Source organism: Saccostrea cucullata, unplaced genomic scaffold (assembly GCF_032062105.1).
Source record: "Saccostrea cucullata isolate Sc308-1 unplaced genomic scaffold, CSIRO_AGI_Scuc_v1 ctg667, whole genome shotgun sequence".
NCBI lineage: Eukaryota > Metazoa > Mollusca > Bivalvia > Ostreida > Ostreidae > Saccostrea > Saccostrea cuccullata.
This window is the reverse complement of record NW_026928881.1, coordinates 10,162-82,250: the sequence shown is the minus strand read 5'-3', so window position 1 is coordinate 82,250 and position 72,089 is coordinate 10,162. Positions and strand designations below refer to the sequence as shown.

Genomic DNA, 72,089 nt, shown 5'->3' with positions numbered 1-72,089 from the left:
TTAAACTAACCACAAATATTTAAAAATTAACAAAAGAAAAATTTAATTAAACAAATGTTTTGTTATGCATGATAAATTACTCTCCTCGCAAAAACACCATCGAAGTTGACATAAATTAGAAGTCATTAACCTGTTAAATGTTAAAGATCTTTGAATCAATCAACATTGTTTGTGATGTATCGCTGGAGATCACGTTATGATCAAAAGTCGCTAAAAAACGAAGTTGGTTTACCTCAGTGACTATGATAGATAATATATTGTTTCTGTTACAAGGTGTAACAAATAATTAACCTTATTCATTTATAAAAGGCATTCCTTTAACACATTCTTAAATTTATGGCGGCTTAAATTTACAGAGAGAATATTAATGCAACAGTGTGCTCAAAAATAGAGAGATATGAGACATATGGGCAATAAAGAATTTAAAAATATTTATATATTGCATAACTACTTAGAAAATTGAAATATACAGAAATTTACAGTTTTGGCAACAGTACATATGTATGTCCTTTAAACTGGACGTTTTCAGAGTCATGAAATACTGTGATAAATCGTGAATGAATATTGCAGTAATAAAGAAGACAGTTTTGGAAATACGGCATCATTAGTTTGTTGAATTGGTAAACAGACATTGCTTTAAATCTCTTTGGGCAATGGGCGATGCAATGTGGTCTATATTATCTGAAAGAATTTGTTTTCTGCAACTTCGATAAGATAGATGTACAAGTTCAAGCATACACAATTGCATTTAGAAGGTTTCATGAGAATGCAGTTTGTATGCATGGAACTGAACAATTCAGAAGTCATGATTTAATAAAGGCTTATGAAACCTACCTTCTTTTTCATATTCTTTACCAGATTTCTTTTTCTTGCAGCCAGACATATCACAAAGATGACGCAATCAGGGACATGCGTCACACATTACGTCATTTCTTCTGCGAATAGAGAATGCAAGAGTGATATTGACTGCGATTCTTACATGTCCTGTTGCCAACACACTAGGAACACTTACTCGGTCTGTGTTCCATACAAAGAGAAAGCTTTTTCGTTGACAAAAGCACACAAATCTCACATCATGAATAACAATAACGACATCTATAAGTTCCATTTGCCACAACCTTCTCCGATTCCTCGTCCATTCCTGGATGAATACAGTCGTCGAATGAAGTCATGAAAAACGTCGTTATCCCAAACTCCAAAAACAAAGCGCAGGGATTCAAAGCATTTAATCTCTCATCACTAGCAGAGAAAGAGGCTGCTTCAAGAACAAATGTAGTGTGTAAGAGGTGCCGTACAAGACAGGGACCAAGCTGTGCTGCATATGAGACAATGTTCGGTTTGCTTGTTCAGGGGTGCTAAACATAGTAGACATTCGAATGCCGATATTTGAAAAGATGCAATTTAGTGTAAATGGGGAAAATTGTCTTTACTTGAAAAGAATAATGCTGTTATATTTAAAGAAGTTTATGTATACTCTTATACATTTATATCTTATGTATATGCATAATGAATGTGCTTCTAAAATATAGCATACAGTGTGCTGCAATAAAAGTTGAGAATTTTTGTCTCAGATTTTTTGTTCTCTTTAAGATGGAACGAAAAATTTCTTGTGTGACTTGAAAAACGTAACTCGTTAGTTTGAAAATATAGCTATCATTAAGAAATAAAGGCTTTCAAAAATTGTCTTCATAACAGAAACTCTTTAAAAACATTTTTTTTTATGACTTTTATGGCAGCAAATTGACCTCGAAGATGTACTAACGTTTTGCTGGAGCTATCCAAACAAGAGGTTCATTCATCAAATTACTATTCGCTAATATACAAATAATTATATTTACATGTATTCAAACGCCTCCACATTATTTGATTTTTTGCTTCAAGTATGAATAATATGTGAAATTCGCTTTAATATATCTAATAAATAAAATAAAAAGACATTTCTTTAACCATGCTTAATTCATATGTATTTATAATTAATTGTAAGTAAGGTATTTCCTCAATTACCTTTATGTATTCTTATGCTTATAGGCAAGCTCACCGCAGCTTGTTTTTGCTATTTTGTACAAGTCAAATAAAACACTTTCATAGAGATGAATAATGTCATTTATTAAAATGACGGTATAAATGTGAACAATTTAACAAACAAGAAGGGGATCAGATTCACAAGCTTTGATTAGCAGTTACGTAAAATATGATAATGTCTGATCCCCCAAAACTGACTAGAAAAAGTATCTGTAAGACAAGACAATCAAAACATCATATGAAAAAATTAGCAAAAAGATGATCCCCCAAAACTGACTAGAAAAAGTATCTGTAAGACAAGACAATCAAAACATCATATGAAAAAATTAGCAAAAAGATGATCCCCCAAAACTGACTAGAAAAAGTATCTGTAAGACAAGACAATCAAAACATCATATGAAAAAATTAGCAAAAAGATGGCACATCAAAACAAAATAGGCCAAGACCAGACAATCAAAACATCATATGAAAAAGTTAGCAAAAAGATGGCACATCAAAACAAAATAGGCCAAGGATAGTAGTGAAACAAAATACATGTACATAAAAAAATATATATAAAGAAATTAAATCAGAACCAATCAAATATATAATTTTACATGACACATTAATACCCATTTTAAGGGGTAGGAATGCAGGGGTGGAGGGGGGTCTTCAAAATACACGTGCCTGATGTTGGCGTGGACAAGCATACACAAATTGAAGATGCGCGGTGTTTTCAGAGGAATAAACTTTTTCTGAAAATAAATTTACTTCGGTGTAGGAAAAAAGTTGCAGATTTTCTTCGAGCAGATTATGTAACGATTGTTCTGTTGAGATCATATGAAACCAATGTGGAAACGGCAATAATTTCTTCTTCTTCTGCAGAAGTTTGAAAATAAATTTTGCTTTATCAGAACATGAAGATAGACCGGGTAATAAAGGAGCACAGTTAGTGCCCACGAATTGTTGGAACACAAAAGAAGTGGTCAGAATGTAACAAGCATGTGAAGAGTAAAATTAAGAATAATGCTCAGAGTCAGAGTAACGAAATAATTCTTTCTTGTATATCTACAAAAGAAAAAAGGCTTTTAAGACCCTAATTATTAGTTCGTCCGTGATGTGAATAGGTGGATGCAGGGTACGAAATGTAAAGGTTCCACAGAAGTCTGAAGTGTACATTTTTTTGAAAAATAACCATAACCTAAGGCATGACTTTTCCCCCAGAGATTGCAGGTTGTCCTACGATAGGATTTTCCACTATGTTATGAAGTTTTATCTTTAAATTAAGTTTGGTGGTTCAAGATGACATTTCCCTTATAATATTTCATTGAACAAAAAGTAAGACTGCATGGTTCTCTTTAATACAAAAAGTGCAAAGATGATAAAGTATTCCTTAATGCACATTGGTTGAAGGACTGCAGCTGCCATTTTGGACTTTTTGTGCATTTCGGTGTGCCATATGGTTATCTCAAGAATATTTTTTCTTAAGATCCTAGTAATATTCTACCGAAACCCTATCAAACAATTTCATATGTATTCTTTTCTCATTTCTATTATGTATGCAATTGTAGGCAAAGAATGCTATAAAAACTCAAAAGAAAGAGAGATAAGTTATGTAATTTCTCCTTTAAAAAAATCTTGTCTGACATTAAATTGTGTTAACAGGAATCTCTACATTTGTAGCTCATGAGACTAGAATTTTAATTTTGTAATTAAGATGCAGTTTACAGGAGAGAACATCATACTTTTGTTTAAGTTTTTAAACTTTATTTGGCATACATATAAAATAATGACACTAATGACATATTTTTTCTGTCAATTAATTCTTGGGGTTTTGTGCTTTATCATTTTTCAAATTAATTTTTTTTTAAAACTTTAAACCAATCTACATATATTTGCTATTCAAAATATATCATGCAGTTGCTACGATTCCTAAGTATGATGAACAAGTATTTTTATCTTGTAGAAGAAGAAGAAGAAAGTAATGAACTTGATCCATATTTTTAAAAAAAATCAACACACAATACAACTCCGTGAACAGGGCATGAAACATTAACCCCTGTTGATCGGTTACGCTCGCCAGTATTCTTATGTGTTAAAAGGGTAGACGGAATGTTTCGAGTCAAATTTGGTATGAAAACAAATGACATTACAATTGGTATAAAACACGTTAGCAAAAAAACTATTTAATGTTATGATATATTTGAAGATAAGGCCATTTGAACAAAATGCAACTTACGAACTTTAAACGAGGAAATTGAAATTGTTTAAAAGCTAAAAACAAATCACCAAATCGAATTGAATTATTTGCAAATAAATGTAAAAATTATAGCAGGGCACCTTTTATATCTGTTGAATAAAAAAAATTAAAATACACATCCAAAATTTTCAAATAAAGATATCTTTCCAACCACAGCAGGCTAAAATTGAATCAGAAAATGACATAATTTTTTTTCAATTTTGTGACAGTTTTTCATGGTAAACCAAAAACCTTAGATATCAAACCTGTTAAAAGATAAATAATCATTTTCTGAAGTGTCATGAATGAATTTAATCAATCCATTTGCACCAGGCCCATTGGACCATTTTAGATATAAATTTGAATTACATATTGACATGACTAATTAATAATTTTTACATATGAATACGACAAAAAAGGTGTAGTCATAAACACTGTCAAGTGAAAATATTTTAAAATACCAAGATAAATCTTATGCTAAAGTTAACACAGATATGGAAATATGCATCAACCGATGTTTCTACTGATAAGTAAATGAGTATATATGACTTTCTTGAGTTTATCTTCTATTTGAATACGATCATTTATAATCTTTTATCGGAAAAAATAATATCAGACATTAAAATTCATTGTGTTCGTTTTCTGTATGAATAAAAATCACTTGTATTATTCGTCTCTTACAAACCAAATTGACATTAGATCTTAAAAGATGTGATAGATGCAAAATTGAATTTAGAGTATTGTGATTCTTAAACTAATGAAGATTGGCGAATAATTAAAAATGACAAAATATATAAACACTAGAATTTACTCAGTATGTCTTGGGTCTTCCAATCTCAATCTTTGACCAAGAATGACAAAGTAGTTTTAGAATTCAGTCAGAATTCCATGTGTCCTTCACATTTTAAGCATTTCCCTCAGAAATAAAAAAAATCGTCATATTACATTCATTATGGTAAGAAGATTATTCATTTTTTTTTATTTTGGGGAAAAATGTTTTTAAAATATCAAATGTCTATGCAGAATTTGCACATTTTCCTCCAGTTTTTATTATTTTAAGAAATAGGATAAGATTTGAAATGTCATTTAAATGTTTCCTTATTTGTTGATAATTATTCATAATTTTTAAGTGTAAGTAAGTATACTTATGATAACTTTTCATTTTATGAATGTCTAATATTAAGGCACAATCACTTGGCAAGGTTCAATCAGAGATTATTCATTCATTGTAACGAAACGAAAATTAGAGAAATTGAACAAATGTATGGTTCTGTAGGCTGGGGCTACAGTTTAATGAAATTGAAGAAAAAAATCATCACATTATAAATATCATCCTTACTCTACTACTTCTGAGAGACAGAGTGATTTTAAAAGAAACAACAATGAATATTCTCACAGTTTGTAATTTCATGTCTTTTTTGGTATTTTTGCCCAGAGCTTAATTTTACATATGCCTGAGTTAGACATATTAAGAGATCATGCATGAAAGAAATCTCAGGCGGCTATCGTCTCTTGTTTCTCTATAATGCTTTTTGGTTCACAACAATGATACAGTGATAAAATATACTTTTATTAACAAATGTAAATTACAAATTATTTCTTGATTGCTTTTTTAAAATTTCACATGAATTCATGCAGCTTTGATTCCTCCTGAAAAACTTCCGAATTCTCTGAATATTCCAACTTTTTTCTTATGAATAGGGTTTCCTTTTTTAAAAAGTAAAATGCAATAAAAAAAAAACCTCAATGGAGTTGCTATGAATATAAGTTGTTTCAGATACGCAGTATACAAACCATCCAAGATGTACAGCACCTATTAAGTACATGAAAACTAAATATGCACTTATAATCAGTGCTGATCGTGTACTATGCGGGGAAAAACAGTTCATGTCTATTCCAGCATTTGTCATAACTGATTTGATCCAGCGACCAATGGTATCTACAGAAATTGGATTGTGAGGCTTTTGGGTACTTATAAACAATTTACATTCTGAGCCCCTCAATTTTTTAGTTCTATGAATATATTCCTCATATACATGTACAATACATAAATCTATATCATTTGGATAAGCAGCAACAGATATTTCATCTAAATGATGCCCTGGTCTTGTTTGCTTTAACAAGTCACCATATTTAATGATTAACATATTATCTCTCACAGAACATTTCTAACATCTAGAAGATGTAAACCTTGTTTTCGCTGTCCAGATAATAAAGCTAACAACATTGCCAATTTCTTTGACAATTGAAACAAAGACAAATCCTGCACAGGAGACAATGTTTTAAGATATCCTAAAACCTTATTTACATCCCATGTAAAATGATTGAAACAAAGACAAATCCTGCACAGGAGACAATGTCTTAAGATATCCTAAAACCTTATTTACATCCCATGTAAAATGATATTTGGGTAAAGTTGGTCTTGACAAAAATACACCCTTCATAAAACGTTTAACTAATATATGATCACCTATTTTCTCACTCGAGTGATCAGAAAGAGACAAAAATGAACTTAATGAGCATCTTGCCGTGTTCAAAGCACTGTAACCAAGATTTTTCATATACAAATTTGTAAGAAATTCTAAAACTAAATTAACATCTGTTTTAAATGGATCACTCTGTTTTTCACAACAAAACTGCAACCATTTTTGCTGATAACCTCTATATTGTCTTTTTGTGGATTCCCGCCATGATCTGCAGATAATATTGACAGTTTCTCCTGATAATTCTCTACTGAACAAGCATTGCCGGACAAACTGAATGCAGCTATCTTCATCTTTGTCAAGGGATGTCGTCGTTTTGGATCTTTGGCAATTTCAAGAGAGTCTCTGTTTTCGGAAGAAGAAAACACGGACCTGCAACTTGATGCATCAGCTGCGGAAACCATGGCTGCGTCTTCCACACTGGAGCTATCAACAGAGCAAACTGCACTTCCTCCTCCTCGATCTTCTTCAAGACACTGCTTATGACACTAAAAGGAGGAAATAAATAACAGTCAATATTTCTCCAAGAATGTGCAAAGGCATCAACTCCTAATGCATTTGGGTCTGGTGTATATGAATAATATTTATTTAACTGATGGTTGTCCTTTGATGCGAATAAATCTATTTCACATTTTCCACACAAATTTGTCAGTTTATCAAAAACCACTTCATCTAACTTCCATTCCATATCTACATTTTTGCAAGATAACGAATCGGCTATAATGTTTGTTGCACCCTGGACATGTTCAGCACTAAGCCAGATGTTCCTATCTATGCACCAAGTCCATAATTCACGAGCTAGTTCATTCAATCTTGAAATCTTGCCCCCTTGCTTATTAACATATGACACGGCTACTGAATTGTCCATACACAGTCTAATATGGGAATCTGAAATATTTTCTCCCAATCCTTTTAGAGTGTAAAATCCAGCTAAAAGCTCTAAATAGTTAATGTGTGCCTCACAAATATTATTGTCCCATAATCCACTAATTGCTTCACCTGAATCTTCATTCACTCCACCCCATCCAAACTTTGAACTATCACTTTTGAAAATGAATTTTGGGGTTTTTCTAGTTAATGGTTTAAAGGATTTACACACATTAAGAGACCACCAGTTTAGCAGTATCCTACTCTGATGAGAAATTGTCATATGGGCTTCAAAATTGCCTCGATTAAGTTTTAAAGCCAAATCTTTTTCAATTTCTAAGGTCTTATAATAAAGTCTGGCATATTCCACCCCTGGTTCAGAGGCTACAAACATGCCTACAAGCTGTGCAACCTGTTTAATTGTCACTTTATTTTGATTCAAAACCATATCACAAAATTCTTTAATAGATTGAGCTTTCTCTGGTGTAAGTCTAACCGTCACTGTAACCGAATCTAATAAAAATCCCAGAAAGACAACATTCTGGCTTGCATAAAACTGAGTTTTATCAGGGTGAATAGTAAATCCTAGACTATCTAAAGACTTAACAGTGTCTCTTAAATTAACTTCACACTCATCTTTTGTGTTGCCCAATAACAAAACATCATCTATGTAAATTACATTCAAGTGACCAAATTTCCTAAGTTCAGCAAAAACAGGCTTCATGATTTTAGTAAAAATACGTGGAGCACTGGCTAATCCCATAGGCAGACAGGTGAACTGATACGTTTTATTTTCCCACCTGAATCTTAAGAATTGTCTACTACATTTATGAATTTTCACAGAATAATAAGCATCTTTGATATCAAGTGAGCTAAACCAACAATTTGGTTTTATTAAAGATAATGCTGACCTCAATGTCTCCATCTTGAAATGATGATTGTCAACAAACTCATTTAAATTCTTTAAATTCAGAATAATTCTAAAAGACCCATCTTTTTTGGGACGCAGAAAAATGTTTGAATAAAAAGAGTTTTCACACAAATTCTCATTTTCATGAACGCTCTCTACAATTCCCTTCTTTAAAAATTTTTCTACTTCTCTTTGAGCTGCTTCATACTCATTTTCAGAAAATTTTAGCGAATTTGGTATGTGAAATTGAAAAGGTTCATATTTGAATTCTATCTTGTAACCTTTAACAACATCAAGAATCCAACTATCATGAGTTAATGTACACCAATTATGTAAAAAAATTGTTGATTTTGCCTGCAGTAAAATTTTCAGGCGTGTTTTTCAATACAAATTGATCTACAATTGTACAAACATTAGACATACTAACATCATGTGAATCTACTGATTTGACTCTCCTTTCTTCTTTTTCTTGTTGAAGCTGAACTGTTTGGCCAAAAAATTCCCTTTTCCGTTCCCGTACCTTGGCTTCTTCCCATAGCTATGGGAGTAATGGGACACTTTGGGAATTCTGTATTTTCCACTGTAATCTTTATTTCCTATCTTTTGAGCCAGTTTCTTTGCTTCAAGCACATTCTTAACTTGACTGCCCAAGTCGTCTCCGAATAAATTTTCTGAAAAACTCTCTGCAGAACACAAACTTACAAACTGTTTGTTTTTCTCTGGCTGGATAATTTGTTCCCGCCTCTTGTAGGACAAATTATGGAAAACACACTTCTGAAACTTCAGGATGTCACCGCACAGCTGTTTTGCCTTCTTCACATCAACTGATCCTTTTTTCGAGTTGCAATTAATAAGCATGTCAAAAAGTCTCAATGTCGGAATCATGGCTTTTCCTATGAGATTCTGGGTAGTCTGCAATTTGATATCGCTTGCTCTGTTTTTGGATGACATGTTTTCCCAAATGACTTTGTTGACTTTTGGCGCAGAAATGTTGTTAATGTTCTTCGGCCTATCATACTTGTTGGAGATTTCTTTAATTTTCTCCGAGTTAGTTTTCGTCATGAACATTTTCTCCATGATCTTTGCCAGCTCAGAACTTAACGGTTCGCTCGTCTTGTCTTCATCACCGAAAAATTCGGACAGTTCATTAAGAGCAGAAACCTCATCATCATCTGACGAATCATGAAAACTATCATCTCCCTCAATAAGGGAATTAAGTGCTTCATCAGCATCCGATTTGTCTGAATTTTCTACATCAGAATCATTATCACTAAGTTCGTGAGAAGGACGAATACATGCTTGAGACGTTTTCGTTTTCTTGCGAGGTGGCGAAGTACTCTTAGATCTATTCTGTCCGCGTTTCCTCGAAACGTCCGGAATTGTATCCGTTGAAGACCGATCAGACTTCCAAGCAATAAGTTCCTTTTGAACTGAAGTCATGGTCTTAGACATATCTGCAAATTTACGCATGAAAATGTCAAACATACCACTCATATTTTCAGTATGCTGCTTCGAATGCATCGTGTTATCGTCACGAGGGGCATCCTCGTTAACTTGATCTACTAGATCATAGCTGCTGGATTCTCGCATTTGCGATGATGGTCCCGGCTCATTAGCCATGCCGCCAAGAAAGAATGCAGAGATTAAAAGATTCTCAAACGCTAACGTTAACTCCACACCACATGGCGTGTAAAAGTTAAATGGCGCACGGGGCTACAGCCCCTGCATCAGTGACGTCACTGAATCAAAAGCTGCACGTCTTTATCAACACATGTTGAAAGAATGCAACGCTAAATGCTACAATTCCCACATGGGAAAAGCGCAAAGAACATGTGTTCTGTACAAGCAATATTGCTACAAACCACTGGCTACAAAACCAGTGGAAAATTTAATTAAAGTGATTAATAAAATCCGAAAAGAATTCTCTAACATCACTCGCGTCTGAACTATGAAAAGACACAAACTTCTATGATTACGTGACCTTGAACTTCATCTCATTTGAGACTGAGGCTCTCAATGGGGAAAAATCAGTGTTGAACAACATGATCAACATAGAAACACGTGCCAGAAAGAGGATCTCTTGTTAGATACTCTAGCAGTGTGTTCAGTATAGTCTTCGTCATCAGCAATAATATCACTGTCAATCAGGTTCGTTACTTGAAGCTGAATCTCCTCTGGATAAATTATCTTCATTTGGAAAGAGATTATTGTAAATATTTTTGATTGTATACTCAAGATTTTTTTTTGTTGTCTAATTCTATCTGATTTTTTGGCCAATAATTTTGGGTTTGTATTCTTAATTAGTGTTTTCTTTTTCATTATTTCCAAGAAATGTTCTATTTTACTATTATAAGGCATATTTTTTTTAAATCAGAGACGATACTTCGAATGGGTAAAATTCCACCTTGAAACTGGCTATAATACATGTTTTTATTGTTTTAAAAGACTAAATTGATGATTAAACATATTTAAAAGTCTTAGAATTAATTTAATTTAAGCTAAACACATGCAGGAATCCAATTCACTATTGCCTCACCTCTGTTGATAAAAAGCAAATCTCAGAATTAAGACCATTCTTCCTGGCATTATTCCTTAAGTAAAAGAAAAAACATAGACTTGTCTTATATAATGATTTTTGAACATTTGACACACTCTAAAGGTTTATAAACGAAAACTCATGCTTATGCTTACTTTTTAAATGGCATTACAGAAGAATCTTGTGTATAATCAACAATTGTTTTCTTCTCATCACTGGAAATCTGTAATGGAACATCAGATAAATTAAATTAAATATATAGTCGTTGCTATCTTATTCTCCATGTATAATAATTGTCATAAATATTACTTGTAAGAATATACATTAATTTTTGCATTTATGATATTTTGATTTGCTATATCACTCCTTGAGTCTTGCGGGTAAATGTCTACTAATCGTGTTGGTTGAATTTTTCCATCCTCTTTTGAATCAAATGGATGATATTGAGCATGAATCTCCTCATCGTTCATCATAAATGTACACAGTCTTTTGTGTTTTTCTAATGAGATAATTCTCTGAAGCGTCAATAACACGATAAAGAGTTTCTGTGTTTTGGTGGCGGTCATCTTTATTTCCAGTAATATAACTGTTATCCTCTATGGGATTGCTAGCCACATGTTCATTTCCTACGTTCTTATTTAATTATATGCAAATAAATATAAAATGTACATGTCCAAAGTGCACGAAAGCATACATGTCGGGGATTCTCCAACGTGTTTATAGTGTAATGGCTTAATATTCATATTGCTAACGTTTTTGAATGAAAACTACATTAAAATTTAAACTTAATAATATACCAGACGAGTTTACTGAAAATATATGTAAGTATTTTTGTTTGGGGGTGGGGGGGGGGTGGGGGTGAAGGTATATTTATTTATATCCTATAAACATTTTATCTAAAACAAGTTTGCAATATTATTATTTTTGTAATACAACAATGCATTTAAATCTTTATAATAAATGTTCCAGTCCAAGCAGATAAAAAATGAAACAAAATATGAAATAATTTTTCTTTTAATTTATTGTGACATTTTCTGATGATTAACCTAAAAGTAGAGATATCAAACCTGTTAGATACATATATAATCATTTTCTGAAGTGTCATAAATGAATTCAATCTAATCAATCATTTTGCACCTGGCCCATTGGACCATTTCAGATATAAATTTGAATTCCATATTGACACGACTTGTTAATGATTTTTACATATGAATAAGACAAAAAGATGTAGTCATAAACAATGTCAAGTGACAATATTTTAAAATACTACGATAAATCTTGTGTTGAAGTTAATACAGATAAGGAAATGTGCATCAACGGATGTTTCTACTGAGAAATAAAGGAGTATATATATATATTTGACTTACTTAAGTTCATATTTAGTCTGAATTCGATCAATAATTATCTCTTCTTTTTTTTTGAGACAAAGGAGTATCAGACATGAAAATTTTTGTGTTCCCTTTCTGTGTGAATAAAATTTCATTTGTGTTATTCGTGTCTTACAAAAAATTGACCTTTAAAACTTAACGAAAGTGATACGAGGCAGAATTGAATCTAGAGGTCTATGTGTCTTTAAAAGAGGATGATAGACGAGTACTTAAAAACGACAAAATATCTCAACACTCAGTGTGTCTTGTGTCTCCCAGTCCAAATCTTTGACCAAGAATGACAAAGAACTTTTAGAATAATGTCCTTCACATTTTAAGCATTTCCCTCATAAATAAATTAAAATCTTAATATTACATGTACATACATTATGGTAAGAAGATTAATTTCTTTTTTATTTTGGGGAAAAATGTTTTTAAAATATCAAATGTATATGCAGAAATTGCACATTTTCCTGCATTTTTTTTTTTTTTTTATCATTTTAAGAAAAAGGATAAGAATTGAAATGCCATTTAAATGTTTCCTTATTCGTTGATAATTAATAATAACTTTTTTTAAAGTGTAAGTTTAAATATGATAACTTTTCATTTTATGAAAGTCTAATATTTTGAAATTAAGGCCCAGTCTGCTTCATACATGTAATTACTTAGCAACGTTCAATCAGAGATTATTAATTCGTTCTAATGACATATTGATACCTTATATTCGAGGATTTATTGACGTAAAATATGAATAGCTTTTAAAATATAACTTGATAGGGAAGTTTTGGACATTCTTCAAAAAATCATTAATTTTGTACTGAATTATAATTCGAACAAAATTTTCTGAATTTAAATTACGCAATTTTCATGTTCTCTATAAGTACTAAACTATTTTTTAACTAATCTTGGTTTTACAGATGCAAAGGAAAAAAAATGAATATCCATGACTTCCCTTCAAAAGCTGGGAACAAAAGAAAATATAATTCCTTCAAACTTTCTTTTTTTTCCTGAGCATTTAGCAGGCAAATTGTTTCTATAGATAAACCACGATAATATATTTAGTCTCTCAACCAACCTGATTTTGAAATTATTTTTATTTTATACTGGCTCGGGAATCAGTAATCCCCCTCTGCTAAGGCTCTAGAGGGCCCCAGTTTCATGAAATATTGAAAAATCGTCACACACATATTAAATATCATCCTTACTCTACTACTTCTGAGAGACAGAGTCATAGAGTGATTTTTTTATAAAAAAAAAAAAAAAAAAACAACAACAAATGTTTCTCCAGTTAGTTATTTCATGTCCTTTTTGCCCAGAGCTCTATTTTTACATATGGCTGAGTCGGACATATCTTGAAAAATGCATGAAAGAAATCTCAGCCAGCATTCGTCTCTCGTTTCTTTATAATGCTTTTTTGTTCAACACTATATAAATGGTGCCTGTTTTGGAGGGTAACATTTGAAATTGACACCCCAAGGAAAACCATTGTCAACCGACGCGTCAGCGGAGGTTGACAATGGTTTTCCGAGGGGTGTCAATTTCAAATGTTACCCTCCAAAACAGGCACCATTTATTTTATTATACTGAATGTCTTATTGATTTAGGACGTCAGCAAAAAAAAAAAAAAACGTCGATCGTCTTTACGTTCATGTATAGAAAGCTTTCACTCACCGGTTCACTAATCTCTTTATTGTTTATTTGATACTCGAATTAGAGTCATTTATCATATAAAGTTTCGTTATTTCTGCCTCGCAAGCATGTTTCCTACACTTGCAAGCATGTATCATCTGTGATTTGTTGTTTTCAAGTAAGCTATATCGGACGCAAGCTTTTATTGACGTCAAGTTAATTCCGGTTCTTTCAAACGCGCAACTGACGTTTTGAGAATTCTACGGTGAACCGTACGCGCATAATTTCCACGCATTTGTTACCCGTTGTCACATGTGTTGCTAAGGCTCAGGGTAATCGAACGGATTGTTAACTGCGTCTAAAGTTACTCTAAACCAATCAGATTGTAGTATTTAACATGAAAGTATAATAAAATGATATAATGGTAAAATATACTTTTTATTTACAAATATAAATTACAAATTATTCTGTGAGTGCTTTTTTTTTAAAAATTCCTCCAGAAAAAATTCCGAATTCTCTGAAGAATTTCAACTCTTTTCTTATGAATAGGGTTTTTCTTTTTTCTGAAAGTAAAATGCAATTTAAAAAAATCAATAAAATTGCTACAAGTATAAGTTGTTTCAGATAAGCAGTATACAAAACTTTTTTTAAATATAAAGTACAAGAAAACTGAATATGTACTTACAGTCACTTGTTGAGGAACAGGACCCGCATAGAAACGTGTGCCAGAAAGGCAGTTTCTTCTTAGATACTCTAGCAGTGTGTTCAGTATAGTCTTCGTCATCAGCAATAATATCACTTTCATTCAGGTTCGTTACCTGAAGCCGAATCTCCTCTGGATAAATTATTTGTCATTTGGAAACAGATTTATATTGTCAATATTTTTTATTGTATATTCGAGAATTTTTTGTGTAATTCTCTGATTTTTATTGCTAATAATTTTGGGGGTTTGAAATATATGTTTTAATAATTATATAAAAAATGCTCTTTTTTAACTATTGAAGAACATATTTTTCTACATCAGAGACGACACTTCGAATGGGTCAATATTCACCTTAGTACATCCGTACTGTCTATAATACACTTTGTTTTGAAAACGGAATGACTTCTATAAGTTTTATCATAGAGCCAAAACATGATGGAATCCAAATCAGTATCCCCTTACCTCTGTTGATAATAAGTAAATCTCAGAATCCAGAAAATTCTTTCTGGAATAATTCCTAAAGGAATAGAAAAACATACATAGTAAACTTGTCTAAATAATCATTTATTAATAAGATTTCTTTTTTGATTTGACATATTTCCAAATGTTTATAAATCAAAACGATAAACGTCTTCAATGGCGTCACAGAAGCATCCTGTGTAAAATCTACAGTACCCGTTTCCATCCCATCACTGGAAATCTGTAATGGAATACAAGATTAAGGTTCATAAACCCTCTGTTCACTCATATAAAATAATGCTTGAACCTTAATGATTTTCCAAAAGAAATGTATTTTTATAAGTAAAATACCAACTAGTATAGCATAGCTTGCGGGGCAAAATTGGACAAAAAAGACACTTCAACATGGCAAATCTATAAAGGAATAATAGACATTTATGTAATTTAGAGTTATCTCTCTTATCAGAGTATCAATGACCCTTAAATACTAGTAATAGGTTAAATAGTTCGCGCTATCTTATTCTCCAGGTATAATTGTCATAAATATAATTCGTTAGAATGTATTCTTTAATTACCTTTATGATGTTTTGCTTTGACATATCACTCCATGCGCATTGGGGATGTTGGGGATAAATGTCTACAGTAACTGATCGTGTTGGTAGATTTTTTCCATCCTCTTTTGAATCCATTGGAAGGTATTGAACATGAATCTCCACAAATTTCAATCGTTCATCATAAATGTACACATGCTTTTGTGTTTTTCTGATAAGATAATTCTCAGAGATGCTGCTATCTTGTAAAAGACTGCAGGCTACAGGTATATTTCTTTGATTGTTGATATTCTCTAGAAGACTGCTGGCTTCAGGTACATTTCTTACTTTGTTGATATCCTGTTTGACATTGTTGATATCCTGTTTGACATTGTTGATGTCCTGTTTGAGGCTCCTGGCTCCAGGTACATTGCTGCTCAAGAGTCGCGAAGTAAGGAGTTGATCCTTACGTCGCGAGTTCGAATCCCACCGTGGGACATGGAGACCGGTCCTTCGGATGAGACCGTATAAATCGAGATACCGTGTCGCAGTAGGTGCTGGCACGAAAAAGATCCCTCACTGCTCAATGGCCCCGAGTGCCAAGTATAGGTCGAAATATGTAGCTCTCCACCGGTATGTGGTGGCATCTCCATATGAGTGAAAAATTCTCGAGAAGGACGTTAAACAACACGCAATCAAACACACAGCTCTAATCGAGATACAACTAATAGAAAAAAGTTCAATGTTATCATGCTGAAAGTTCAAATATTTCATTAAATTGTCTATAAGTCTCATAATTCGATTGATAAAAACGTCCCTTTTAAAAATTATCAAACGAACAGAGAGAAATTCTAAATGAATGTTCATATCACGTGCAGATTTCAAAACATAAACTAGGGTTGGGTGGGGCGTATATATTTACGCCAAACATTTTACTATGAAATTTTGCCGTCCTTCTTAAGATTGCTTTTAAAAGAATTTTCCTCTGCATAAAAAATTTGGCTCCCACACAAGCCCCAACAGGGCAAGACTTAACCAACGTTAATCCACACTTATAAAGTAGAATCCTCGATGTTCTTGAAAAGAAGAATGATTTAAAAATTATTTTCTCCTATGTAATAGTATGTTTAATATTTCTTATTTTAGACTCACATTGTCCAACTGAACTACCTCTTCATTTTTATCCAAACTGAATCAACGTGCCGCCGGTAGGAATGTGATTGAATAACTTTCCTCTCGAGCATTGTTCACTCAGAGAGTCTCCACCAATTGGAGGTGGGGGGCTGTGAATTTAGGCCCATACTCGGAACTCGGGGCCCTTGAGCAGTAAAGGATTTTTTCGTGCCAGCGCGCACGGAACCTCTGATACGATCGGAGTCTACAAAGATATCCATCTGGAGCAAAGAAAGACAACTCCAGCTTTTCAAAGTAAAATCTGCTTGATATAATACATTAATGCCTCCTCATTGCATTGTGGGAAATTCAAATTGTTTACATTTGTTTGAATAATTGTATTTTCATTTCTATGCATCTCTTTTTTTTAAAACTAACCACATAAAAAATTCAAAACAAGTTAGATACTTGTAATTAACTTTTTCCAATAGCAATGTAGTTATACTGAAACCACTGTTCTTGTTTATGCTTGAAAAAGTAATACATTATACTACAAATATTTCATTTTAAAAATTTTAATTACTGATATTCGAGTATTACAACAGAATTGAGAATACTTAAAATTTAACCTGAATACAAGGACAAATTTGGAAATGTTTTTTAAAAGGGCGCAATCGTCAGACTTCCGCAAAGAACAAAGAGACAGATAAAGTTAATTCGGAAATCATGAAAATACAGAGATAACGTACGGTACATGTACACGAATGTTAGACATTTTGCTGATGTCTGTTTTAAGAACTTGCATTTATATTGTCAGTTTCCCTCCTCCATTTTTCTAATTTTAAGATGTATTTACAAAAAATAAATTGATAATTAAATAAATATGAATAAATTTATATTTAAATAAAATAAGTCTGATTCAATAAAAAGGATACTCTAAAACAGATGAAGAATATGAGAAGTAAACTGAAAATTATTATTAAACTCATTTATAAATACTTAGTCAATCTAGGAATTAATCTGAATATTATTTGTTGATAAAAAAAAATATATTTAGAGTCGGAGGCAAGAGCTAGAGAGACTGGATCATCTCATAATTAGGTTTAAAAAAAGAGTCTGCTTTATACAAATACAAAAACAGGCCTTCTTATAAAGGGGCAAAATTAATGTTAATGGAAAATCAATTATTAATGGAAGACTTCGTCATATATGCTGTCAATGAGAAACCCATGAGCATCTGAACACTTGATCAGATTTTTTTTTTTTTTTTTAAAAAGTTGTGTTAGAAAGTCAAAAGGCAATACGAGAACCATCCTTGCGTTTTGAATAAAACATAGGCGATGATATAAAGCCTACATTAACAATGTTATTGTTCCAGTAGACAAGGGTTGTAATAATAATAATCGTTCTATGTATGGTTCATTAATATAACTGTACTTTGGAAGAAACTACGCCTGAAAATTCAATTTTTACTCATAATGAACTTTCTAAAGTTGAAATTCCTCACTATCACATTTCAGTGTTTTTTTTGACCACGCAAGGTGACTTCTATCTGTCTTTTTATGTCGTGATTCCTAAATTTAATTAAAAATTCTTACAAAGATATATCGAAAATGAACAATGTTTGTGTCGAAAAGTGACCCCTCCCCCGGAGAATATCGACCGGGGGTCAAATATGACCCCAGATCAATATTCTACGACAATTTAAGTAGGATTGTTTTTTTTTTTCATTCAATCGTAGAAATTCCTTCTAGGCCGGTAATTCTACGACTCCACTTACGTTGATGTTTGTTGGTGAGAATTAAATTCATCTCTCAAATAAAGTCCATGTTCATTAATTTTTTTAGGCTTTCTAAGGAATTTCGAATTTCTAACACATTCTTCTCCACCTTTCCCTTACCCCTGGTACTTTCTATATCCTAAATTCTTCATTTGGACTAACATGTAGATTTGAATGCTTACACTGTATTTCAATTGTTGAACGATTCACAAACTTTATCTCTAAAATGTTGCATAGATTGAGGACGGCGCCTAAAGATGCACGGCAGAGGCAACCTTATAGCATTTTTAAGGCCACAATTTGCATAGCTGTTTGATTGAATCAATGAATGGCTCTTTTGCTTCACTGAATGATTTTTTATTTTCCAGAAGCATGGTAAGGCCTATAACAAGATGAGCATGTACTCCGATTAAACTGATGGCCTAACGGTTAATAATTTAACACTAGCCATTCAAAAACGTTCAGTAGAAATATATGGTGAGTAAAGTAGAACCATGCAACAATAAAGGATACATGTAGGTTTATTAATAGTACGCATATGAATAAAACAACAAACGAAAATTTATGTAAAGGGATAGTAAATGTCAAACCCCAATTAAATACTTGGTTAAATAAACTTAAGTATATTTTTTACACCTCCTCTCTGCATGTGGATAATTTATGACATAAGCCGCTCATCTACACTGTACTTTTAATATACGGTTCATGCAAATAATATCCAACTTGGATTTCAAGCTGACATATCTTCTTCCTTGCATGTCATATAAAACATATAAATATTGTTCTTCAAGCATACGAAATTAAATGCTCAGACAAATAAAGCAATCATGAAATTGTGAACTGGGAAGCAGTGTTTTCTGTTGTGTGAAGTTATCGCCCTTATAATTTTGGATAACTTTAATTTTTTGCAAAAATAAACAATTTCGCTAAATCCAATTCAAATAAAAAGATCAAGAACAAACATTTTATAATTTCATTTAAGAAAATGATAAAGATTTTTGTCATTATTTTTGTTGTAAAAAACTTTGAAACGTGTATGTTTTATGCATGTATATAGTTTATTTCTCAAACCCAACACAAAACTAAACCAAAAAAATAAAGATAGGGGATGAAAGAGGGGAGAGAGAGAAAGTGGGAGATAGAGCGATTAAAAAGCGTGAGTGAGTGGGACAGAGAGTGAATGTGAGAGAAAGTGAGTGAGGAGAGACAGAGAGTGAGTGGGGAGAGTTAGAGAGAGTGGGTAGAGAGAGAGGGTGTGTGTGTGTGTGTGTATGTGAAAGTGTGAGTGGGGGGAGAGGGAGAGAGTGGGGGAAGAGAGTGAGTGGGTGGGAAGAGAGAGAGTGTGAGTGGGGAGGGAGAGATACTGGGGAGAGAGAGTGTGTGAGTGGGGAGAGGGAGGGTGAGTGGGGAGAGAGTGTGAGTGGGGAGGGAGAGTGAGTGGGGATAGTGAGGGGGGAGAGAGTCAGTGGGCGAGAGAGTGGATAGAATTTGATGAACGATGTTGCCGTGATTGTTACTTAAATAGAAATTTCTGTGAAACAATTTCAAAATATTACACCTGCAATAGGTTTGGATTGACATCAATATTACTTGGCACACAATTTATAAAGAAAACTAAAACTAAAGATTTCTGTGCAATATATATACATTCAAAATGCAAATTCTCCCACAATGTTTTGGTCCAATTTCGATATAACATGATACACAAAAAGACTGCATTAAGAATGATACTAATATAATCCTGTGTATTGTTTTTTATTTTAATGCATGATGTTGCCATGAAACTAAAATGGAACTGAAAAATTCTTTCTTTTTATCTCTACTGGTCAGAGACCAGAAGAGCTTATGCGATAGTAAGGTGTCTGTCGTCCGTCCTTCTATCCGTCTGTCTGTAAATAATTTTTTCAAAATTTTCCTCCCACAGTTTTGGTCTGATTTCAGTATAACTGGGCACACAAGTAGACTACACTTAGATACATAATTTAGTGCATCGGATCATGATTTCGTTGGACGGTGTTGCCATGGTTACTAAAAATGGAAATTTCTGAGAAATTTTTAAAACGCTACTCCTCCTGCAGTTTTGGTCTGATTTCAATACAAATTGGCACACAAGTAGACTACACTAAGATGCATAATTTAATTTATTGGTTTTTGATTTCGATGAATGGTGTTCCCCATGGTTACTAAAAATAGAATTTAAAGAAATCCTACTACTCCTACAGGTTTGGTATGATTTGATTATAACTTGGCACACAAGTAGACTACACTAAGATATATTATTTAGTGCCTCGGTTTTTGATATTGATGAACGGTGTTGCCATAGTTACTAAAAATAGAAATTTCTGTGAAATTCCTTTAAAACGCTACTCCTCCTACAGTTTTCGTGTGATTTCATTATAATTTGGCACACAAGTAGACTATACTAAGACACATAATTCTATTTATTTATTTTTCTAATTCATACTTCTATTTATTGCTACCTGTTGCAAAATTTCAAATCCAAGCGCTACTTTTCCTTTGTCATACGTACAGACCAGTAGAGCTACAGTCTCATCAGAGACTTATGGTTTAGGACTACTCTTCCTATAGCTTTAGTCTGATTACAATCTTGCCACAAAAAGAGACTTAATCAGGAATCAGAATTCTATTTATTGCTGTTGCAAAGTCCGAGTGATACTTTTTTCTTCCTTTGATATAAGTACATTCACATTAAACCAGTAGAGTTACAATCTCGACAGCCTTTTGGTTCGAGTGAGCTAAAACTCATTTGCTGCAAAGGCGGGACTTTGTTGGTTGTTAAACGTCCCTCTTGATAATGGAAACGCCACCACAATTTCGACCTATGCTCGGCACTCACGGTCATTGAGAAGAAGGGGTAATTTTTCCAGCCAACATCTGCTGCGAAACTGTAAACGGGATCTCGGCTTCTACGGTCTCATCCGAAGAACCAGTTTCCACGTCCCACAGTGGGATTTCAACCTGCGACGTAAGGATCGGTTCCTTACTCGGCGACCCTAGAGCAAACGCTCTACCACTGTGCCACACGGGCGACTTAAAAAATAATGCAGGAGTGACTCATTCCCGCGCACAGATTTCAGCTAAAAAGATAAGCATTTAAAGTGTCTATTTTACATTTTTTTTTACATAAAATAAAAAAAATGTAGGTGTGTAAGACATAAACTAATGATAAAAAATGTACAGAGCAATCTATATATCGGTTATTTTTCGTGAATGTCAACATCAAAATTTAAAGATTATCTGCCAAGTTTACCGACTTTGATTTTATTTGGGAAAACCAATGAAAATTCATGATGTAGGGAGCGGATCTATTTAGGAATTTCCTTATTTTAAGCATAAATATATCGCTGTTTACGATAAAAAATGGAAAAAATATGACATGGAATGATTTTATTTATCGATGTTATGGCTGATGTGGAGAACGACTGGTGAACACGCAGATTTATTTTACGTGGTTTCCGCGTATAAAGGGTGATGTTGATAGTGAATATAATTTCCGTCTTACTGGAAATAAGCTGAATGCAAAAACAATTTAATTTGCCCGTACTCTCCCGAAAATATCAGATTAAAAATATCGAAGAGGGCTACATTATTGCAGCTATTTCAATTTTTTTTATTTAAAAAAAATCTATTTTTGTTCAAGCTTTGTTGGCACAACAACACGATAAAAGAAATTGTTAATGTTTTTGAATGAATCACTTTTTGTTCTCCTGATATCGAAGGTCAGACGCATATTTATTTAGTTCTTTTATTTTCCCCATGAAGTTTGAGACATTACCAAATCCAGGTATCCATTTAATAAATTACGAAATCGAATTCTCTTAATAATCTCTCATTTTTCAAGTTCTAAAAAGGTAAATCTGTCTTCTGAATATTCAATAACAAGAGGCCCAATGGCCTTATAGGTCACCTGAGTATCCCGTTTTTTTACTTACCAACAATTGAATTTGATTCGTGTTTTAAACAAGAGGCCATGAAATTCACAATTTTGAAAGAGGCACCATTGCTTATCATAAATATACATGCTTACTTTGGTTACTTAATACATGTACTGTAGATCACTAAATTTTCGCGAGATAGTCATTGACTCTTGATTAGCGAGACAAAAATTTCGCGAATTGTGGTTATTGCTCTACATAATTTTAAGGAATACTATTATACGCGAGAATTAAATTTTTGCGAGCACACTGTATCGCGTAATTATGCGAAAATAAAGTTCTCGCGAATAAAAAGTGATTTACAGTATCCAGATGTAGATTAGAGTAACAAAGGGAAAAAATTAATGCATTTCCACTTTGTAACCAGTTGTGCACCCCATCCCACAGGAACCACCGACCCTGGGGCCACATATTTCAAAATTTTGGAAATTTTATCATGAATTTATTTCATCATAAATTGTTGATTGATTTCAAAGCATTGATTTATTTTCAGACTATGTACTCATCCCTCCAAATACCTCTGACCCAAGGGCCCGGAGATTAATCCATTTTGAAAGAGGCAGCTTTCTTCATCATAAATATGTACTTATATTATTGACATAATACCCAGGAGCAAAGGAAAGGATTTTCAAAGAATTCATGCATTTTCATTATATAAACATTAGAGCCCCGCCTTAACACAAGAAGCCCTGACCCAGGAGCCATGAAATTCACAAATCTCAAAGAGGCACCCTTCCTCTTCATAACTATGTACATAGTTCATTGGTTTAATACCCAGGCGCAGAAAAGATTTTCAAAGAAATACTAGTAATTCATTTTTACTGTATAACCTTTATAGCCCCGCCCTAGCACTAGAACCCATGACCCTGGGGCCATGAAATTCACAATTCTGGAAGAGACAGCCTTATTCAACATAACTATGCACTTGGTTAGTTTATTTAATACCCATGAACAGAGAAGAAGAATTTCAAAGAATTTATGCATTTTCACTATATAATCAATATAGCCCCGCCCTAGCACTAGAACGCCTGACCCTGGGGCCATGGAATTCACAATTTTGGAAGAGGCAGCCATATTCAACACAACTATGCACTTGGTTAGTTTATTTAATGCCCATGAGCAGAAAAGAAGAACTTCAAAGAAATAATGCATTTTCACTATATAATGTATTTAGCCCCGCCCGGAGCACTAGAACCCCTGACCCTGGGGCCATGAGATGCACAATCTTGGTAGAGGACTCAATGCTGATTAGAATCATACCAACAGTTTGACTGCTTGATGTCCAGGAGTAAAGAAAAAGATGTTTAAAGATCGCACTTATTTTAGTGGTTTTGGTCCCACCCCCAGGCCCCAGGGGGACAGGGACCATGAAATTCACAATTTTTGTTCCCCTTCACCCATGGTTGCTATATGCTGAAATTATTTGAAATTGGTTCAGCGGTTTCAGAGAAGAAGCTAAAAGTGTACAAATGTTGACACACGACGGACGACTGACGACGGACGAAAACAGATAGCAATAGGTCAAAGAAAAACTAAAAAAGGAGATTATAAATTGTTTGATTTTTTGCACATTATTTACCCTCAGAAAAATCAAAGAGGATTACAAATTATGGATGTTATATATTTTTTAAAAAATATGTTTATTATCTTTTTACATAGGGTAAGAAAATTATTTGCTATGGAAACTTATTTCATCGAATGTGATAAAACAATCAAAGAAAAAAGTGTGATAAATCAAATCAAAGAAGGCAAGTAAAGGCCAAAGAACATTTATATTATGGCCTTGGTATATTTTCCATTAAGGACAGATGATCCAAAAAAGAAATGATACCTGGATTTGTATATATTTTTGACCTATTTTGCTTGTAAATTGATGTGAATAATAAATTTCTAAAATATCAAGAATTTGTTAACTTTCTATGATGTTCAAAATTCAACCCTTTGCCACTTGTAATTCTTTGGATGAAAATTAAAATCAGTCGGTTAAACTTATTTATTTTACTCAAATAAAAATAATTAAGGTCGTTATTTTCAAGATTTTTGATAAACTACGTCTTGAAATGTAAAGTGCAGTATAACATTTTAATTCTTATGTAGTAAATGATCCTTGGTCAATATTCTTCGGAGGGTCGTTTTCGTCGTTACACCGGGTCCAGCAAATCTCATCTTTACTTTCCTGCTGTGAGGAGAAACTTCAGATGCACTGTGCTACAACTTACGAGGGGTGATCAAAAAGTTCGCAAACTATCTCTATATCTACAAAACCACAATTCAGATTAGAATGAAATTCGGTACACACATAGCCATACACAAGGTCTATAAATAGCATATGCTGAATAAAGTTTCTCTCCTTGTTTGTGACGTCACAATGTTAAAATGACGTCACTATTTAGGTCACTTGTGACGAAAAATGGTTGTCTCAAAATCGAACTCGTTCACCAAACGACTGTACAATTTATTGTAATATCTTAGAAATCCCTCTACAGTATCATATAATAATTTGTACACAGTTTATTGAGATAAATGAGTTCCTATAAATTCAATTAATGATTGGATTAATCGTTTTAGTGAAGGAAGGCTGATGGTTAAAAATGATACTTGTAATCTTGCCCAGTGAAAGCAAGTTTGAAAAGATATGTATTTTTAATTAAGCAATTTGCTATCAAAGACCTCCAATTAGCACTTTGAAAAATAGTTGAATATTTGAACAATGATATAAGTATTAAATACCTAAGATATCGTTTACTTTAGATTTTAAACATATAAGATATCATAAAAAGGATGCACCCATTCTCTATCCACCTTGAATAAAGGTCTCTCCTGAGACAGAAAATTTGTGTTTTAATGGTCGCCATGCTTATTTTTGGAAAGGATGTTATTATCCACCCATTCTGTTGCCGAGATATGACCATTTCTGACAAATTAACTGTTCTTGTCATAAAGAAATATAAAACTCGGAAAAATCTTTTAACTTTTGTGACAGAACGCTACGGAGGGGGTCACGTGACCGCCATCATCACGTGATTCGCGCACGCGCAGAACGGTGGTTGATGTGCATTAAAATCGGGGAGGATTAATTTAAAATATAATCAACATTAAAACCAAATATTGTTTCTTGTATGGAAGTTATTCAATTAGTTTGCAACTTTTGATCACCCCTCGTATTCTCGAAGTGTTGCAAATTAAATTTGAATTTTTTCAAGAATTCCAAAAGAAAATTTTAAATCACATTTTTTCCGGCCCAAAAAGTCATTAGCATCAAAACGCACGACTTTCTACACTGTATGCAACCATGTTTGTCATAATAAATGATGAAAATAGGCTTTTGGATATCATGGACAACTGTTTTGCAAAGAAAAGAAGGTAAGGGAAATTCTAATCTTTGATCAACAAAATTACTATGTTGGGATTCCACAGGCACTGATTATGCTTTTTAGCCTACTTCTTATATTCCTATAAAGCAAAATTTATTTAAGAATTTTTTTTATACGAATCCATCTTAAAAATAGTGTTTGTTTACCCTTACCGAATCAGGGAAAAACATTGGGCTAGTAGGTCGTAGGGAATTTTCTTTTTACTCAAAAATTTCAAAACGAGAAAATTCAGGGGGGAAAAACAGAAAAAAATTGTTTCATGTAAAGTTTAAAATGTTTTTATTCACGCCGTTTCAGCTTGTCTGTATGGAGAGGACAGGCAAAGAATTTGGATTAAACATATTTTATATAGTTTGGATATTACAACAAAAGGATCGGACACAAAGAATTCAAAGGCCAATATGTCGTTGTCCTGAATATATGTTATTGTGCAGTATTCATGAAGGTATCCGTACAGTTAATTTTACAAAATTATTAACAGTGATGTTTTTTTTTTAAATTTATTTTACAATTAAATTTTTACTTGGTCATTCTGACCTTTTACGGTAAAATATTAACCTTTAGACACCATATCTATAATTTAAAAAAAAAATATCCGAAAATTGATGAAATAAAGGTTCTTCTCCAACCTATTAAATCTAAAGAAGGCATTTGTTAGAAGGCAAAGTATATTTAAGGAATCACTGTCTAGTTAGGAGGGTATGTCAGGGCATCAACAATAGTGGGAAACATGGGATAATTTGCATAACGGGCAAAGCCCGTTATGCTTAAATTATCCCATGTTTCCCACTATTGTTGATGTCCCTGACATACCCTCCTAACTAGACAGTGATTCCTTATATTTCCATTTCATTGTGAAATAAAATTGTAGATTTAGACTTTAAAAATGTAGATAAATAGATTTAAATCACATGGTGACTTCCATGCCAATTTCAATAGTCCTCGCCAACCGACGTCAAACACAAAGGCAGCCGCACGAGATTTACATGCATATTCGGCCTCCTTAGCGTCAGACACAGAGACAGATGCGCACGAGAATTGCATGCGTATTAGGCCTCCTTAGCTCCCGACCTATCGACCTGCCTAATTTACATTCCGGCAGAATTATCAAGAAATAAACTACCCCTAACTTTCAAAGAGTTATCACAGAGAAAAAAATTAGAAATGGAAATATTAAGCTGTATATGTGTAAATTGCTTGTAAAAATATCGTCTTATTACTGGTAAAATAATAAAAAAAATGATAACTGAAATCAACGTGTGTATGCTATTTTACATGTTCCTGTTATTAAGCGTCAATGACTCTGACGTTACATTTTGTCTGAAAGCAAATTAAAAAAACAAAACCTTCCGTGTTATTTTTCCCTAAACAATAGTGTATTCAAATATATTTAGATGGCAAAGGAATGCTGAGCATAATGCAATTTGAAAATGCACAAAATATCTGCACTCTTCTTTATTTTAAAGAATTTCCCTATCTAGGAAGTTTTTGACTGAAAACAGATTTTATGATATCGTCGTTGATCAATATGAAAAAAAAAACAGTTTAAATTTGTTGCTTTTAAATTACTACGTTCATTTTCTAAATCAGCTGTCTGCAAAATATTCATTTTTAAGAGTGACAGACACTCAGGTAAATTCAAAATCGTACACGTGGTCGTAAAATGTTAAGAGTGTGCGTGCATGAGTACATTATATTTGGCAATTAAATGTAATGCATAATTTTACTCGTCCAACATCTACTCCACCCACTGGATTCCTCTATAAATATATACAAACGTTTCTATTGAAGAATTGATGAAGGGACTCGTCACGACTTCTCAGCAGAAGACAGATCTAATCAGGATCAAAGATGGCGCTGCTAAAGCTAAAGAAGCTGAAGAATTGACTTCGAAAATTCTCATCTAATTTTAAGTGATTAGTTATCTTTATTATTAACAACAATGTAATGTGAATTAGCTTTTAATGACTTTTTTCTTTGAATAGGTGTTTTTACTTTACTTTATTTCATTTATTTATTATTAACCGAGAGGAAACGTTTTTGGAATATAAAACAGTGTTGCATTTTTTTCGTTATTTACTTTTATAAAATTGTTTTCAAGGAGAAATAAAATTAATTCTACCAAAACCGTTGAGTTGAAGTTTCCCTGACGTTTTATGTTGTTGTTTTTTTTTTAAAGAAATCTATAAATTTTACGTTATTTTAAGGGGATTTTTTACATGAAAGATGGGTTTATATTTACATTTTTAATTACAAAATTATTTTTATGACTCTTGTAATATATAATTTTGTGTTGATGAAATATCATTAATTTCAATTTCTACGAGTAAGTATTACCCGGTATGCCAAATACATTGTCCTGGAGATTTTAATTTTTTATTCTATCCACTTGCATGCCCATGTAATTTTTTGTTAAAAGAATTACAAAATTTTTAATAGTATGCAGCATGAGTTGAATGTTCTTTATTATATTCAGAATTTATCTATTCACCATAGGACAAGTTATGTACCAATTTCTAATAATGTAGGGCAAGACTTAAATACTTTTATTGTACCATTTAAAAAAGGGACCTTGAAGAAATGTAGTGATAAAATCATATTTAGTATACTGTCTTGATGATGCTTGTGTATTGAATATGAATTTCAAAATGTCTAGTGGTATTTGAACATTTTCCAAGAAATTTAAACCTTAGGTAAAATTGGTTTGTTGCATTTATTACGTTTTATTGTAAAATGTTTTTTAAAGGGTTTTGTCACTATTAATAATAAAAATTCGATATGTTAAACAGCAATGGGGTATCTCATATCTTAATACATATTGATGAATCACGATTTTAAAACTTACTTTTATTTCATTACATTAGGATAAAAGAAAATCGACCTCATAATCAAACATCTTGAGGATTAGATATTGACACTGCAATCACTTCCAATCTAATTGAGCTTTCAAAGAAAAGTTGACTGACTCTTTACATCCCCTTTAACGAAAAAATTAGCAAGATAAAATGTTGGATAAATTATCCATGTATTAATTAAGATAAGTGTACAGTGACAGCGTTACAGACTAGTACTCTTAGTTAAAGAAAGATGCAAGTGCACACAGTTTGTCTTGTTCAAGAAATTCTATTCATAATGGCACATGTCAATATTACTTGGAATTAGTAAACGAGTACCCCTTCAGAATTTGTGTATTGTAATCTGTTAATGATGATAGAGTGTTATAAAAAATGAAAGATGTTATTTTCTAATTTTATATTATAAATCATCTACGTTTGCAAATATAAATTAAAATATCTTAGCTACATTGATTGTTTTACATACTATAGTAAACATTTGTAAATACATGCATGATAATGAGTCACGTGCATATGTTAGTACTTTATCCATGCATAAAATTTTGATTGTTGTTTAAATATATTTATCAGTAAGTAAATAGTACAGAACGTAGAGGAACAATATATAGAGAACAAAAAATATTTAAAATATAACAGTGATTTTTTTTATCTATTGAAAGAAAACACTTAATGTATTTCTGAAAAAATTATTGAAATATAATTCATATACGACAGGTCATTTTGTAATTAATGTAATCGGTAACCAAATACAACAATTGTAATATTTTTTTTTAATTTGCAGAATTCCCTTTACTTCCTAGTTCTTTAAAATACACTCGTACAATTACAATCACTTGTTCAAACTTGTCCTTTCTTTAAGATGTGTATTAATAAAAATTCACAGTATTTATAATTTAGTGGGAAGCCTAACCATTTAAACCTTGAAAATTCTGAAAATATCTTCTATCTAATTTTTCAGTTTCCAGTGTTCTTTTTAAATATGGGTACATCTATATCTTTGAAACAAGCTCCATGCTGATTTATTTTTTTCACTTTATAAATGATTTGCGCGCGAAAAACCAAATTTTCGTGCGACCTGCCTTTAAACATTCACATAGGACTAAAATCGCCCACTTCATATTGTCTATTAATTAAATTAGTTGTACTTAACCTAATACACTGTTTAATCAGTATATTTTTTTTCATTTTAGGTAAATCTTTACAGTACAAGAACAATCCTGCGTAACTGAAGAAAATGTTTATACATGTAGCACAATTGAAGCAAAAGAGCGGTTAGTTAGTATGTTTGTTTGTTGTTTAACGTCTCTCTCGAGAATTGTTCACTCACTGGAGACGGCGGTTAGTAAAAGATGCTTTAAAACCTCTTTCGTTGTATCATTAAAAAGGCAGGAACTGGCATTTGAAGTTGTTGTGCATACTTCTTCGTTTCCCAAAACACCTACTGCTTCCAGCTATTTTTTTTTAAATTAGAACTATGACTCGTTTTCAAATCATTTTTTTTAATTCAAGAGATATGCGAGACATAAAAGATTTTTTAGCAATCCTCGGCTTACCTAGGTGAACTTATCATTGATACCCATTTTTTATTACGAGAAAATGAATCCGTTTTCTAAGAATCATATTTTCAATGATGTGTAAAATTTATTCTCGACTCGGGCATATTTTCATTAAAAAAAAATTTCAATTTTAAAAAAAGGCCTTTAAATCTATAGAAATGTGTTTGATCGCACATTTCGTTTATCTTATTTATATAAAATTCTGCGATTCCAAAAAGAAATCAAATTTCAAGAATGATACTATCAATTTTCTTGTATTGAATGAAACGGTAAATCAGATATGTCGTCCCCAATCTGGGCATCTTCTTTGTATATTCAAGGACAGTTATAGTTTATAGGTCCCTGATACATGTATATTACGCTTAATCAGGGAATAAAACAACAAAATCATGACATCGACATGATAAGTGGACACATCCACATCTATAAATATTTTGTGTTAGAGATTTATATTTCATAAGATTTAAACGGAATGTAGAAAAATTACTTGGTGGATAAAAGGCAAAAATTAATAAGAGCAGAAACTCTACAAATTTCTTGATTGTTTTCTTGATCTGATTTTTTTATTTAAAAAATATCCTCGTTATATGTAGAAATGCCAGAAAGTTAATGGATCTTTTTTTGCAATTTGTAATTTACACTTTTAATCCAAGTACCTGAATGTGTATAAACTTAAAAACAAATAAGTCATACATGTTCTTGGAATGAAACATATGGAGATAACGAACAGTATTCATAGTCCATAAAACAATACACATAGGAGCAGAGCAAACATGAACCCCCAAAACATCAGAGGTGGGATCAGGTGAAAAAAATGGAATTGTAGACTATATGTAAAGCTAAGGAACATTTATATAACAATTTCCGCATATTCTATCCACATTTTATTATCAAACATTTTAAAAACAATTTCTCAATCATCAATCAAAGCTGCATAAAATGTCTATAACTGATTATCAATTAATTTCAACAAAATCTTGTGTATTTTCGATAAGATTCTATTGCCTATAATATAAGGTTCTTATTAAGATTCATCCAAATTTTTAAGAAAAGGCTGGATCCCGATTATCTCAAACCATGAAAAGAAACAAAAAAATCTAAGTTTTTGTCAAAATGCTTGTCAATTTCAACATTGAAACTGAAGTGGCAGATAAAGTCATGTGTGTTTGTGTGTGTGTTTTTTCGGTTATGTACTGACAGTCAGTTATTATGCCACATATGTATTTTATAAATCTGAGCAATCATGTCTCCCATTAAGTTTGTTTTATTGATCTGCATGAAGAGGTTGAGCTAATTCTGAAACTTTATATGAAGGGAAATATAACCATGTCCATACAAGACACGCTCTGCTGGTTGTAGAAAGATACAAGTGTGCACAGTTTGTGCTGTTCAAGAAATTCCATGCTCATTAATATTCACAATGGCATATGTCAATATTACTTGGAATCATTCATAAACGAGTACCTATTAAGAATTTTTGAACTGTAATCTGTTAAAGATATACAGTCACGTGATTTATTAGATAATAAAACAAGTTACAGACCACAGCGAAATTTTTGCGTCTTTCTGTGTTTTTGTCACAGTTCATAGAAAGAGCAGACTTCTGTGTCATATTGCATGACCATGAATGGAAGACATGTAAATCTTGTCAAACCTTTAAAAATGTGTGTATGTGTGCAAGAATTCTCACTTATTGATTAGTAACACATAACTATGATAATATGACCCGACTCATTCTTGCAATATGGCAGGCGTTTTACTGATGAATGCTTGGTATAATATACCACCATGTCTGCGCGATATGCGACCGTAGTACTTCAGGTGAAGATACCACGTGATCCACATAAAAAAGATAAACAAGCTAATTCAGAGAATTCGTGTCCCCCGCTTAGGGAAAAAGTCGGCTCCCCCTGACTGAATTTGTAGAATTATTAAATGTATACATGTATACTGAAGGAAATAAAATACATGTATGTCAATATGCATATAAAGATTTGATTGCTTATTCTTTATTATGTGTATAGAAGATTTTTTCATATGGAATATTTATCACACTGTAATGATGATTTTATAACCTCATAAATTTTTCATTTCACATGGTGAATACTATCATTTAGTAAAAAAAAAAGTATTTGAAAAAAAAGAACGATTCAACCGAGACTCGATCCCGGAACCTCTCACATTTGAAGCGAGAGACATAACCACTACACCACGGAGTCGCTTTACACGTAGTGAAGTATATGCAGAACTGAAGTCACATACATGTATATATTCATGTTTTCATGTTCGGTATTCTCAAAATTTTACACAATCCATGGTGTTTGATTTATTTAGCCTTTATTAAACAGTTCTAATAGATGTAATAAGAACATAAAGTCCGCCGAGAACCTGTTTTATACGCAATAACTCTCCTCATGCTCCTGCGCTAAAAATAGCGACATGTAATACTATAAATACTAATAAAACAAACGGGGCGGGGCACTTTGAGAGGGGCGAGAGACGTCCTAGGGAGTTTTGGTATAAAATTACATTGCATAAGCTCAAAATCTTCTTGAATATCGCCCGGAAATGATAGTGTTACACACAGACAGAATGTATAAATTTACGACCTTGAACTTTGACCTTTTGACCTCAAAATCAATAGGGGTCTTCTTTAGGCCATAGGGAGTTGTTACGTAAAATTTCATTGCAATAGCTCAAATGGTTCTAGAGATATCGTGTGGAAACGAAAGTGTTTTAACAGACAGAATTTGCTTATTTATGACCTTGACCTTTGACCTTTTGACCTCAAAATCAATAGGGGTCTTCTTTAGTCCATAGGGAGTTGCTACGCTAAATTTCATTGCAAAAGCTCAAAGGGTTCTCGAGATATCGTGTGGAAACGAAAGCGTTACAGACAGACAGAAAGACGGACGGACGGACGGACGGACGGACAGACGGACGGACGGACGGACGGACAAACCCAAATTAATATCCCCCACTTTTCAAGCGGGGGACAACAAGGATTTAAGCTTTGGTGTCGTTCATTGAGTATATAGAGCAGGAAACAGTCGTTCTAGCGTGTACTGCACATGTAGACAAGCACTCTAAACTAGAGCAAAGACAACCACACTTAGTTACAATGTGAGGGTTAAGTTTTTCATCTGTTCAAGGAGAAAAATAATGCGCAAATCAATGTTACATATTTACTAGCGGATACAAGTTTCATATGCTCTTATTCCACTCTAAGGTTTTGTTGATCAATATGCTTGAAAAAAGGTCAACATGCAATTGGCGTTCAATGGACCTTGTTCAGGTATCAACATATACATACACCCAACCTGCCGATACAACAACTGATTAGGGGTATCTTTTCAAGAAAACTGCTAAATTTTAGTATTTCAGATACATGCATGAGATTTAGATTCTCAGTTCTAATTCCGTGATGAAAAAATTCCTCACAAAATGATCGTTATTGCGAAATTCCTGGATACCTGCCAAAATGGCATATCTGAAGATATGGCATGCGCGAGTATTTTAAGGACCCTCTATATACTGATGAATTTTTTTTTTCGACTGAGAGAAAATAACAGTTTGGAGCACGAAAGAGAGAAATCAACGAATTCATATTTTTGATGTAAGGAGTGTGTCTTTTTCATCCAGGAAAAAACCTTCAAAAACAATGAAGTAATGTTAAAGTAAAATCACTTTTGCTTACTCAATTGGAAATTACTTGCAAATGAAGTTTTCAATTACACTATCTTGGTGATATATTTCAAATTACGTAATAACGTGTATATGATTTTTTTTATGTCAAACGGAGAGTCAGTGTTTTTAAACAAAAATGCCTTGAAATTATAATGATCCAGACCCTTAAAGAAACTGAAAAATATATCAATTCCTTCATCCCCAATACAGAAAAATACAGCAGTATGAGAATATACTGATATATTCAACATTCATCTTTAACTTAATGAATGCTGCAGAGAATGAACGTATTTTTACTATTGTTCAAAATGCTGGAATTCCACATTATGTACTGCTCTAACTGCTCATTCAACATTACTTTGAAACTTATATATGATTACTTAATTATCTGAGACTAGCACAAAATTTACATTGTAGGAAGAATAAATTGTAAGAACTTGTGCGTCATCCTTTTTATACTTATATATATTACATCAAAATATTTCAAATCAACTCAAAATGAAAACTTTGTAGATAGTCATATTTATATCAAGGCCTGCTTCAAAAACCAAAGAAGAAAGATTGGAAAAAAAGAAATTCCAGATGTGAGTCCCGTTTTCATACATATTTTATTGCACTTCAGTGATAAATTAAAAAGATTTTAAGTAGCAACCAAACAGATCGAGGATGTGGGGTTAAGCTTCCATTCAGCATTTTATCCATACAGAAAAAAAAATCGGCGTTCATAACATATAAAAAAAAATTAATGGAATTAATATCAAGGAATTTTCAAGGTAACCAACCAAACAATTCATACACTAGAAGATACTGGGAAAACAGGAAATGTACGTGAGTCATAAAAGACCATAGAAATTATAGCACTATAACACAAATAACAATAAAAAGAAAACAGAAAAAAAAAACAAAAAAAAAAAAAAACATTCGTCACATTTGTGAATTTTGAAGCCTCGAAATAAATACTTGACATGTTTCTACCCACTTCTTTTATTTTTTTTTTTTACAAAAACAATGTAACAGTGTTACGTAAATTATACCTGTTGGATATTCTATATTCTTCTCTGTTAAGATACATGTGAATAAACTATACAAATATTCTTGCATATAATTTCAATAACATAAAAAAAAAAAGATATTTATATACTTGTATGTGTGAATACATAAATTTCCTAATAATAAACAATATCACTTCAAAAAGTTAGTACTAAAAATATTTTAGTCATTGCTCAGAAAAGACTGTACACAGCCCTCTGCTAACATTTAGCAGTTTAGTATAAAATTGTATTCGTACCTTTACCAGACAGTTTTAGATCTAATTCCAACATACATTGTTTTTCAGCATCTTTAGTGCGAAAACTCCGTAGAGTTGAAGTGGATAAAAACCCAAACAGTTTATGGGTTATGTGCATTATCCTCGGGTCATTATGATTACTCAAATTGATAAGTATATGTATGGTATTTTTTACTACTTCTGAATGGAGCAAAAGTCAGAGATGTGAACTATATGCAGCAAAGCAATCTAGTTCTATTTGTAAAACTGTGGACATTCCAGTAAAACTAATAATAAAGACCCCACTTGATAATTGTCAGAGGCGTAGTCACAAAGTTCAAAGTGGGGGGGCTCAACTCCAGAAATTCTTTGACAAGCAAAAAAAAAAAAAAAAAAAAAAAAAAAAAAAGAAAAAGAAAATTGTAAGTTCCCAAAAACTTCAAAGTGGGGGGGCTCAACTCCAGAAATTCTTCGACAAGCAAAAAAAAAAAAAAAAAAAAGAAAGAAAAAGAAAATTGTAAGTTCCCAAAAACTTAAAAGTGGGGGGGCTCAACTCCAGAAATTCTTCGACAAGCAAAAAAAAAAAAAAAAAAAAAGAAAGAAAGTTCCCAAACTCGAAAATCCTATTTCGTGGGGGGGGGGGGGGGGGGGGGGGGGGTGTGGCCAACTTTTTAACAAAGGCAAGTTACTTTCAATTCCAATTTATTTCCAAAATTTTTCCATATTACTATACTAGGGTCGAAAAGTAACTACTATCTCTTCAATCCTTCAATGAACATTTCCTATAGCAAAGAAAATGTTGGGGAAATATAGCTGTGATTTTGTTCTTTATTGAAAAGTGGGGGGGGGGGCACAGACATACTCTTGCCCCCCCAGATCTGAAAGTGGGGGGGCTAGTGCCCCCGCTGCCCCCCCCTGTGACTACGCCTATGATTGTAAACAAACCGGTGTAAAGAGTCTTTCGAAACACGTTTTTTAGTGTTCCGATCTTTTCTCGGCTTTTTCTCCAGGATGGTCTAATTTGCTTTCCACTATGGACCATTTGGTATCAAAACGCGGGAAATCGCTGTCCTATAGATTAGGAGAATGACGCATGCGCATACACAACCCCTACTTCATGGCGGCGTCAAGAAAAGACTAGAGGGTAGGACATAGCAATGAGTTTTTCGTTGTTTCTTTGTTATGTAGTGATTGTAGTAGAAATATCCTCAAACAGTGCTGTTCTCTGATGTTTGATAAGGATGATACAAAGTCTACTTTAGGTCTGTAGTGAATTTTAAGGCTGTTTGTTTACGTTTTATCGATGGTTTTCATCGTTGTTTTGTCCGCAAAGGAAGTGAAACTTCGATGGCTGAACACGTTTGCTCGAAGAATATTCACGTGTAAGCAAAGTTAGCAAGTCTTTGGACATGTGAGCATTATTGTCAGCTTTTAGGAAGTCGAATCGTCAATCAATATTAATTTTGTTTTTGTTTTTGTATGCATGCTGTTGCAGAAATCTTGCTTTTGGTTCGTTTTAACAATTGGTACAGTGTCGCTCGAAAGTTAGCGCACGTGTTTTCAGTATTGATTGTTGCCGCTCGGTGAAGGCAGTAGCACAACAGCGTACAGTGAACCCAATACATCCAATGAACTTACCAAATTGAGAAATATATTTTTCACTCTTAAATTTTTGTTATTATTTTTAGTATGTTTTGTTCGTTATTTAAATGAACAGTAAATCATGTCATTCAAGAATAATTTTGTGGAGTGTTTTTGCTACATTTTTCTTTGCTTTGCATGTTTCTTGTGCACTGTATGAAGTTTTTTTAAATTTCAAATGATTTTTTAAAAAATTATTTAGATGAATATGAGTTATAAATAATTTTTAACAGACAGTTCATAAAACAAAAACAAAAGAGAGATAGAGTGAGAATTTACATTATTTAAGTTTAAAAAAAAATCAAGATTACAAGAAGCTCTCTGATTCAAAATCTTTTTGTTTATTTATTTTGAGCTGAACAAAAGAAAGGGTCTAAGTGATATATCCAGTGCTACCATATTACCATTTGTTATAGATATGGATGATTTCTTGTCGCTGGTTGGCTGAAATATCTCTGACTTCGTAAAAAAAAAAAAAATGTTGCATCCTGTTGACCTTTGATAGGTAAAAATAAAACTAAAATGCTGTTATAATTTGGTGTCGTTATTATTGGTTTGATGTTTATTTAAGTACGACTTCTTTTTAAAGCTTCAGTATTTTCAACTTGTTTGCAACACCTCATCAGAGAGGATAAATTAAATGGTTAAAAATTACTGTGAAAATTTCATGGTATACATGTGTGTGTGTGTGTGTGTGTGTGTGAATTTTTGTTGTTTTCGAGATATGAAGAGACCTAAGAATTCATGTCCACGATGAAATGTGTTACATTCATGACTACTCAACAATTCTTCATCCACAAAATCGAATCCCAACAAACCAAGAGTTTTTCCTCCTCCACAAAAATTTGACACCATGAAAATTTGTGATTTTACATTATGTCCTTTCTGCAATTGTTAGTATTAACTTGATAATATAATTTACCTTTTATAATCACAAATGATATTTTCTATGTACCTTCATGTAAATTGCTTGAATCTGATTTTATTAATGAAATATTTGTTACTTAAAAAACACTGTTACCCTCCAAATGACGAAACAATGCCTCCTTTGTGATAGGTAGCCAACATTGCTCGACAAAGACAGGTGTTAGCCCCCTCCCCCCCCCAAAAAAATTGACTGTGTGGAAATACAACACATAACTGATGTAAAAAAAAATCTGAGCAGGCTTGAGTACTGAGTTAGTGCTGGTTTGTTTAGAATCTTGTATACCCCTAACCACATTGTCCTAAATTTGTCACCACCTCTTCTAAAATTTGATACAGCAATATTAGAAAGGTGTTCTCATTTCAACATAGCTATATAGTCTCTGCATAAAGGTCTTGTGATATTTTGATGTAAAGTTTATTTTGAAGTACCAGAATATGGGATTTGTAGGTCAGATGGAGGAAGACTGTTTCTAATTATGTCAAAATTAGTGACATTTTAGGTTAATTAATTAATAATTAAAGAAAGATATTCTCTCTATTCTCCCCAGTCATGATAAATAATACTATTAAACATTTGATGAAATTGGTATGTAGAGCAGATTTTGCAGTTCGTCTTGAGAATTATTTGATATACCATGTTTACAGAATATAGTTCCAGGGATTTTTTTACCCTTTGATTCCAGGGGCCGGGGCCGTCAAGATTGGGAAAAATAGCGATATTTGGTTGAAATTGGGAAAAATATCTTCATACAAATAAAAAGGAAATAACAAGCAAAAGTCAACTGTTTCATCTTTTTTCTTATCTTTTATTCTATGAAACTAACTTCAATCAGCTTCACTGATATGAAATAATAGCGGCTGTTGAAGTTTAGAAGCTAAAAAATGGCAAAGTCGCCAAGTATGATAAAATTGTAAATGAACATATTTATACCTTGTCATCTTTTTACCTTTATTTAAGAAGTTCGTTAAAAATGAAATTTGATATTAGGTTTGTTCCTGATGAGTGATTAATTGGTACTGATTGACCAGTTTATAAGAATAAAACTCAAGAGCGATTCAACCCAGCCTGAAAATTACCGTCTAAGGCAAACTGGAGAGACTGCCATGATGCACATTAATTTATTAAATAAAGATCCCGACTTTAATTTTTAAACATCGATCCCACTATAAAGGTATCCATAGTATTCCGAATGACTTCTCGGATGGCTCGTACATCACACGTTATTTATCGTTCATGGAAATGGTCGAGTATTTGCGATTGCATTACACATAGGGAACGTAACACCTGTTTTTCATTGTTTTATTTTAGTAATTTACAACTTAACACTTTTTTTCATTTTGGGAATTTTTAGGTGTAATTTTGGGAAAAACATGCACTTTTCAGCATTGGGAATGGGGCCGAATTTCGGCCCCCCGAGAGACCCTAAAAAATCCCTGAGTTCCAGTTCAAGAGTGCTGCATTGATCATGCACTAAGACCCTTGCTTTAGGTAGAGTTGATTAGATGGTACATGTATACATATAAGCTCAATAAAACTATAGTGTTATTCTCGGTTAAACATTTTTATACCCCCCCCCCCCCCCACACACACACACTTTGAAAGAGAGAAGGGGTGTATTCATTGTACTGTTTTAACCTTATATTTATTAAATCCTTTTTTAACAGAAAATTAAAAAATTTGAATCATTAATTCTTTATTTCTGTCAGTGTATTCTATCATCTTTGCACTGATACATTGAAATAAGATGTAATTATAAATATGTGTCTAGAGATTGTGATTACCACAATCAATGGTTGTTTTCTGTTTGTCAGGTAGGCCATTCAAATGATGTGTATTTTATAGTATAACAAAATGCTGACTGTTTGCAGAATATAGGCCTATAGCTGACTCAGAAAAATTTGAGCAGTATTCACATGCATGTTCAAACTTTGGCATGGACATTATGTCCTTATCCAGGAAAAAAAAATGTATATACATATGTACATCCCTTTTATCACCATTTGAAATAAAAAAAAAAGGGTGGGGGGAGATAAATTTAAGTGTATTTGATAACTTTTTTTTTCAGAAGGCTTAGGGTCAGATCCATTGTTTAAACAGTTCGGTTATTAAGGAGATTTACACTTTAGTGTTCAGTTCTTTTGCATTATGAATCATAAATTTTCTATGTAAAAGTGCATGTTTATTAAGTTTCACTTTGATTGTAAAAGAACTATCCAGATTCTTTTAGAGAATAACTAGTTAAAGGAAATGCAGTCTTTTGTTGGGATAAATCCTCCGAAATTTTGTCCTAGTACATAAAAACTGAGAATTATAATTTTCTTGGTTTATGATTGATGGCACATAACAAGAGAGGTGGTTCTCTTTATGTATCGGTCAGAAACAATTTTAATTAAAAACAGCTTATAGAGACAAAAGGGTTACATTACCAATAACATGTACTGCTTCCTAGAATACAAAAATAGGAAAAGGTGTGTCGATCCCAGATTAAAAAAAAATGGAAAGTTTATGGATGGACCCAATCCCCAATTAAGTGCCTGTGGTTTAGTGTTGTAAGCAAATATGAATGTTAAGTATATCCTAAACAAGTTTGCTTGAATCAGTATGTTCATGGCATTCTGAATATAATTTTTGCCAGCCATTTCATTTTTTGACTAAAGTGTTTATTGCATTTTTTCAAAAAGAAAAGATGGTTTTCACTATTCAAAAAACATTTTGATGCTCTTGAAAAACAATGGAACTGGTTAATTACTAAACTTGTCTTATGTAGGGCTAGAGAACCATTGATGGGCAAGGGATAGAATGAAATCTGTAATTACACATGTATTTACATCCACCAAAATATGATAATTACAAGAATTCATGAGTTCTACAGGCTTAAACGCAAGTTTTTAGTGCACTGTGCACTCGTTGTAAAAATTTTAGAGAAATTCTTTTGTGTACTGTCAGAGTCTAGATAAAAGAACAAGGAAACTTTTCCTTGTGCACATCCTACAAGATTATAACAGCATAGAAAGATCATTAGCATTCCAAACTCTACAGTGACAGAAGTATTAAAAACCTTCAATATTATCAGTTGTTACTCAAGATGAAATGATTTTTCATGTACACCCTTCTCATGTGGAAACAGCATAGATTGGAAACTTGATTCTGTTGCAGTTCACATCTAACTTTCACTGGTATTCAAATTAGGGTAGGATGCAGTGTTATTGTGAAGGGTCTAATTGTGTCAGTATGACATGTATGTGCAAATTCAGTTTACATCCTTGTACATCTAGCCTGGAGTCTTGGTTGAATATGGATCTAGTATGTGCCCATAATGAAAATATCTATCTCTGCTCAACCATTGGAGCATGGCTAGGGGTTAAACAGGCCTACTAGAATGTAGGTCACTGTTATTAAATGTCTGTAGGTTAGCTAGGAGAAGGAAAGACAGTTCTCAAGAATTTTGCACAGTTTCCTTGATTGTCTTTGTGGTTTCCATTGCAGATGAGTGATTGATAGAAGTACACATTCATTTTTCTGCTGAATTTGACTCTTAAATATGCCAAGATTGTAAAAAGACCTAATTTGTACATGGTTGTTTGGTTGGTGTACACATTTGGTTGTTGTGAGGTACATATTATCATACTTTTACTAGGACAAAGAGTACAGTTATCAGGCTACTATAGTGTGATTAAACAAGTTACGTTATTTGTAAGTATGCAGATACAGGATATTGCAAAAGTAGACATATAGCAGATTAGCTTTGAACTTCAAACTGAACATAGTATGGAGCATCCTTTGAACATAATAAGTCTCGATCCTGTCGATGAAAAGTAACGTGTACACTTATAGAAAAATGAATTCATTGGTATTGTCTTAAAAGCATATATATTTATGACATGTGAAGGTATTGCTAATTAGTTAAAGAAGCCTTAAATTGCAAGATCTTGATAATGTGATACTGCTTATAAGTTTAAAGACATAAGGTGTGATTATATTCTGAGCTTTCACAGACCTTTGCATACCTATATGTTATATGCCAAGATTGATAACATTTCAGTGTAATTGGCTAATGGTAAACAAGAAAGTATTGATCAATAATCCTATGTTTTCCAGAAGTGGTTATGGTGAGTGCTGGAGTGTGATACAAAATGGCTGCCACTGTTGCTGAAGGGGAGGTGGAGAATGGAGTCACTGCAGAAGATCCAGAACCTCCTAAAGGGAAGCTGGTGGAAGTCTGTAGTGAGGACATTTCTGATCTCAAGACTAAAAATGAAAAAATTGTCAATGGACCATCATCAGAAAATCCCGTTTCTAATGGTTTTCACAGTGATGAAGAAGTGAAAAATGACAAAGGCAATGATGAATCTGAAGTTAAAACTGATGATAAGTCTGTTATGAATGGTTCTGTGACTGAAGTTCCAAATGATTCAGATGCTGCTACCACAAGCATGGAATCAAATGACGGAAAGGAAGCAAAAGAGCAGAAGGAGCAGAATACTTCAAGAGATAGTACCCCTTTAAGTGACATTAGTACCCTGACCCCCGGGGCCTCTAGGAGTGGCACGCCTGTCTCTACACAAGAGAAGTCAGAGGATGTTAAACTAGAGAAAGTCCCCCTCCCACTGGCTCAGGAGAAGATCTCCCGTAGCTCCGAAGAGAGGTCCATGGACTCCACTGATAGTGGAACAAGCAATAAAAGCTCCTCCTCAGGTTTCAAAAATAAATCAACCCCTAAAGCTAGAAAATCCGGTCCCTCTGCTAAAAATATTCTCCCATCAGCACTCGGAATCAAGTCCTCAAGTTCATCAGGAGAAAATGTGAAATTGAATTTACCCCAATTTAATAATGCTATTACTGTAGATAGTAAATTTTTAGAGAAAATTAGTAAAATTTCTTCTGTGAAACATGACATTAAACATGAAAAGGTCCATAGTGTTCTACCAGTTCCTAAAGACAATGTTGAAAATGGTGGAATTAAACAAACTGTGAAAAAATCTAGGGCATCTCTGCCAATAAATTCTCAGCCGAAAATCAAAACAGATATCGCAGAAAAAAGTGAGGGCAATCTCTCAGACTCTTCTTTACTTGAAAAAGATGCATTTGGGAAAATTAAGAAAAGATCAAAGAAAAGGAGGAAAATGGGAGCCTATAAGCTTCCTAGTGAGATCAAAAAAAAATTTGGAAACAAAAAGAAAGATGGAGATACTAGTAGTGTCAAGGATGAAAAAGAAGATGAGGACACAAAGACTGTCAATTGTGAAGAGAAGTTAAGTCAAGTAGAAAATTCCAAGAGTTTAACCAACAGCAAGCAGTGTAGTCCTGGAGATGGTGCTAAAAGATCGGCCTGGGACATCATGAAATCCCCCAGAATTACTCCAAAAGGCAAAAATACTCTTGGTAGCACCAGAAATAAAAGCATAAATAATTCTGTACAGGAAAAATCCAAAGCACAGACTTCACTTGATTCATTTTTGAATCGCTGTGATCAGAATTCTAGTCAGATAGGGATTCAGGTAGGTTTCATGTTCAACTTCTGCATAATGAAATCATCGGTCAATGTGATGTCTCTGTAAAATGGTGGAGAGATCTTGTGTATTTTGTGACATTTTTTTTTCAGAGTAAAGAGGGTCGTTTTACTGGGATGAAAGACAGGAGATCTGGATTAAGGAAAAGGAAAAAGGAAGGTAAAATTGTCTTTATTCTACAACTGTATTTATTTTTATTACAGCACAGCAAAATAATGACTTCTGATGTAATTATTCATGCAACACTGATAAAAGTTGATTCTTTTTTCCAGATGATTTAGATGATGAAGAAGAAGAAGCAGGAACAAAAGATAAGAAAGAAGCCGATACCAACACAGGTAAGAACAGAGCTGTTAAAATACAGGAGAGATAGGGATGAATGAAGAAGGAAGTCAGTGTTCAGTATAAAACATTTTCATTTCAGGAAATAAGAAGAAAAGGAAAGAGGAAGCTATAACCATAGTGTCTGCAAGTCCTACAGTAGCGGCCCCTGTTGGCTACCAGTCCCTGCTCACCCCCCAGAAATCTGGTGGCATTATAACTTCAGTTCATAATACTTCTACGTTACATTTTATGTCCACGTCCTCGGCATCTTCATCCCCAAAAGCAGCAACAACTGTCGTATCATCAACATTGTTACCACAGAACTTTACAAACATTGTTCCAAACATAAATGCTCCAACTACAGTTTCACCAGGTTCTCAGAATGTAAGACTGCCCACTTTTACCAAGGGAAACTTTGTTGCAACTGGACACGCTCCGTTGCTCTTGGTTCCTGTGAATAATAGTGGGCAGATGGTGAACGCTGTACCCATACCTACCTCAGGGTCACCAGGTCAGAAGATAATTTTATCTGTTCCAGACCCCAAGTTAAATCCATCAAACAAATTAGGGGGTTCCCCTCCAAGGTACATTTTGATGCAGAATGTTCACAGTGGTTTTGTACCACATTCTACCTTTGCCACCGTAAGGCCCCACTTAATCACTTCATCTGTTACGGGGCTGGCAGCGGTTCCTATCTCCAAACCCATCAACAGTTCTCCATCCAGCGCCAATCCTATATCTGTGTATAGTAATCAGTCGTATGGTGAGAAACCGTCTGTGATAAATAACCTTTCTAATAAACTTGATGTGGTGGACAAGAGGAACCTGGAGGAGATAGAAGATGACCGGTCTGTCTCGCCATCCCCCAGCAGTCTCAGTTATCCTGTCACGCCCCCCAAAACTCCAGAGGAGGACGGCAGCGAGGACTCCATGTCTGTGTCTTCAGTAAGTAGCCTTTGTTTCCAAAATAATTGTAAAGAAATGAACTATGTACTTATATTAATTTTAACCCTTCAAACAAAGTTCAGATTCCTAAGAACAGTTGTAGAATCAAAAATTTGATGGGATCAATGTTCATGGGCAATTGTTTTGGTTCGTGGTGATGTAATTTGGTGGGTAACTCGTATATAGAAGATTTAATGAATAAATATGTTGACAAAATTCTTCACGGGGATATAACATTGGAACTCAAGTGTAAACCAAGAAATCCAAGACATTGGTTTGCCATGAACATTGATGATTCCACAGTATATAATTTGAACTCAAGGTTAAGGTATAGATTAAAACATTGCTTCTGTTGTTTTGTTTTCTATGTTATAAATTGTCTTTCACAAGTTATCTGTTTTGAGGAATTGAGACAATTTTCTTGTTCATGATTCTGACACCTGAGATTTGTTGTTTTTCTTAGCAACGTAATCACAGTAATGCGACATTTGTCGGGATTAAGTATGTCCATGTAAGTTTTTGACTACAATAGCTGACTATATAAATATTGTGAGTAGTGTGTAGCTTCTCATTTTTAGTTTTATCTGGTGGCTGCAGCAGTATTATTCCATTTTATTTTCTATCCACAGCTTGTCTGTCTTATTTGATTAGTTTGTTAAATAAACTAGATGATCCCTATATCTCCCTAAAAAGATATAGTTGATAAATAGACTCTTTCAATTTAAATATTTCGTAAGTACTTGGAAAATTAGAAGAATTGAAGTAAAATACAAACTTTTCATGTAAAATTCCTTCTTTAAAACTACAATTTTTTGGGTCAAAACTATTCAAGGTCTTTCAATTCAGAAATGAAATAAGTTTTAATATGCAGGATGAGAATTTTAGGACACTTTTTCTTTTTTATTTGCAAAGCATGGCTGATAAATTTAAGTTGGCATGGTTAACTAAGTTGATAATTTTAACTATTACATATCTTCAGTAATCAGATATTTATATGATACAGGCATATCTTGATTGCCTCATCTCTTCTATCATAAAACAGAATTTTTAAAAATGAAATTCAGTAATTTTTTGCCTACTCCACATGTCCACATGATTGCAAATAGTTTCAAAAGAAGTTTCTAAACATATGCATGAATAATCATTCATCTATAAATAAAATGTAACCTTATTTAAGTAAATAAGATATTCATATTCATATAAAAGCATGTCTGTACAAGAAAATGGACAGAGTACTATTTTGGTTATTAACTCCTAAGTGTTGACCGCAGAGTTCTTAGAGTGAATAGAAAATGTACAATGATTTAAATAAAACTCAGATTTCTAAATACATCCTTAAGTGAAAATGTTCCTTGATGTTTTTTTTCAAGATAAATGAATGTTGTGAACTTGCTGTTGTCTTTAAGCATGAGCACTGTGTATCTTACTTATAGATGTAGACAAATAATTTTCTGTATTTCAAGACATTTCATTCATTCTTAGGAGTTTTCAATTTAATTTTAAGTGTAAAAAGATATATAATTAAAGTTTCCCACAGAATTTATCTTAGAACTCCTTCTTGCATCTTTCTGTTAAACTTTATACCAGTATACAGCCTTTGCAATGTCTTTGTAATCTCATGGACTATTAATATATGGTTATAAACTGAATTTTGTTAAACTTTGCACATGGTAGAATGTTTTAAGCACAGCTTATCTAAGTTGGATAACTTCCAAATTCATGACCACTTGGCATCCATGGCCTGTGGTTCAGAACCATGTTGGTGCAAAGTTAGTCATAGGAAAGATAAATTATTTCTCTTGGGCATGCACATTATTTGCATGATTATAAAGCCTTCTACAAAGATAATAAAATTTCTAGAAATTTGGGTATGGAGTTCATCATCAGAACTAAGTTGATCTTATTTTGAAATTTGTTATACAGTGTACCATATTTCCTCTATTCCTGGTTTTTTCTATGGGGCAAGTTGCATAGATAGAGTCCTTATCTATCTGTAAGTTTAGATCAGTTCCAGGTCGGCCCAAATTGGTCATAGTCAGACAAACTTTTGATACTCTTGTGACCACTAAGACTCGTTAGCTTCTGGAAACTCCAAAATTTGAAAAATGTTCTCTTTCCTCAACATCTTAATTTAAAATGAAACCGGAAGATTCATGTATATAGAAGTAATTGCAATATTGAATATAGAATCATATTATTTCAAAATGGTTCATTTCAGCTGAGTTAAGGTGAAAGTTAAGGATGTGACCATGCAGTAGAAGCCTGTCATTGGATAGCTGGTGATAACTTACTCTTTCTCTATTTGTAGGCCCCTCCCGGCCCTATTCCACCAGATAAAGACGTGATCCCTCTGTGTTGCTGTAAAATTAATGGTGCTTGTTTTAAGAAGTTGGGATCCAGTGTTACATATTGTCAGGCACTGGATTCCGTAGATGGCAAGGTGAGATGAACATTACTGACAAATTTTATTTTACAGTAAGTGCTGCTATATTAAATCCATTCTTTCAAAATTTGGAAAATTTGGAAAATTTCAGAGCATTAAATGTAAAGGTGCATTGTTTTTTGTAGGTCATGGGCTGTTGCAATAAAGTAACAAATTCTCAGCTGGTAAGACCAGGTGTAAAGATTCCATTTATGGCCATTTGTGAGGCTCATCGTAAACGACTGAAGCTTCATCAGTGTTGTCCAGGATGTGGTCATTTCTGTACACAAGTAGGTCCACTGTTACACTTCATAAGCTGAAGTAGATGTTCCTTATTGCAAACCATGATGAAAGTTGTAAGATGTTGATAAAACTTGTAAAAAACAGATTTAATTTTTTCTTCCTAAATTTTTCCTGATAACTCTATGTTGAAAATTAAGGTTCAAACCAAAAAAAAAAGAACTTAATTTATGTGAAAATCAAATTTATTTTGACTGATATTTCCATATCAGGCTTATACAGTGAGAAAATGACTCAAATAAACTTTTTAAATAAGAATAATTTTGTAAGGTAACCAAAAAAATCTCAAATACCAATAGAATTTCCAAATTTATGTGCTTGTCTTGATTGTAGGGGAGTTTTGCCCAGTGTTATAATTAGTGTTATGTTTTAGGGGAGTTTTGCCCAGTGTAGGAAGGTTCCTGAGGGTAGCAGTGGTGGGATGAAGTACCCCGTCCACCAGTTCCACAAGCAGTGTCAGGTCCTGAGGAACGGTCGGTACTTCTGTCCTCACTGCGGGGAGGAGTCAGAACAGTACGAGGTCGCCCTACAGATGGAGGAGCCACGCAGTATGACCAACTTCGAGGAGAAATACAACAAACCTCAGTAAGTTACAGTTTGAACAAGAACCAGATTCCTGTTATTTATATCAACAGGATGGTTAGACCATGTGTTGATAGTGCTAAACAATGTTTTGGATTTTGGCATGTATCAGTTGATTGTTTCTGAAAGAATTGTTGGACGGGATGATGGTGTAGAAATTTTTTTTTTATTTGCAGAGTTTCCAGGGCCAAAATGGGTATTCATTCCAATACCTATAGAAATTTTACAAAAGTAGATAAGGACCCATCAGAAGATGAAGTAACAGCTACCTACAAAACACAGGACAAGACCATCACCAATGGTAATGCTATATACAGAGAATAAAAAAAAATAATGGTTTACTTTGATACTGTGAAAAATTTAATACTAGATATCAAATGTGGAAAGAAGGAAAGAAGAAAGCCCTATCATTTTGAGATGAAATTTGAACTTTCTGTCCTATTTCACTGTTTTCACATGAAGGCATTTTAGAGATGTTTCTATTTAGGTGGACTTCCCATGGGTCCAGACAAGATGGCTCTAGAAAAAGTTTTACAGTCCATGTCAGAGGAGAGGTATTTTTATTTTCCCTGTACTTTGAATTTCCTTTAATATATGAGTATTTTGATAAGTGTTCTGCTAGAGGTGTATGTTTTGATATCTTTTTCATTATTTCAGACCTAAAATGAAAAAGCTTCCCAAGTTTTTATATAATCCAGCATATGAAGGGGACTTGGAGAAGTTCATGATTATGTTAGGTGAGTATTTTCTATTTCATTCAAATACTGATCATGTTGATATGAGTTACCTTTTCTCTATAGAACACTTATCGTCATTTGGATATACTAAAAACTTTTTGTAGGAGAAGGCTTTGACATCAATGAAAAAGTGGAAGACTTTGACAATCAGACTCCTCTCCATGCAGCCAGTATAGCAGGGAGTTTACCTATAGTTCATATCCTGATACAGGTAGGCTTATCTCCCTTTAAATAGTAATTTACTGAATCTTGTTTTTGATGAAATGTTTAACAGTTATCTTCCTTCGTATATTCATTTGCTGAATCTTGTTTGGGGGAAAATGTTAGTTTAAAATATATTTATTCATAGAAATTGATTGAACAGTAGGGCTGTCACGGGTACCCGAAATGACCCGGAACCGCGGAACAATTAATTCGGGACGGGTACGGTTCCGTTTTTCCGGAATTCGGTTCGGGTCCGATATGTATAATAGAGTAGATTTTATTATAAAAATGGCGTCAAAACGAGAGATTTGTTAGTACATTGTCATAGAATTTCAAAATGGCAGGGAAAAAAATAAATTTACCTGCCATGTTGGCCTATAAGTTTGACATTGAACAGACAGAATGGCCTATTATCTTCTGTATGTAAAGGCCAGTCGTATATTTTCCCCCCTTTAGATCCGATTGTTTTTCTCTACTTTCTGCAACTGCCGATTCAATTTTGGTATAAATAGATCTTGACAAAATACTCTATAATTTTATTTCCAAACCCATCTGCAAGGAGCATAAAAGTAGTGATGAGTGTTTAAAACATCGAAGGAAACCATACCATGTTGTTTTTTTACCGCCATGATTGAATATGGGGTCGGACTAATAGCAGGAAACGGACAATGTTGCAAAGTTTTACAACGGGAAAAAAATTAGTCTAGGTAATCTTTAGACGTGATTACTGAATATACATTGAATATCATTAGAGATACAAGTCTTATTTTTGGATTACTATTTTTAAAAATTATATTCCCAATAAATAAATACATGTACAAGTAAGAAAAGGTGGGACTAATATAAGTTAAATACCCATTGAATGGAATTAAAAAAAAAAAACAATCCCCATTCTGTTTCAATATATTAATTTTGTTTAAAAGAAAACAAAATAATATTTCCACCTTATTAAAAGGAAAGTTAATAATCATTTTTGAATATTTTATGTAATAAAATGACCATTTTTTAAAAGTCTGACAGAAATCTGAGTTAGTTTAACTTTTCTATTGGCCTATAATTTTAGGAAGTTTAGGACAGAATGGCCTATAACTTTTCTGGTAAATATGCCAGATGTCCTATAGTTACTGAAAAAATATTTCAATCTGAAACCCTGAAAGGTGATTTAAATAATTTGGAACAATTGTTGTCTAGTCAGGAGGCTACTTTAAACTAGTTATAATGTTGCAATTTCTAAGATTAAATGTGGAAATAATACAAATCATGTGCTTTTCTTCCATTACCTACCCGACCCGAGAAACCCGAAACCGAACCTAAAAAAATCAGAACCGACCCGACCCGAAAAATTTTGGAATCGTGACAGCCCTATTGAACAGCAGGCACAAATGCATATGATCGTTCTCTCCATAGGTCAAGGTACAATTACAAGTACATGTACATGTAAACATTGAAAAAAATGTATGAAGAGTAGATTATCAATTGGTACATATTTAGAATGAATTCAGAGAGAGAGAGAAAGGGAGAGAGAGAGAGAGAGAGAGTAAAACAAATTAATAGAAAAAGAAAAATTTAACAAATGAATAGGAAAAATAATACTTATATAAAATATAAGCAAAAAAAAAAAAAAAAAAAAAGAAACGTATGTTTGAGCAATTGTTGTTGACCCAGAGTAGGAAGAATTCCCTAACAAAGCAGTTTACCTAAAATAATATCAAAAATGTATTTCCCATAGAATATCATAATAAATGAAAATGTTGAACATTGAATTAACCTTTAATATAACCTTATTTAAGTTAAATTTAGTTAAAGTTCAATTTAACCTTTGGCATACAACACTGTTAATTGTAGATGGGAGCATTTATCCATGCCACTGACAAGGAGTTGAAGACACCTCTGATGTATGCAGCTGAAAACAACCACCTGTCCATTGTCAAGTACCTGTTAAAATGTAAAGCCAATGTTAAACAAAAGGTGAGAGGGCACCATATGAATTCATTAAATCTAACATTGATTTACAATGCACACCATAAACACATCTGTTACCTGATGTTTATGATACCTGTAAAATTAATTAAATGTTTCCTTTTGACTTTAGGCTGAAGATGGCATGACGGTTTTACATTATGCTGCTAAAGCAGGTCATGTTGATGTTTTGAAAGTTTTGTTAGAATCTGATGAGGCGGACGTCAACATGCAGGTCAGTGTCAAGTTAACAGCCCCTCCCCCATCTTCCACCCTCCCATATTTTTTACAATTTTGCTTTACCCCAGCAAGGCCCCAGTACAGAATTCAATTTCAAAAACAAGAATTAGGTTTTACATAGAAAAACTTGTTGTTGAAACCTTAGCATTGTTTTAAATTTACAAGGATGATGGAGGATGGACCCCCATTATCTGGGCATCAGAGCATAGGATAGTGCCAGCAGTCAAGTACCTGATCAAGAATGGAGCAGATCCAAACATGAAAGACAAGGTATAACACAACTCACTGTACTTACATAGCTGTTTAGGCTAAAATAATGGGCATTCAGCAAAATCAGCAATTGATATGAAGTTATTATGGTTGAAAAGACATCATTGAAGTAACAATTAGAATAAAAGAACTGTACATGTCAGTGATGTGTTCTTTTGATTTTCTGTCTTAGGAAGAGAACACAAGTTTACACTGGGCTGCCTACTCAGGTAGTGTAGACATTGCTGAGATGTTCCTGAATGCTGGATGTGATCTGGAAACTCCAAATGAACATGGAGACAGACCCCTGTAAGTAGAGAGTTACTCTAAAAACTGGCAGAATTTGTTTATATTTAATTTAATGGTGATTATTCTGTAATCTGACATTTCATTTCTTTTTTTTTTCACAGGCACATAGCAGCAAGACAGGATCATTATGAATGTGTGGTGTAAGTATCAAATGTTGACTGATATGTTGTTATTGTGCATTAGTGTTCAATAAATGTTTCATTTGACTCGGTTGTCAGATTTAAAGGACATATAAACTTTCTTGAAATGATGAAAATATTAAATAACCGAAGTCATGATTATATATGGAAAATTGTTTAGCTGCATCAATTTCAATTTTCCAAATTAGGTCTAAACATAGTTCTAAATCCAGGCATCAGATGTTTGGGTTTATCTCATTTGTTCTTTAACACAGCTGAGAGAATATTCTTTTTCTATTGACAGGCTATTTTTGGCTCGTGGTGCAGATGTTGATGCAAAAAATAAGGAAAATGATTCTCCAATTGAGGTAATCATTTGAAACATTCATATACATGTATGAAACAATAGAACTGACAATTCAGTGGACCAATTATTGAATAAATTCTTGCACTCTCTTAATATTAAAAGTCTCTGTTCTGTTTTCTGCAGCAGTTAGCATTTAATAGATATATTTAGTCCAGAAAATTAGGCAAATCCACCCCTTTTCAGTTTACAGACTTGAAATGGGATCAAATTTGCCAAAATAAAATTAAGGAATGCAGTAGAAGTTCTGGAGACCTTTATGGTCCAGAGTTGTGGAATAGTTCCTTACAAGATACCTTTACTATATTGTATAAAATTCAGGATCATTTATGAAAGTGAGTTACAGAACTATATTTTTGTACAATTTTAGTGTTGTATCAATGAGAATAGTCAATCAGCTTTGGCATTGAGAGTAAATAAACAACTGAAAGGGTTTGCTGCAGCTCGACTGGGACGCACAGAAAAACTGATAGACAGGTTAGAAAAGTGTTCCGTAAAAGTCATATTTCATGTACATTGAAAATACAAACAGTTGTACAGTTTGTTACAAAATCTTCTGCTGACTAGGATTAAGTAAGTATATTATCAGTTATATGAGATTATAACCGTCTCCTCCTGTTTGTTGTAGAGACGTGTCTAGAGGGCGTGAGAACATTCCTATTGCGGTCATTAACGGTGTGGATGATGACCCTGTACCCACAGACTTCCAGTACATCACAGAGAACGTGGAGACCACAAATCTCAACATTAATGGCACCATCAGCAGTTTACAGGTTGGTGATCACTCTCAGCTTCCTTGATTTCAAGATTGAATGATATTTCAAAATACTGTATACAGGGAAATTTTCGCCCCCGTTTTATTTTCACCCCTTTCGCCCTACCCTCAGATGAGCGAATTTAAAATGGGGCGAATTAAAAATACACAGCATGATTTCTTAAACAGAATTGTAACTGGGCGAATTTAAAACGGCAAAATTGTTTCCAAGTGTGAAAGGGCGAAAATTAAACGGGGCGAAAATAACCCTGTATACAGTAGTTGTTAGCAGTCTGTAAGAGAATGTATAAATGATTTTGAATTGGAAATGCTTCATTTTTCAAGTAACTTAAATTTGGATTGTACAGCAGTTTCTACTTGCAACTTTAAAGAATTTTGTTTTAATGGATAACTCTTTTTTAGTTCGTAATCCAAATACCAAAAAAATGCATTGGTTTGTATTCTCCATTAAAGTGGCATTTCCACCCCAACTACAATGCTCCATCTTGTTAGCTGGGATCAGTTTTGCCAAGAACAATGTTGGGACGAAGTCGAAATTCTGAATCATTCATGAATCAGAGTTGTGCAAAAGTTCCTCACAAATCAGCTAGTCTAGCTGCTAGGTCAGATATCTAGGTCATGCTGAACCCACTGTTTAAAATAATGCTTGTTTTGGCTAGGCTAGAGTAATGAGATACATAACCACTGTGATCATGCCCTACTGTTTCTGGGTCTTGTTGAACTGTTCCTAGTCTGACTTATCTCTCTTTGTCTTTTGAACAGAGCTGTAGATGTAGTGATGATTGTTCCTCTATGTATTGTGTGTGTGGAAGAAACAGTGTCAAGTGCTGGTATGACAAGGTATGTTAAAACGTATAAATAGGTCACAAGATTAGATCTTTGGCTATTGTTTGTATTATAAAAGGAAAAACCAAATATTATAGCTCATGCACCATGTATCATACCTTGACTATAATTTAGGCACAGTACATCCAAATAATAATACTGATATATTTATACTGATTATTGAGAACATAGTGAAAGTCCACATTCCACATATCTATATGCTGTATATAATTCAAATTTCACACCACATCAAAGCTACCCTTTATTAATGACTTGTTACTCTGTTGATGTTTGGTTGAGTGGAGTGGGATTAGACACTGATTTTTTATCCTGTAGAATTACCACCTGCTGCCTGATTTTAATATGACTGAGCCTCCTCTGATCTTTGAATGCAACAAAGGCTGCCGGTGCTGGAGCACCTGTAACAACAGGGTGGTACAGAACGGCATAACGTAAGTAACGGCTTCACTCATAGATTCAGTTTTAGAACGGCTCAGTATTTATCTAGCTACTGAGCTTATTTGTTACTAGTGTCTTACACAGCGGTCCAGTTTAAATTTGATAAAAATCAGATCCTTGATCTACTCCTTTATTTAGGGTTTTGTATCAATAATTAAATATAAAGGAGCAGATCAAGGATCTGATTTTAATCAGATTGAAAGGTTATGTAATGTGCATTGTGTTCAAAAGTAAGTTCTAAAAATGAAAATAAGGAAAAAGAAGGGGAGACTTTATGTTCATGTAATTGAAAATTCTTTAAATTTTGAAGAAAATTTTGATCATATTAAAAAATATAACAGATTGGTTTTTTTACACCAGTGTACAAGGCAAATCCACCCCTTTTACAGAGCATATGCTGTAAACTGGGATCAAATTTGCCAAAAGAAATAAAGGAATTAAGTAGAAATTCTGGTTTTCTCTATGGACCAGAGTTGTGGAAGTTTTCCTAACATCTTTGGACAAGTTTTATTGTTTTCCGTGTGAAGAATTCTGGAGTGTTGGTATGCATTTTCACTTTCAGGAATGTGTGTATTCCCAAAAAAAATTTGTTGCAACTAAAAGTAAAGAAATATTTGGAATGATGGATCCCACTCTGTATTTTCCCTTGCTATTTTATGGTATTTTGTGGTTGTATCAGATAATGTATCATTATCCTAAGGATGCCATTTTCTCTATCATTGAATAGTGAATATTTTTATGGCAAATCCACCCTTTCTTCAGTTTATTAAGCTGTAGTTAGGATCAAATTTGCCTACAAAATAGTGTTGCATTTCAGTAGAAATTCTGGTGGTACCCTTTATCAGAGTTGTGGAATAGTTCCATACACCCTGTTTGCTTCTTTTTTTATGTACAATTAGTTTCTAGACAAAAAAATGACTTCATTATTTGGCAAATCCACCCCTTCTTCAGTTTACAGACTTGAGATGGGATCAAATTTGTCTATATAGAATTGAGGAATTCAGTAGAAATTCTGGAGACTTTTATGATCCAGAATTGTGGAATAGTTCCTTACATTTACGTGCATTTCTATGACATAAAGATAACAATCGGTACAGAGCAATTATATTTATTTATTTTATGTACTCTGAAATCAAAAATGTATTATGAATTTTTAGGACTCTGTAGTGTATGATCATCTACCCTTGTCAGTTGATGCCTCCTAAGGCCTTTAAGTATTTCAACTAAAAAGTAGGCCACCCTGACCTTAATAACTAAAAATTGTTTGGCCATATTTCAGATAACAAGAGAATTAAGGAATCTTCAAACTTTGTTAGTTGAATCATCTTAGGTCTGTGACCTAGGTTTGGAATTTTATGGCTATATCTAAATATTTTAAGATAATATGGGGTTTGGAATAAACAATCTTTGTCAGTTGATGCTTCTCGGGTTCTCAGTGTGTTTTAACCAAAATGTACCAGTAGATCAGGATGACTACCTTTGGAAAATCAAGGCCTTTTCTAGATATAGAGGAAACTTGGAGGCTTCAAATAGAAGTGCTAGGTTGTACAATTTATCAGAAGAGCTATCAAGACCTTTTGGCCTCTTTTTGTGAAATGTTCTTATGGTTTACTGTTGTTTTGTCTTGTAGATGTCGCCTACAGCTAGTGAAGACAGATGGTCGAGGTTGGGGAGTGAAGACTCTGCTAGACATTCCTAAAGGCATCTTCATCTGCGAGTAAGTAGCATATTAATCCTAAAATCATCTTCATCTGCTAAAAAATAGCATATAATCTTAATGGCACCTTCATTTGGAAGTAAGTAGCATGTTAATTCCTAGAACACTCTTCATCTGCTAGTATGTAGTGTATTAATCAGAAAGGCATCTTCATTTGTGAGTATCATGATATTCTAAAGCTATCTTCATCTGTGAGCAAGTAGTGTTAATTCCCAAAGGCATCTTCATCTATGAGCTAGTGAGGAATTATTTACTGCAGCTTTTCTTCATCCATGAGTAAGTCGTGAATTATTCTGAAAGGCATCTTCATCTTGGTATAGAAAAGTTGCACGTTGTTTTCTTCTGGCATCTTCTTTGGAGAGTAAGTAGCTTATCAAAAAAAAAAGGAATTTCTTGGAGCTTACTAGAAATTCATCTCCTCTCAGCAAAATAAAAGAAATACATGTGTATAATTTATCTGAGTGGTTATAGCTGGGAACGAAAAATAATTACAAAGAATTTGGTCAGAGTGATTATCCTATCTGCCCATCTTGATGCTCCAGTTGTCTGAACTGATTTATGTGCACACTGACTTTGATGTGGTAGATTCAGATATTTAGGCCAATATATGCATGTAGCATTTACATACTATGACCATTTTAGCAGTTGTAGTCATAGCTAAATGTTCCAAAAGCATTGATTTTCTTAAAATTACCTAGAAGTCATATTATCAGTGCTAAAATTGATACCCATTAGATTGAAATTTATTGCAGTTATTGTCTTCTTTACATGCATATTTCATATGAAATTACTGCCCAAAACTAGAATAAAGTTCAGTTGAAGATGCATGCATTTCTAAGAATGACATGGAGAGCTGTTCAATACTTTATTGACTTTTTGACTGTGACTGTTTACAGGTATATAGGAGAGCTGATATCGGACTCGGAGGCGGACGGTAGAGAAGATGATTCCTATCTGTTTGATCTTGATAATAGGGTGTGTATTCCCTCGGATTTTCTTCAATATAATAGGAAAAAAAGATGCTCCAGGGAAAAAAATGTTAACGTTGAAGAAAAGTCATTATCATTATAACCATATTAAATCATGATATTCAACAGTCGTGAATTTGTATCACATGCAAAGTTTATACCCAAAATCTTTCTCACGAAAAACATTTTCCCTTATAAAAAATAATTTACCATTTCCATATTGTAAAAAAAAATACTTATGCATTAAGGTCTTGTATAAAAGATTTCTTTCTAGTATATACAAAGTATGAAGAAGTCAGCACTTTATTTCAGTAATTTATTTATATATTTTACCTCAATCTATATACTACTGTAGGATGGAGACACATACTGTATAGATGCCAGAAGATATGGAAATATTAGTCGTTTTATCAACCACCTGTGTGAGCCTAACATCATTCCAGTAAAAGTATTCGTGGACCACCAAGATTTACGATTCCCTCGCATCTGTTTCTTCTCCTCTAGGGAGATCAAGGCAGAAGAAGAGTTGGGGTAAGTCTTGTTCTGTTGTGTTTAGTTGTTCTTTGTTCAGGTTTTGTTTCTTCAGTTGTGTTTTGTTGTATGTCACTCAGGTCTTGTTGAGTTATTATATTTTATTTTTTAATCAGGCTGATTTTGTTCAGTTGTATTGTGTCTTGCACATTTGTGTTTTGTTCGGTTATTTTTTGTCTTGTTTCTTCAAAATGTGCCTTGTTCATCTCAGATGAACTGTGATTATTCTTAAAATGTATAATCCAGAGAATTGTCTTATTTGGCCAATTTCTGGCAAAGTGCATACAAGGTCTTTTGTAAAAGCTGGCCAAAAGTATTTTGTGTTTCATAGATATATTCGAAATATCTTTATCAATATGCTGTTTCATTTGGAAGATTGTGAGTTGATGATTGAGAAAGTTGTAGTTTCTACAACTATACTAGTTTATGTAACAAGGGAAAGAAATGAGAAGATGATTTCCACAGAACTTATTACTTAGTGCAGTTTTTGCTTACATTTGAATAGCTAAAGGTTATTAGTAACTTTGTATGGGTCATGAAATAATACTGTTAACGTGCCCAAGTCCTCAAAAGCTTTACTTAAAGTTAATTTTATTCAGTACATGTATCTTTTAATTTGACATTAATATTGCATAGTGGAAAATTTGCTACTGATCCTCAAATGATTTTGAAAGTTTAATGTCGTAATCAAGCTCAAGATAATATTTACATGTACCAGTTATGTGCAGAAAAATTGTAAACCGGCCAACACCTGTAGTGCTTATTTAATTCTATTTTAAGTATACATGTACTACCATTTATATGGATTGCTTTCTAATTGCATTGAAAAATATACAGACTGCTTTCAGATTGGTTGGAAAAAGTGCTTCAATTATTTAATGGCTGTGAATATTGTAAAATTCCCTTGATGACAATTATCTCACGTTAGAAAAAGTGTTTTTTGGACAACTTGCTCTTGTTGAATAAATCCCCAATAATGCTGATTGACTTTGAAGATAATTTTCAGCAGAATCAAATGGCAGAATAGCTATTAAAGAAATTAATTTTCAAGAGTAAGTTTTCATTTGTTTCCATTTCATTTTCTACCCAGTCACTGAAGAACGCCTCAGCCTTTAGTGCATATTGAATTTATTTCTCTGCAGAAATTGCTTTGTTCTACAAAAAAAAGTCTTTGTCAGTGAAAGAAGAAAAAAAAGTTAGTTTATTAGAAAGCTGGTGATGCAGTATAATGAGTAAAGCTAACAAACTACAAATTATTAAATGTGTCAGATTCATTTCCCCCATCAGAACGCTGTTTGACATTTGAGTGTCTTTTATGCATATAATATCGCCATGGCAACTAGTCCTTACATCTAATATGTTTGCTTCTTGATTGGCATTAAAAGCTTCAAGGTAAGACTAAGGTGGAAATTTACAGTCACTTCTGGAGAAAGAAGAATCGGGCATAAAAGACTCGGAAAATTTTATGAAACATTGCAGAGCAAGAACAAATACCTGAGTCTGGTCTCTTTTGTTATGAAAGGTTATTGGTGGTTATTACATTGCTAATGATTTGTTTTTCTGGACTTTTTAAAAATGTCAAAAATGTGATGAGACTGCTTTAATAGCTTACAGACCTTCTTCAAATAAGATTTATAGCTCCTGCAAACATTAGGCCCCACCAAGGATAACCCGGGATATAGGGAATGTTTGTCATGTCCATCTCTCTGAATTAACACTAAAAATGGATTTTGCAAAAAAAAAAAAAATAATAATAATGATAGTTTTAAATGATTTTTAAAAATTTTAAAAATGTCAAAGCTTTCTGATGGTGACCTTGACCTTTCATTTGAAAATGATGTTTCCTACTTTTACATTCAGTTTCAGGGAAGCTGTATTAAATATTTTTATTGAACATGGTACGAGACACATATTGATGATGATAGCGATCTAGTGATGAATCAACACTATAAAAAGTACTATACTACAGAAGGCAACACTAAGTAACAAATCAATTTAAAAAGAAAAATGTTCACATGTATATAAATAAAGTCTAGCTTACTTAATAAAATGATTGTGTAAAAGACATTACACGTACCTACAAAGGTGGATCCAGGGCCAGTGCACCCCGAAGGGCTTCTATGTAGATTTGATCACGTACCAACTAAAAGTTCATTTCCCTGTGAATTTTAAAACATTGTCATTTATTACTTATATTTACATTTGAGATGAATAAATTTCGAGTGAAACTGCATTTATTACACGAACGGGCCGCCGTATTGCTATTTTGTGACACGCAATGACCTAGAAGTTGGGTCTAAAAAGTTAACATTGCTCCAACATTTGAATGTTTACATTTATGTTTGGATGTCCCATTCAGGAAATATCTGTATAAAGTGAAAGAACAATGATGCTGTTGAGAATAATCTAACTATTTCATAAGTTCTTAAAATATTTGAAGTCAAAAGCGGTGGTATCACCTGTTTTAGTTTACATAACTCAAAGAAATTTCGGGTTAAAAAGGTAAGTGCGGTTTTAGGCTAATTATGTTGTACAAAATCTTATTCATATCGAAAGAAGATTTATTGTACATCCTGTGATTGAAAAATATCCATATTGTTTATCATTTTATCTTTTTCATCGTTATTAACTTAGTAATATTGCAAAACAGGTTTCACCGTGACAGAAATATGTAGACAAAATATCACCTCGCTCTGTGATTCTGGTTGTGCTATGACCTCTGACCCCCAAATAAGATTCATACAGAATTGAACATATTTTCTCTTCAGTGGGTTCATCTAAGAAAGATATTTGCAAATGTAAATATAAAAAAATGAATGCTTTTTATCTTAAAGGTTTTGTGTGTTTCATAAAAATAATGTTTTTGCTGTGCTCAATTCATAAAGGTCATTGATTGAGAAAATGTCATTGTTTTAATAATGATTTGTAGCTACATATACTTACCAGTAGACTATGAGAGTCATTTTTAGGGCAGCTTTAATTGTTTTTCTCACATATTTACTAGCAAACTAGACTTTGATCAAAGTATTGATGTAATGAAAGTGTTATAAGAACACCACAGGTAGTTTTTTCTGTTTTTAAAGTTGATATAAATTTACAGTAGCTAGATCATTTCAAAGATATCAAGTGTCTTTAAGTTCATAAGAAAAGAGAATTATATATATTTGGAATGGTATGTGCATGTTTAACAATACTTGATATTACAATGTAGTTGAAAACAAAAGCAAAAGAAATCTGCAAAAATATATATTAAAACAAGATGTGTTTGTGAAACACTATGCGCCCGGCGGCAACAAAATTCTAAAAAAGCTATTGTAGCATATATATCACAGTCAAGGTCATTGACCTTGATGTCATTTGAAAGAAATTGATTAGTAAAGTATGGGTACCTAATATGAAGTCTCTGTCTGTTGTGGTTCAAAAGATATGGCAAAGGTACAAAAAAAACTATTTTTAGTATAAAGGTCACAATCAAGGTCACAAGGTCATTGACCTAGGTGTCATTTGAAAGGGCTTTATTAGTGGAGTATGCATACCAAATATGAAGTCTCTATCTTTCATGGTTCAAAAGTTATGGCAAAGGTTAAAGTTTGCAGATAAAAAGCTATTTTTAGCATATAGGTCACAGTCAAGGTCACAAGGCCATTGACCTTGGTGTCATTTGAAAGAGCTTAATTAGTGGAGTTGAAAAATATGAAGTCAAAAAAAGTTATGGTGAAGGTTAAAGTTTGCAAAAACAGAAGACAGGACAAAAATATATATTAGGCACATAATAAGAGGCAGTCAACTATATATAGTCATTTTACTTTGGGATTTAAAGGAATGCAGTAATTTCACTGTATTACAGTATGGTTAGAAGGTGCTAATTTCTGTTAGGTGATTTGGATGTTGGTACTTGGAAAGGGCAAGCTCTCTGGTTGTGAAGAGAGAGCAACAGTGGATCAATCCCAGCATCTCTGGAGAGATCAACATGTAAACACAATGACAAAGATGGAGGTCAATAAATAATTAATTTGGTGGTGAGAAAGATATATAGATTTTGTCATTACTGCTTAGGACATAGATCTAGCTCTCGTCAACCATTGAAGGTTGAGTCCACTCGGTGACGTTATTGATTTTATCTCGTTCTCCGCCAGCTAACAGTCCGCAGTTACTGAGGGTGACGATTTCTAATTGGTACAGTATCATAGCAGCGGAGAGAATCTCGCAGTTTTTAATTGGCACAGTTAGGGACGTAAAATGCCGATCTGTAATTATTTTTGACAAAAAGAATATTTTGGGGGCAAGAATGGAGCAGTTAAGTGCTGCAGTAATGTTGCATTGTGATGATCCAGTTATTGAGATTGGACTATGGTAACGAGGTTGTCTTGAAACCAATGAATTTTTTGCAATTGTTATGTTAATATGCCCTTTCAGTAAATGTATTGTAAAATTTGTTAACTATAGCTATGGGACTTGTATTAAAAAATTTATTTGATTTGATTTGCTACCCCAAGAGATAGTTTGCTTAATTTAGATGTGTAGACTTAGTATTTTAGGACTATAATGTCCATATTAATGTCATAGTGACATGTTGTATAATTAATGCACCAGGTATAAATTGACCATAATAAGCTTGTACAGTTTTATCAGTTATCACTGCACATCTTTTTTGGTCACAAAAATGTTAGATGTGCAAATTTATAAAAACAAAATGTAACTGATGAGTACATTATATTTGCAAGGTGCATTTGCACTACAGTACTTCATGAAGAAGATTGTTGATTGATATATGGCATATCTGTTTAAGCCTAGCTCTCTGCTAGCTCTAACACTAATGCTAGTGGACAGGGTTTGTAGAACTTGTCAGGGGTTACAGTATGAAACATTTCACATCAGAGCCTCACTTCTATGTTTCAGATTTGATTACGGAGAGAAATTCTGGATTATTAAGTGGAAGCAATTTACATGTGCGTGTAATTCACCTAAATGCAAATACTCCAAAGACACAATTCAGAAAACACTTCAGGAGTATCGTCAGAGGCACGAGGACGAAGAACCGATAGACTGAGCACCGCCGCCGACCCGCCCAGGGGAACGCGTGCAGAGCCACTCGTGGTGTCTCGTCAAATTAATGACTCGTTATGGAGAATCGGGAGAGTCTGAGGCCTTGTATGCATGTGTATACGCTTGATAATGTTAGACTGCTTGTTTGTTTGTATGTGAAAGCCTGTAAAATCTGCTAAGCAGTTATAATTAAAAAGTACCATGTACTTGATGTAGTATTCAATCTGAATTAATTATGTTCCCCAAACGGAGTTTGGGAACATATTGTTTTTACTCTGGTTCTTATTATTATTATTTTTTTTCTTATTTGTTCTCCGGTACTTTTTTGTCCGCGAGTGTTCTCAGAAACTGTTCACCCAACTGAGCTAAAACCTTTTTAGGGTTAATAGGTATGTAGTGTAGGTGTGCGGAACGAAGGTCATTTTGCGCGCATACGCCTGCACGTGCGTGCGCGTGAAATAAGTGAATTGACTGATATACTTATTATAGCTATAACTTTTACATTTTTTGATAGAATGCTTTGAAACTCATTACATAAGGATATGTTAAAAGTGTTAATAATATGACACTGTCAAATTAGCATGAACTCATGCGCATGCACGTGCGCTGCAATCTGATTGGCTGAAACTAAAATCTCAATATCTCTTTTTTTTCCGACGAAATTCTTTGAAATTTTTAACATTGTCATGAATTAGGATATCCTACAATATAATATGGAAAATATTTCATGAAATTACGCGCATGCACGTGCGCTGCAATCTGATTGGCTGAAAATTTAAATAGCTATATCTCCTTTATTTTTTGAAGAAATGCTTTGAAATTTAAAACATAGTCATGCATTAGGATATCCTGCAATATGATATACAAAAAATTTCAAGAAATTACGCGCATGCACGTGTGCTGCAATCGGATTGGCTTAAACTTTAAATGGCCATATCTCCTTTGATTTTTTGACGAAATGCTTTGAAATTTAAAACATAGTTATGCATTAGGATATTCTACAATATGATTTAGAAAAAAATTACTTGAAATCACGTGGATGCACGTGTGCTGCAATTTGATTGGCTGAAACTTGAAATGGCTATTATTCCCTTGGTTTTCAACCAAACAGGATGGGATTTAGAACATAGATAGATATAAGGGCTTCCTACAAGAAGGTATGGTCATCATGCACGTGCACGCACGTGCATTTGGAACGAGTGAAATTGAAAATACACTTGAATGAGTAATTTTTAATACTTTTGGACTAAACGCTTTCATATAAAGGATATTTAAATATATAGAAAGTGTAGACAAGATTATATGATCATTATATGCACGTGCATTCACATGGGCACGAGTGCAATGTTAAAATTTGAATATAATTGGTATCCTTTAGGGAAAACATTGTTAAAGTCAGAAATGCACAGATGTTGTCTTATTTAATAAGGCTTACAGGGAATATGGCACCAAAAGGGAGTTGGGGAGCGTTTGGGGAACATCTGTAACGGTTTCCGTTACAATTAGCACTAGTTATTATTATTCTTTTTTCTTCTTATTTCTTCTCCGGTACTTTTTTGTATGTTCTCAGAAACTGTTCACCAAACTAAGTTAAAACCTTTTTAGGGTTAGTAGGCATGTTGTGTAGATGTGCCGAACGAAGGTCATTTTGCGCGCATACGCATGCACGTGCAGGCGCGTGCAATGAGTAAAATGACTGATATATTTAATATTGTTGTAACTTTTATATTTTTTGATAAAATGTTTTGAAACTCATTATATAAAGATATATAAGTTGTGTAGATAAGATGACATGGTCAAATTTGCATGAACTCACGTGCATGCACGTGCGCTTTGCTCTGATTGGCTGAAACAGAAATCTCAATATCTTTTTTGTTTTATGATGAAATGCTTTGAAATTTCTAACATAGACATGCATTAGGATATACTACAATATGATATATAAAATTTTTCATGAAATCACGCGCATGCGCGTGCGCTGCAATCTGATTGACTGAAACTTTAAATGAGTATAACTCCCTTGGTTTTCAACCAAACGGCATGGGATTTACAACATAGATAGACATAAAGGACCCCTACAGGATGGTATGGTCACCATTCACATGCATGCATGTGCGTGCACGTGCGCTTTGCTCTGATTGGCTGAAACAAAAATCTCAATATCTTTTCTGTTTTTTTACAAAATGCTTTGAAATTTAAAACATAAGCATACTTTAAGATGTCCTACAATATGATATATAATAATTTTCATGAAAATGCGCGCATGCACGTGCGCTGCAATCTGATTGGCTTAAACTTTAAATGGCTATAAGTCCCTTGTTTTTCAACCAAACAGGATGGGATTAAGAACATAGACAGACATAATGGACTCCTACAAGAAGGTATGGTCATCATGCACGTGCGTGCACGTGCAAATGAGTAAAATAGTGTAGACAAGATGATATCGTCATTACGCTCATGCATTCACATGCGCACGCCTGCATTGCTTAAATTTGAAATACTTGGTATACTTTTGGAGAAACGTTGTTTACGTCTTAAATGCATAGATTTTGCCTTCTTTAATGAAATTTACAGGGAATATGGCACGAGAAGGGAGTTGGGGAGCGTTTGAACATCTGAACGGTTCCCGTTACAATTAGCACTAGTTTATTATGGTATTCACAACAGGATTGAAATAAGATGTATCAAGTTTTTTTGTTATGAATGAATGAGTCTTAATGATTGAGTAAACATCATGGTATTTAATAGTAATATACATTGTATTTGGATAAGTAAGTCTAAAGGGTATGAGAATTATAAACAGTACATAGCATCAATTTAAATACCTAACAGACTCATGTATCAATAATCTTACACTTAATGTATCAATAATCTTACACTTAAACTTGTGTACTGGATTAAGATTTTTTGATGAAATATATCTATAAGATGAAAATTTACTGTAGATTGTTCACTGAAACTTAAAATTAGAAATTTGTGATTAATTTGAAATATTAATGACTTAAGTCCAAGATTTTTCATGATCTTGAGGCCAGTTCCAAGAAAGCTATCCAGAAATGATAATAGACTGATGTGTGCTGATGTGTGCACGATTTTTTGAAAGTATCTGGTTTTATATTTTGTATATAGTGTATGTATAGTGTGAAAAATAAAATCTGACATATTTTTTTAATCACTTTGTAAAATGCATGCATTAAAATGGTTGAACCATGTTTCCTTATTATGGAGTAATATGTACTATAGCATTTTTTGGGGGAAAATTAATTGTCATGGGAGCATGTGTCATGAAATCAATGCTATCTTTTAAAGGTAATTTTAACGTTGTATTTGTTGTGATGTTAAAAAAGGGCAGGGGTGGGGGGGGGGGAGATAAACTGTTTAAATTTTGAGTAGCAGTCGTGAATGAATTGCATTATGTACTGAATGATTTGACTGGTATATCATGATGAGAAAAAATATCATTGTAAATATTCATGGATTGGAATATTTATTTGAATACAAATATATTTCTTTTATTTAAATGAATTTAAAACATTTACTTAAGATGCTTAAATTTTTAGAATTTTATTGTATATAAATTATTTTTTATTATTCTTAGTCGAAATAATAGTTAATCTGAGGGAAAACTTAAAGTTTACACAATGTAAGAAAAAGACTTTTATATACTGTCACCCTTTGCGATTTGCTCCTAATTTAAAGATAAAACTGTTAAAAGTGTCATATATATTGTAAATGCTCAGTGCTAAAAGGTAAACTTGAAAAGCAGATTGTTTTGTGAGAATTGTGTGACAAATGAGAGATTTTATTCACATTTTGTAAATAAAGTAGTCTATAATATCTACCATTTCTTTGTTTGGTTAGGCAATTCATGAAAGGAGAATAAAGAAATGAGTTTTATACTGAACTGAAGATAACCTGGGCCAGTCTTAGGGGATTTAAAATTAAACATTGGAATATACTTGTACAGGAATCTGAGTCTTGTGAGTGAGTCAATCAAAAAGTCTGTTGCCAAGATATACTTATGGAATTTCAGTGCAATATCTGAAATGATTAATGATAAATTCACAAAGAGAATATATTACACATTGAAGCAAAGCACATCTTGCATGCTCTCTTTGCACTCTCCATAAAACATTTTTGCTCCCTTGTGAACACGGCATAACACAGATTCCAAAAATCAAATATGTGGTGCAGGTCCCTAGGAGGAATAAGCATACCCTGTTGGCCCATCACAACCGTCATGAGCCCACTGTATCCATTAGGTAGACAGAATAATCCCTAGTAAAATAGTGTTAAACAATGACCTAACAATTGTTATGAAACATGTCGGTCAAAATGTGACCCAATGATAGGTCTTGCATTTATTTGCGAACAAAGTCACAATGACTAGAGAATTTTCAAAGTGACTTTAAAATAGGTTGTTGAAATCCCAATAAAATCAACTTTGTTGTCAAAAGCCTGCCTCTGTTAAAGATTTTATCATACTTGGAGCATGTTTTGCATATATCAGATACGTTGAAAAACATAAACACCTCTGCAGGTGATATTGGATTACCTCATTAAGTAAGGAAAGTTGATGAAAAAGTTTTCAGTCATCTTGTTTATCATACAGTTTTATTGTAAGCTGACCATTATTGTCTCCTAATAGAAGACACGTGACAGACTCTGTAATTAATAAACATCTTTTATTTCGAGTTCAGAAGTAGTAGAACCACACTAAATAAGATTTTAAGTGACCTTCTTAAGTATATCTTATTCCGTAACACCCCCTCCCCCTTCTTATCATGCTTTTGGGTTGCAGTTACTGTGTATATAACAACTTCTTTGGGCTAGAACAGGACCATAATACGGAACAGAAAATGTTGTAATGGGGAAAATCTTTCAAAATTCTTCTGACGAAGAACTTAAAGTGAGCATTGTGGCCCATACGCCTCGTCTTCCTCGTGCAGTATTTAAAAGCAATGCACTATAGAAGCTTTGTTCGATTTTTTTTTTCTTTTTGTTGAGTAAAACGATATTATGGGGTCCATTCAGTATTTAACAGAAACTATAAGAAGATAAAAAGATTGATCCACTTAATTATAGTCTTCAACAATAACTTAAATATAACAATTGGAATTTCCTGTAGGGAAAATTGCGGTCTTAATGCAAAGTTCTCTTGACAGAAGTGGTGTCGTGCTATCTGTGTTAATAACATCAATATAAACTATATACTGTGATATAAAGCTGATACTCACGGTATGAACTTTACCTTGTGTACATCCTTAAGGTAGTCCGATACTCGTGTTCTGAAAGGACAAGGTGTGGTATCCGCTGAATCTGGCCCCTTATTTGAAAAATCAGAACTCAATTAAAACTGTGATAGTTTGTAGTTAAGAATTTAAATTGATGCTTGTTTTAAAACCAGTTCTAATTTCAATTCAAAGCAAACACGGAGGCCACAAGAGGGTGCAAAAATTATAACGTTTCCCGAATTTTCTCAATTCTTGAGGAATTTAATCAAATTTGAGATGCTTTTCACTTTGGAAAAAATAGAGCACAAGCTTGCCTATCTGAGATTTTAACACATAAGGTGCATCTGATATTCGTGTGTGACATATATAAATTTGATAGATAGGCAAGCTTGTGCTCTATGTTCTCTGAAAGAAAATGTGTTGTAAAATTGATTAAAAGTTGCAAAAAATGAGAATAATTCGGAAATTGACCTATTTTCTGACCTTCCTGCGACCTCTGTGTATCCCATAAGTTGTAACCAATACTCATTTTGTGGCAGGAGTGATCATTGGTTTTCTACTTATGAACTGTTGCATCATTCTCAAAGGCACCCCAAACCAGGGGCCATAAAGGGGTCTTACCCTATCCTGTCCTTTAGGATTTGGATGATAGAAACTGCTCACAAAAATGTTTCTATGGGGTGCAAATGTTAACTTTTTACAAGTCCATTTCGAAGACTTCAAAGAACCTTGAAGCATATTGAAAAGCATGAAATGAAAAATAATTAATTTCAAGCTAGATTTTGATACTTTTTGAATTAAATAATAATTTTAAAAGAGTTATCCTTCCAGGTTAAATAGCGGATATCCTTTATAAATGCTTTTTGATACGTACAAGGGAAAAGGATGAAGTTAATGAACAGCAATCGATCTCAATTTAAACATTTCAGATCTGTTTACAGGACATGCATAAACACGGACTCCAGGGAATTCAAGAGGTAGGATCAGGTGCCTGGGAGGAGTAAGCATCTCCACCTTCTATTGAACGGTCACAACCGCCTTAAACTTCTTGATTAATAGACGGTGTATTCCTTAGTCATTTTTTAATATTAAAACAATAAAGGCCTAACAACTGTTATGAAATAAGTCGGCCAAAAATACCACCCAATGATAGGTTGTATTTTCTAACAAGGTGATTAATATTGTAACAACCGCAGCTTCGCTAGCCAAAGGTTTCTGATATTCAACTCTCCTCATAAACTGTGCTGTCAAAAGAAGGGATGCCTAGATTGTATATTATACCAACAGAAATAAATAATATTTAAATCATGAAAGTTTTGAAAGAATAATAAACAAAAAGGTATTGATTTTTCATTTGTTATTTTAAGTGCAAATCTACATCTTCAATATATATTCTTAATCATAATTAATGTCTTTCACTAATTAACAATTTTTCAATTGCCAATATTGCACATAGCTTTAGATATTGGATGGCATGTGATTGTTGGTTACTTATATACTTAATTTTAAAGTAACTTACATATATCTACAGTATAATTTGTCCAATCCGGCTACCGAAATAAAATTTGGCCGGATTAGACAGAATCCGGAGTGCAGGAAAAATGCTGGAAAATATCAATTTCGAAAATTTTTGTTGTTTATTTACAAGTACATCATATACATATTATAAATAAAATTAAATGATGAAATCAATTAATATTTTAGAGTCTATGAATTATAAAATAGTCTCACATGACTTACTGTATTTTCTTATTTTTTCGCGAAGTTTGAAAATCGGGTGAAATGTTACCTCAATCAAAATATACAGGCACGCATAAGATAGGCCTACTATGTATTAAGTGGACCGGGTTTCGCTTGTCAAAGACCTCATTCAATGTACAGGGGTATTACCAGTAATGCACAATTATTTACGATGCACTTATTATTAGATTGAACTTTTAATTTTTATGTAAAAAATTACGTCTTCCCCCAGTGTTATGGCGCCATTTTGAAATGCGTCCGATTTTCGATCCCGATTTATATTTTGATTTGTAAATCGCATAACTATATTTTTGTATAATGTAGTAAAAGGAGAGAAACAAAGTTATTTTGATTGTAATTTACTCATATAATTTATTTTCCAAGTGGGCTTTGTCACCGCTGCATTTTACTGAGTTAATCTCATGGCACTAATGATGCTAATGTAAACACGGATTATCACATCCACCACGAAAGGTGTTAATTGCTTTGAAGTAACTCAGGTATGGCCGGATTAGAGGGAATAATTACCGTTAATTATGAGCAGTTGGGACTTATGGCCGTTCGGAATACAGAATAGACAGTATCCGGACTACACAGAATTTTTTATAATGAATTTGTTAAAGAAGTGCATGGGACTAAAATTTATAGACGGATATATATAGAGTCCGGATTAGACAAATTTTACTGTACTCATAATTGATTGATAACTACTTTTTAATTTGTAAAACGTGATATACTAAGTACTAGTATCTGAATGTCGAGTTGAAGGCGATGGCAAGTATTTTCTTCTCGTACCCTGTACTTTAAATAAATTCCGCCCCATATGAATATAAACACAGATCGGCAAAGGAGATTAAAAACTTTTAAAAAAGGGAAAAGAAATTAAAGTTGAACATTATAACAATTGTAAAGAGTCAACTTTGCAGGGGTGATAGCGCTCTGATCCCTAACAAATCGCCCGGGTCTACATCCTGTCAATGGAATATTTTTTGTTTTCCATGACAGAGGGTAATAATAGCAAATCTCGTTTGTCCCAGGGGGGATAGTACCATTATTTTACATTACAGGTTGTGTGGCTAACGTTAATTTTCTTTATTTATTGCTTTGCACATTCCTTTTGACAGACATAAAAAACATGGAGAATTTAGCAGAACAAACCTGTTTTTGGTTAATGTTTTAGAGCACTTTATATACAGTTCATCTTTACTTTCAGTACTTTCTTGGATAAACATCCAATTTAATTTTATAAATGTTTTTTTTAAAATAAATTCCTTAAGTAGTTTAAAAGTTCTAAAGCCGCTTTTTTAAATCTGCAAATTTATGGTTTTATTTATTAGTATTTGGGCAATGACTAATATATAAAACCATAACGCTACAGTTCTGCAGCTACATTTAATGATCCTTAAGGCCAGGTAAAATTAATCTTTAGATTCTCATCCTAATTTGCAAAAAAATTGGGGCGGGTGGGCGGATTTTATTTTTTATTTTATATAATTGTTAATTTATATATAGGCCTATAAGTATCAACAAAACAATGGACGCCCCGTACACATTTTTTTTATTACCTTAATGCAAATATGAATAGATTTAATTCTTTTCATATTCTTTTAAATATTTAAAGAAAAATTTTGCTTTAAAAGTTAAATATTTATTGTTAATTAACAAATTATCAAGTACACATTATACGGCACATCCTGAACAAAATGAGGTGGAGATATACCAATAAATTGTGTATGCGTGAGTTCTTATTTTGCAAAATCCATATAAATGTTCTAATAATTATTCTACTGAAAAATCTGGGCCTTCTCTTAAGTCTGTCTAAGATGTTGTAGATTTTTTTTTATTTCAAAGCTAAGTCACACAGCTGGAGATCGTTATATATATATAACTTGACCAGGTGTCATTTTCCTCGTCTATTTTTAACTCTCTTCTACTTGCTCCTGCCAGTGATGGTATCTATATGTGTTTATGCTATTTTTTCCTCTCTGCCTTCTCTATACTTTAATATATTGGTTTTTCTCCACCAAATAAATAGCGACACGCGTTTTAATACAGGGTAACTTTAAACTTTGACCCAAATTCTTACTGAATAAAAATACATGAAAATACCCAAAAATCAAAATAAAAAACATCGGGGCGGGACATACAATTGATTAATTTTATATGGCCTAATACGTGTCCGAAATTTTTGGAACATTTAAAAACAAATAAATAAAAGAAGAAAGAACAAAACGTGTTTGTGAAACACTGATGCCCCCCGTATGGCAACATAGCAAAGATTAAACTTTTCTTAAACGCAAATTTAATATATTGGTACCAAAGTAGGGTATTCTCACTGGAAATACAATTGTGAAATATGATAGTAGGCCAAGGTTAAAGTTTTTTCATAAGTACGGAAATCTTCAAGGTCAAGATCATTGGTATCCATTGAAAGGTCTTGCTACAAAAAATACATATGTAAAGTATTGAAACCCTAGCCCTAACCCTTTAGAAGTTATGGCCAAGATTAAAATTTATTTTTAAGCAGGTCAAACTCCAAGGTCAAGTTCAAAGGTCTTGCTATCAAATGAAAGGTCTTGTCACCAGGATTAAATATTTAAAGTATGAAAGCACTAGCGCTAACCCTTTAAAAGTTTTAAAAGTAATGTC

General features: G+C 33.1%; 4 protein-coding genes across 5 annotated transcripts in view; 2 read left to right on the top strand and 2 right to left on the bottom strand.

The window, feature by feature from the left end:
* The window catches only part of LOC134279000 (uncharacterized), a 2,338-nt gene extending 774 nt beyond the window's left edge, over positions 1–1,564 (top strand). Inside the window, exon 2 of the mRNA XM_062761311.1 lies at positions 876–1,564. Within this exon, the coding sequence (XP_062617295.1) occupies positions 876–1,174 (299 nt within the window). The 3' untranslated portion in view covers positions 1,175–1,564. The remainder of the gene's footprint in view (positions 1–875) is intronic.
* Positions 1,565–6,809: 5,245 nt separating this feature from the next.
* On the bottom strand, positions 6,810–10,124 carry LOC134278999 (uncharacterized). Its single transcript, XM_062761309.1, has 2 exons — positions 8,928–10,124; positions 6,810–7,211 (listed from the first exon to the last, which is right to left on the bottom strand). Exon 1 carries the CDS (start codon positions 10,118–10,120, stop codon positions 8,939–8,941), a length of 1,182 nt encoding a protein of 393 aa, XP_062617293.1. The 5' UTR covers positions 10,121–10,124; the 3' UTR covers positions 6,810–7,211; positions 8,928–8,938.
* On the bottom strand, positions 7,022–8,314 carry LOC134279023 (uncharacterized). The gene has a single exon (XM_062761354.1). It carries the CDS (start codon positions 8,312–8,314, stop codon positions 7,022–7,024), a length of 1,293 nt encoding a protein of 430 aa, XP_062617338.1.
* A 26,186-nt stretch (positions 10,125–36,310) lies between the features above and the next one.
* Positions 36,311–62,695, top strand: LOC134279010 (uncharacterized). Of its 2 annotated transcripts, XM_062761318.1 has the most exons (27): positions 36,311–36,456; positions 41,980–43,379; positions 43,484–43,550; positions 43,664–43,729; positions 43,816–44,660; positions 45,124–45,171; positions 46,969–47,100; positions 47,229–47,372; positions 47,756–47,967; positions 48,141–48,265; positions 48,452–48,518; positions 48,622–48,701; positions 48,806–48,912; positions 50,751–50,873; positions 50,998–51,099; positions 51,270–51,374; positions 51,547–51,662; positions 51,764–51,802; positions 52,086–52,149; positions 52,516–52,622; positions 52,774–52,918; positions 53,683–53,760; positions 54,082–54,197; positions 55,835–55,921; positions 56,818–56,896; positions 57,245–57,420; positions 62,320–62,695. In XM_062761318.1, the coding sequence occupies exons 2-27, from the start codon at positions 42,015–42,017 to the stop codon at positions 62,468–62,470; spliced, it is 4,746 nt and encodes a 1,581-aa protein (XP_062617302.1). In that variant the 5' UTR covers positions 36,311–36,456; positions 41,980–42,014; the 3' UTR covers positions 62,471–62,695. The 2 variants fall into 2 exon arrangements, with proteins under 2 accessions (XP_062617302.1, XP_062617303.1); XM_062761319.1 differs by lacking the exon at positions 45,124–45,171.
* Positions 62,696–72,089: the final 9,394 nt, after the last annotated feature.

What these genes read in the sequence shown, in the direction of transcription:
- LOC134279023 (XM_062761354.1), bottom strand. Translation starts at nt 8,314, where the DNA reads ATGAAGCCTGTTTTTGCTGAACTTAGGAAATTTGGTCACTTGAATGTA.
- LOC134278999 (XM_062761309.1), bottom strand. Translation starts at nt 10,120, where the DNA reads ATGGCTAATGAGCCGGGACCATCATCGCAAATGCGAGAATCCAGCAGC.
- LOC134279010 (XM_062761318.1), top strand. Translation starts at nt 42,015, where the DNA reads ATGGCTGCCACTGTTGCTGAAGGGGAGGTGGAGAATGGAGTCACTGCA. An exon ending in AGAAGCCGATACCAACACAG is followed by an intron (nt 43,730 to 43,815) that starts GTAAGAACAGAG and finishes TTTTCATTTCAG; the next exon opens with GAAATAAGAAGAAAAGGAAA. An exon ending in GGACAAGACCATCACCAATG is followed by an intron (nt 48,266 to 48,451) that starts GTAATGCTATAT and finishes GTTTCTATTTAG; the next exon opens with GTGGACTTCCCATGGGTCCA.